Below are 72,089 nucleotides of genomic sequence, written 5' to 3'. Positions count from 1 at the left end.
TAAGGCCATTGGAATCTCCCCTAAAAATATTAAGCCTTAAACAATGAAAGTTAAGCTCTAATACCACTTTTTGATCCCAAAGAGTGTGCTAGGGGGTGAATGGCATTTTTCAAATGTCACTAAAATTGTTTCCGAGTTGAAAGCTTGCGAAAGGAAGTTGATAAGAAAAGTTTGAAACTTGTTAGACGAGTAATTTAGGAGTAAGTATAACAAAGAAGTGAAGGAAAGCAGATAATGCTCAATAATTTATGGTGGCTCGATCTCCTTAACTTACATCCACAATCATTGATCTTTCGATCAAGGATTTTCAAACTAATTCACTAAAATCAATGAAATTTTCAAGCTTCCACCAAGCTTTTACAATGGCTTTTCACCGGCTCAACCACAACCTTTAACAATGGTTTTTCCTAAGATCAACTAAAACCCAAAATTAACTTTTCTTAGGCTAAATTAGAACCTTCAATATTAGCCAAGTTATCCTAAGCTTGATTTACCCCTTAGAGTGACTCACGCACTTTAAGTCAGTAATGAATACAAATATGACGTTGTACTTATGATCATTAAGCTGATCTAAATGGTATAAGATGAGGTGCAGAACTCAATTACAAAGGTTGGAGTGAAACACAAGTGGAAGTTAAAGGATTTTTGCTAATCTTGTTTCTTTCAAGCTCTTGAAAGCATCTCATACTCTTTTTAGGTGTTGGGGATGTCTTTTATACTTGAAAAAAATAGCTCTGATGGATTTGGATAACTTCTAATCATTAAAAATAGTTCAGGAACCAGTCTAACTGTTATTTTGTCTTCTAGTATTCAAATTTTATTTTCCTAATAGTGAGTCTTTAAATGGTTAACTATAGGCTTTAGTCGATTAAGTCTTCTTTGTTTTGCTGTCTACTTCACTATGTTAACCGGTTAAGAAAGGCTTTAACTGATTAAGAGCTTACTGTTTTCTAGCAAGCAACTTCACAAACTTTTCTTTGTTTGATTGATTCTTCTTTAATTTATTTATGTTGATCTTCCTCCGGTCTTAATTAGTCATAAAATTTGTTTAGCCGCCTAAGACTTATTTAATTATTGTTTAGAAAATTGACTTGCAGAGCTTTTTTAAGACCTTTACTTTTGAATTTTAGCCAATTAACTCCCTTGGTTAATTGATTAAGAGGCTTCTGTTTATAATTCAATTTATGACCCCTTATCCTGATGAGCTTTGCTAGTTGCTTTCAAATGATTATTCTATTTAGTAACTTATATTTTTATCTTGCACACTCAAGTAATATAGTTCGACATTAATGAATGAGAATGTTTTGTTATCATCAAAAACTCATGGAGTCAACAACCTTGTCCACTCAAGGTTCAAGTTGAAAAAATCATTGAAGAATAAATGACAAGTTGATTTGGTCAAGAAATCGAAGTTTTGGTGTGGTGGTGAATTTACTACAATTCACTAGGAGTCAAGAATCAAAATTCTCACAAGAGAAATAGATGATTTCTAATCTATTATGATTCTTAAATGCATGATGTATTTGTATTGATTGCTTCCGTGATTAGAAAGTTTTTGAAATCAAACGTTTACACAAACATATACATGCACAAAGATCCACATCTAATATTGGCTCAAGTTGTTATCTATCAATAGTATAGTTTGATCTATCAATAGATGTTCTTCAGAAACCTTTTTTGGGTTTGATTTATTGATAAATGAATAACATCTATCGATAAATGTGGTCCAGAATGTATATTGAAAGTTCAAAACATTTCCATTTGGCCCCTAAGACCTTAACTTCCAAATAAACACCTTTAGTTACCAAAACATGGAATATTTAGGTTAAAATAGTTCAGAATTTAAGTTAAAAAACATGACAATAATAGCTCACCAAGTTAGGTTACAAATCTAACCTAATTTAAGAAATGGGGTTTCACACTTTTCTTAGCTTTTGACTTCTCTTACCTTTTGCTGTTGGTGATTTATAATTATGTACATATGCTTTGGATGGACTTAAAGTTATTGGAAACAAGTACCAAAGCAAATTGCTTCATATTATTGATGCCAAGTAAATAGGCTTAGAACCTTCATGACATGATACATTGTCATCTTGATCTCTATTTTACTCTTTTTTTTTTAATTTAAAGTATTCTACTATGTATTATTGCCTCATTCTATCTAAAAGCTTACCAAAAGAATGTGTCTTGTTATTGTGCTTGGTCCACCTATTATTCTTGTTGTTATTGTGATAATACAGATAATTTGATCAATAACATTGACCATTTATTTTCTATTTTATTATGCAGATTGTTGACTTACCTTTTCTTCTCTGTTCAACTTTTGTAATTGAGGCTTGACATGGTTTTAAAACATTTTGAATTTTATGGTTTTAACAAAGTTTGTATTCTTAATTGCTAAATCTATTGTCAAATTATAGAGAATAATAAATAACAAGCCTAATAATTCCCTTTATTGATGTTGATGGATCTTATAGGATAAATTGCATAATAAATATTTTATAATGTCATCATTTTCATCATGTCCATGCTTAATTCCTTCTTAGCAAAGGCTTTAAAGCTATTAAAGGGTAATTTTTCATTTAATTATTGCTTAATTCCTTCTTAGCAAAGGCTTTAAAGTTGCTAAAGGGTAATTTTTCATTTAATTATTGAACATAAACTTTAATTTAGCAATTCAATTATTTGCTAATGTGATTATTAGTTGATTAAATTTTGAAGATTTAGCTTAATTGATGTTAAAGATTGATTAATTTTAGGTGAAACATATGCAACAAAACTTTACTCAATTTAACAATTTGACGGATAAAGTTGTTGACAAATAAGAGAGAGATTCAGATAAAGCAAGTGCACCACAACATTGCCAAGCTTCTTGAGATTGGTTAAGTAGCTACTACTTAAATTCAGGTGTATCCTTACTTTTTTTTGTTTAATAAATATTACTTAGTGAAGTGCATATAGGTTTTTGATCATCTGAATTTTGCCTTTTTTAGAAGATAGTGCATATTTACTGAAAATGTAATTGATAGTTATAAAAAGGCAATGCTTGAATTTACATTTCAGATGGAGCATATAATAAGGGAAGAGAATATGATTGCTGCACAGGAGATACTTGAGCCATTTTGTAAGCTTATTGTTGTTCATTTTCCTATCATCGAGACCTAAAGGTTATTGCTTTAACTTTCTGCCTTCTTTTTATTTTTCCTTAATTCTTAAATATTTTGAATTTGCATTCCAATTGCTTTGGTTCTAAATCAGTTTGGCACGTAGAATTTTGAAATGCAACTATGTGGGTGATGTCAACTTCACATCAAATTTAGGTTGAAGGATGGGGTCGAATTTTGTACAAGAGGTTTGGAGATTGAGTGATAGGTGTTATATTTGTTCTTCCATTACATTGAAATGTTATAGAATATATTCCTCACAATATTACTATTTACTTTGGATTTTTTATAATTTATTTTGTTTTCATTTTGCAAATAGACAGGACTAATAAGGAAATCTTTACTTTACTTCCAATTCATCAAAGGAGATGTTCTTCTTTCTCACAAGGATGCCTCGAGTAGTAGAGCTTGCAAATTTTGGGTTTTTAGGTGCTGTATTTGTTCTTCCATTATACTAAACTATTGTAGAATACATTGTGAATTGTAGTTAAGAAAGCATTTTTTATTTAATTATTCTTTCGTTTTCAGTATAAGATTTTCTTTGTAATTTCTAAATCTGTAGTACCTGTCAAGGTTTATTAAACAATTCTATTATATGTGTGGCATTCGTAGAATTTTCCTTGAGTGTTTTATAATGTTAAATTCTAACAATTATTTGGCTTACTTCATTATTGAAGTAATATTGTTGAAAACATGACTTTGGCTAAAAATGTTGTTGAAAACATTGCAATAAGTAATTGATGTAAATAAGAAATGTCATAGATTCACTTGCATTAGTTAATGGTTGTTTTGTTTCATATATTTTATTCTCTGTATTTTTGTTTTCTATTATCACATTTTCTTTAAAATTTTCTTTGTTATTATCTGTTAAAGTTAGAAGTAGGCATTATAGCTACTTGTGCTTATTATTTGCTTTTTGTGAGTATATGCTCTCCATAATTGAAAAAGTCAAAGAAAAAAGAGATTGACTTTTCAAGTGATTATTATCTGTATTTTAATAATTTAAAAGAATTTCAATATTTTATATCTTCAAAAAACATAAATTTGCTTTATGTGTGTGTGTGTGTGTGTGGATGAATATTCATATATATTCATATTTTAATTGATATAATGAAATTGTGAATTTTCTTATGTTATGTGTAACATATTATTATTATAAACTCAAAAAAAGATAAAAAATTGTTGGGATTTCATATGTTATTTGTAACATATCATTACTCTAAATCCCAAAAAAAGAGGGTATAACTTATAAAACGCACATGGGGATAATAACCTCTATGCAATTTCATTTAAATGTTGAGTTCATATTTGATTTCTTTCTAATATTGTCTTTTAGGATAAGGTATGAGAAAGTAATGAAGGTGGAGGGATTTAGTACTTATTACATTTTACCTATACACAATTTTATTTAAATGTTTTGTTTATATTTGATTTCTTTTTATATTGTTTTTTAGAATCGACTAAAGGAGAAATTGATAAAGATAAGAAATATTCTTACAGTTTGTTTCAAGTTGATGGAGGTAATTTTTGTTTTATACTGTTAGTTATTTGAAATGGAGGGTCAAAATTAACCCAAACTTAGAAGATGAGCCCACACTTCTTGACAATTTTTTTTTTTATTTTCAAATTTGCTTTTTCAAATATCAGTTGATTTCTCATCTTGTTCAATTATTGGTTTTGGTTTTGTGCTCAAAATGACTTATTGAGTTCATACATTCCCACAAATTTCAAGTTATACTTTGAAAGCTTCTTTTTCTTAAATTTTTATGATACAAACTTTGTGTTAATTGTTTTTATTTTGTTTGTTTAAGATTTGTCTTGGTTCAAGCAAAGGTATTGAAATCTTTTCCTTCAAGTCAACAAGAATTTATTATTGAATCTACAAAAATAGCGATATTAACAATATTATTGTGTCTAAATTATTATAAATAACTTTATTTTTGTAGATTGAATAATAACTTCCTTATAAATAAATAACTTCATTTTAATTTCTTTAAACAATCCATAAAAATGATCACTAACTTCAATTTTCCTATTCAATTTCTTATACAATTGTTTATAAAATTTTATACATCTATCCTGTAGCACAAGTGCTCTTATAGTTGCTTCATAAATTGTCATCATTACATATCACTTAAATTTTATACAGTAAATTTTAACTTTTAAAAGTAGCTAAAGAGAGAATAAGATATTATTTATATTCAAGATTTCAATTAATTTTATTTTTAATCTCTTAGTAGAGAATTCTAATATTTGAGAAACTTATTAACATCACTTCTGTGTTCTAATTCTTAACTATAATTATGTTGAAGCACTTGTAATAATCAATATAATGGAAATGAATTTGTTAATTTTTTATAGAAAAATATTTCTAAATTAGTAAATGACTTTTAATTAACTTGTTTTTTTCCTTTTTATATGATTTAATTATTTTTCAAATATTTATTTTTATGATATCAAAAATCAAAATTAGAGGAATGCTATAAGTTGATGAAAATGTGATTTTCAATAACTTAATAAAAATTGATAAAATATGGCTAGATCTAAATTATCATTTTACTTATGTGGTTTCTCTCTCTCATATTTTCTTTAGTTTTTTTATCAAGTTGTGATACTCTAAATCTCACATTGGAAATATGTGAGAATCCATTATGATATATATGTTAAAGACTTGAATTTATACTCTCAAGACACCTTCTATGAATAAAATGTGGACCATTCAAGTCAAAGTAGACAATACCTTATAAATTAGATGTGAGTCTCCAAAGCTAGTATCAAAGCACTCATCAACCAAAATTTTTGAAGCTTAGCACTACATGGGGCAAATTACTACATTGCATGCATGCAGTGGGTCCTAATCCTGTTAGAGCCACTTGTACTTAAAATAAATAATACATTGCAAGTTGGTTGAGAGTCTCCACATTACAATGACTTGGGCTCAAGTACCACTAATTCAAAAACTTTTCAAGTTTAAATCACGTAGCTTTCCAAAACTTAAAGCTCAAATTACTAGTAGTGATTAACCTAAATCCTTATATGAGTTTTAATAATCATATTCACATCAAATGCGAGATCATAATACAATTTCATCTATTTACAAATCCTTGCTGTCTTTGTCAAGTGCCACACAATCACGATTAAAACCAGCTCCACAACACCAAGATCGCACTAGTGCAATGTGGAAGCTCATATTGGGCTAGCACATCTCTGATACCAATTTTAAGGATCCAAGCTCAAGCACCATTAGCCTAATAACTTTTTGAATCTAAATCACATAAGCTTGAAAATTTTAAGCTAAAATTCTAGTAATGATTAACTTTAACACTTATATGAGTCTTAACAATCATACTTATATCATATATGAGATGCGGTTCACAAAAGTATTTTGGTCAAGATCAAAGCTAAAAATTTTCCTATATGACATAGCATGAAGCTTTACCACTATATTAATGGAGGAACTCAAGGGACGAGGAAAGGATGTCAAATCTCTCATCCTTCTACCAGGTGTACTCTATTGTCCTTATTCCCTCAAATTTGAAATTTCCTTCATGGGTTTAATGTTTGACAAACCATTCCCATTTACCCACACGCTTTCTCGTTGCTTTCTCTTTCGTTATTGCTTGGATATTTTTCATAGTCTTCAAAGTTCTTCTACTTTCCATGGCTACATGTGATTTTTGAGGTGTTTGATTACTTTGTTTCATGGCTTGGTTTAGATTTTGTTTCAGTTTTGGTTATTTTGAAGTATAAATGTGTAAAGATGTTTGATTTTACTTTGTTTCATGGCTTGGTTCTTAAATTAGTTGCATATAAAGGGAAGGGGTATTTGGTATGTTTGTTTTTTGTTTTGTTGAGAGACTAGGATAATCTGGAATTAGGTTTTGTTCCCTAAACATTGTGATAAAGTTGTTGATTTTAAACATAATGATCACCAAGCAAACCACCACCACTACCTCATTGCTAATGTTGAGATTTTTGTTTCTTCACTACCTAGGGTTTTGAGGCTATTTTTTCACAATTAAGAATTCAATTTTCAAACATATATAATTTAACGCTATATATAGTTTTACACTTAATCTTAGCTGAAAAGCTGAGAAAGGTAAAGCATGTTTATAATCAATGTTTAAGTGGAAAAAAATTGATTTTAGTTGTGGGGTGTTAAAGATGAGACCAACTTCAAAGATCTTTCTATTATATTTCCTGATGGCGCCAAATAAAGTTTTAAGTTGGAGAAAAAGAAAACCCAAGTTTTCATTGCATTATAAATTGCATGTGACTCAACATAGAGCTAGTTTTGTAGCTGTCTTATTTTCTACTTCATTTTCTAAGATATGTTACATGTCATGCAAAGGATGGTCATATAAGGTACTACACTGGAGACATCATTGCAACATGCCCACTTTGACCTTATTTTATTTAGTTTTATTCAGTTTTTTATTGTTAATGTTATGTATGAAGAGCAAAACCATTAAGTTGTGTGCTCTCTCTTATTATTCTTTGAGAAAAATTCTTCTCTTGATTTTTGTATGAAAGTTCTTTCCTTTTGTATGAAGTCTTTCATGGTCTCAAAGACTCCTATTTTTTCAAAAAAAGACTTGCTTTTTTTTTTTTTACCTGAAAGTCTCTATCTTTTATCCTTTTCTCTTTTTCCCCTCATACTTTTCTTGTTCAAGAGACTCCATGGCTTAAGTTGGTTTTAACGCCACCACTCCACCAGTATTTATAGGAGAGAACTACCCTATTTGGACAGTGAAGATAAAAACATATTTGCATGCTTTTTATTTGTGGGAGGTTGTGGAGGTAGGAAGTGATCCACTAGAGTTGAGACAACCAAATCCAATAATAGCACAGATGAAACCACACAATGAAGAGGTTGCAAAAATGTTCAAAGCTCTCTTTTGTATTCACTCAACTGTATCATATTCCATTTTTACCAAGATAATGGCTTATCAAACCCCTAAAATAGATTAGAATAAGTTGAAGAATGAGTTTCATGATAGTGATAAAACTAAGAAAATGCAAGTCTTAAACCTTCTTGAGGGAATTTGAGTTTTTAAAAATGAGGGATAATAAAGGTATTAAAGAATACTCAAACAAGGGGATGAAAATTGTGAACCAGCTTCAGTTACTTAAAACTCCCTTAAAGGAAGATTGTCAACAAAGTCCTTGTTAATCCACCTAGGAAGTTTGAAGCAAAGATATCTTCTCTAGAGGATTCAAAGGACATTTATCAACTTACTCTTATTTATTTAGTAAATGCTCTCTAGGCACAAGAGCAAAAAGAGCCCCTAGATATGAAGGTTCAGTTGAGGGAGCTTTGGTAGTAAGAACCAGTGGCAAGAATTTTAAGCAATCTAATTCTAAGAAGAAAGGTAAAGAGAAGAAACCGAGTCATGAGAGGCAAGGAAAAATGAGAGCCAAGTTTCCACATTGTCCATACTATAAGAAAAAAAAAAACAAACTGAGAAGTTTTGCTAGTATCGACCTAACGTGAAGTGTAGGTTTTGCAACCAGATGGGTCACACTAAGAAAGTATGTAAAGCTAAAGAGGCTCAAGTTGACGAAACGATGACTTTTGAACAATATAAGGATTTTGAAGATAAGGTTTTATTCATGGCAAAAAACTCTGATAGCTTGAAGAATAATGACACTTGGCTTATAGATAATGGATGTTCAAACCATATAACAGGGAACAAAGAAAATTTTATCACGATGGACAACAACTTTAGATCAAAAATGGAGATTGCCAATAGAGATTTCTTGCATATTTATGGAGTAGGAATTGTGGCGGTTCAAACAATCTCTGATGTTTTTTGTTTTTTGGCACTTGATGTGAGTCAAAATCTCCTAAGTATGGGTCAATTACTTGAATAGGAGTTTGTTTTGGTATTCTTGATCCCATTGGTAAAGAGTTGTTGACTATGGGAATGAGAAATAAATGTTTCCCTTTTAATTACATAATTACATGAAAGTTGAACACAAAGCCTATAAGTGCACCTTTGTTGATGCCGAATTGTGGCATAGATGACTCAGCCATGTGGATTATGAGTCATTGAAATAAATGGCTTCTTTTAACTTTATTGAAGGTCTTCCAAGCATAGCACAAACCTGTCGTGTATATGATACATGGTAATACGGTAAGCAAGGCCGCACTCTATTTTCAAAGATGAGTAAATGGAGAGCTATTCAACTAGTGCATATCGACATTAGAGGGCGTATGAGAACATTGTCACTAAATGGAAGTAGGTTTATCTCCTATTTATTGATGACTTGTCAAGGAATGGATGGGTTTACTTTCTCAAGCATACATTTGAGGCTTTAAGTAACTTTATGAAATTCAAGGCTCGAATTGAGAGTCAAGTGAGCATGACAATCAAAATTCTTCTAAGTGACAACGGCAATGAGTTTACTGCTCTTGAGTTTGAGAAGTACTTGACTCAATTTGGAATGAAACATCAACTCATTGTGTCTTATAGTCCCTGACAAAATGGAGTTTCAGCAAGAAGAAAAAGAACTTTGATGAAGAAAGGTTGGTGTAATTATTAAAGAAGAGTTTGACAAAGATTTTTTGGGCAAAGGTTGTCAACGTAGCAAACTACCTTTTAAACTTTTCTCAAACTAAAGCCCTAGGAAGCAAAATCCCACATGAAGTCTGGTATGACTCTAAATCCTCTATATCTCATTGAACATTTTTGGTTGTGTATGTTATGCAAAGGTGCTTGATGAGAGGAGAACCAAACTTGATGCAAAATTTGACTTAGCCATCCATCTCGGTTATAGTGAGGTATCCAAGGGATATCGTTTGTTTACTATTAAAGCCAAAAAATTGTTTGTGAGCAAGGATGTTATATTTGATGAGAATATGAAGTGGAACTGGGAAACAACCTTTGTTAAAAGTTTTGAAAATAAGAATGTTGTAACAACTATGGTACGCCAAAAAGAAACAAAGAATGAAGATGAAAATGATGAGAGTCTTGCTGTTAGAAGGACCGGGTCTCTTCAAGACATTTACCACATGTGCAATTCGGCTTTCATGGAACCAAGCTCTTTTTCAAAAGCCATTTCTGGTGAGTAGTGGAGACAATAAATGCAGATAGAAATCGATATGATAAGGAAAAACCATTCTTGGGTCCTAGTTGAAAAACAAACTAATAAAAAGGTGATTGGAGTAAAATGGGTGTCTAAACCAAGTTAAATGTTGATGGCTCATTGAACAAGCTTAAAGCAAGGCTCGGGGTGAAGGGGTATGCACAAACATATGATGTAGAGCGCTAAAAGACATTCACTTCAGTGGCCAAGTGTGATACTATAAGACTTTTGGTTGCGCTTGTAGCTAAATAAAAGAGCAGAACTACATCAGAGGATATTTGTATAAAGCAGCCATAGGGGTTCTTAGAAGAATGCAATTACGACAAGGTTTGCGAACTCCTCAAATTCCTTTATGGTCTCAAATAGGCTTCTAGAGCCTGGTACAAAAGGATTGATGGTTATTTGAGAGCCAAGGGGTTCAACCATGGTGACAATGAACCTACTTTATATTTTAAAATCACCAAGGAAGATATCAAACTCATCATATTATGTTGATAAACTCTTGATCATAGGATCTGATGATGAACTGTTGGAGGAGTTCAGAGTGTAAATGAAATCTGAATTCGATATGTTAGACCTGGGGGAGATGTCCTATTTCCTTGATTTGGAGTTTTTTCAAGGTTTAAGCTTTATACTTGTGCACTAGAGTAAGTATGCCAGAGAGTTGTTGAAAAAGTTTAGTTTGGAATCTTGTAATGTTGTTTTGACTCCTTTAGCATTCCATTGTAAGCTTGTAAAGGATGATGGAGAAGACAAAGCTCTAGTTGATCTCAAGGACAAGTTTGAAATTCTCAAAACCAAATTAGGAGTCTCTAAGGTTGATATCAAAAATGAGACCAACCTTAGAGACAGTTCTGCTATATTTGTTGATGGCGCTAAATAAAGTTTCAAGTTGGAGAAGAAGAAGACCCAGGTTTATGTTGCATGTGACTCGATATAGAGCCGATTTTTGTAGATGTCTAGTTTTCTATTTCATTTCCTAGGATAAGTTACGTGTCATGCTAAGGATGGTCATGTAAGGTATTACACTGGAAACAATAGTGCAACGTGCTCACTTTGTTTTATTCAGTTTTTTATTGTTAATATTATGTATGAAGAGCAAAACCATTAATGAGTTGTTGTGTGCTCGTTCTCTTTCTACTTGAGCAAATTTCTTCTCTCGATTTTTATATGAAAATTTTTTGTCTTAACTATGATGAGCTTGTTAAGATGGTGGATGTTAGAACCAAACCACCAAAGCGACAAAGGCTAATTTCTTTATGTCCTCCAAGTTGTTTCTTCCTTTTTCTTTTTGTTTTGACAATGAGACTTTTCTTTACCAATCACCTGCTACTTCACATAGAAAGAAGAATGATTAGTATTATGTGCATTCAGGCAATGTTTTCCACCTCAACAACAGTTCAAAACATCACAGCAAAAGTCTATTTGCTCATTGTTTATATCCAAACTCATTGCACAGTCTTGTCTTCAACATCACTGCAGAAAGTAAAATCACTTCTCTTGGTACATCAAAATCAGCGGCATGGCATTGTGGCTATTGACATGATAATAATAGCAAGCAAGTTTTCTTTTGAACGAGATATTTCAGACTTTGCCCCATGAAACCGACAGAAAGAAAATACCATCCATCCATTATTTTTGCTATGGTTTCTACCTTGATTTTCCTCTTATGACTGATGCTGTATTGATTTGTCTTAGGGCCCTAAAGGGAGCAGCAGCTCTATTGAACCTGCCTTTGCAAATGAACCTGACAATGGAGAAGCATTTATGCAGAAACAAGATTTGTTCATGAACTGAAATCTAACCCTACAACCGATCCTAATTGTTCAACAAGCATCCGTGATTGAGAATGGCCCCCACTTAATTGAACAGTGACTGTTGTTTAACATGATCAGAAGTCATCCTGTTTAGAAATAACTGATGTTTTAGCAAGCTATTTTGGCTGTCACAGTTGTCTTAACAAGGTAGGAGAAAGATACCCCATATATATATATATATATATATATAGGTATAATCTCCATTTTACTATTGCTTGCTGCTTATTGCTAAGAACAACGGTGATTAATGCCCATCAATGCCAATTATTAGACCAGACTTCTATTTCTCTATTATAATATTGTATGTTTTTGGTTACTCTATTATAATATAATATTTTTAATATTAAAAATTAAGTTATGAATGTCTTGCACAATGTATGAATATTGATATTTTATGTTAGAGAATTAGATATTTATTCCATTTTTAAATTTTGAGGGATGGTGAAAACTATTTTTCACAAAATGATTTAAATAATGGAAAATGTTTTTGAAAGTTTATCTGAATAATAAAAATAAATAAATTTTTCTGTAAAATCTTTTACACATAAAATTTTCTCTAAGTTATTTTTCGGTTACCAAGCAAGAGTTTGTTTCTGTTTGGTAACCAGAAAATAACTTATTGAGGAAATTTTTTTTCTATTTCATAGGAAAATTTAATGTTTTTCATTGTTTAGATAAATTGTGGAAAATATTTTTTATTATTTGAATTATTCTGTGAAAAATATTTTCCACCATCTAATGTTAGTTGGGTATTAAAAAGATCGATTACAAAAATGTTCTCACTAATTTTGGATCAAAATTAAGAAAGAAAATGAAAATGGACAAAATAAATAATAATATTTTTCAAAGCATTTAACCACATATCTATAATGAATGTAAACTCTAATTTTCAAAAAAATTTCCACCTCATCATTTTTTAACTGTAATATTATAAAAATATCAATATTTATCAATTGTGTAAAATATTCAAAACTTATATTTATAAATGTATATTCATTACGTGACGATCATTAAAATATTTTTTATTATAATTATTAGTAAGAGTTATTCAATTTATAAATAAAAGATTTATTTGCATTGAGTTATTTCATTAATAAAAATTATATTTTAATATTTTAATACTATTAAATAATTTAAATATTAATAATTTTTAATTAAATATTAAGATTCATCAAATTTATACTATTAAATTTAGTATAAGAGTGTTTTTCTAGTTCTTCAAAAAATGTCTTACTTTTTTTAAAGTATGTAAGACATTTCATGTTATCAATGGATATTTTTCTTATTGACCCCGTAAAATATTTTAAATTTAAAATAAATTTTTCTTCATCTTTAAAACAAGTAAAAATCCTGAAAACATTCTTCGAAAATTATTTTTGCAAGAATTTTGAGCTACACAGCAAGGGCAGAGATTTTGAATTACACAAGGCAAGTTTATGGACACTCGAATTTCAAGTTCTAACCGCTAGACTTGAGGACGCTTGCAACTTGTACCTTTTTATATTATATTAATTTTTAATATATAACTTTTTACTTGTGGATGTTAAAAAACCTAATAATTTATCAATATTTTAATAAAATCATTAAATATAATATAAAAAATTAAAGTTAAAATTCAATTTTATTTATATATCTTATTCATCCATCATTGTTATGTATAACATAAATTTCTGATAAATTCCAGATGATTCATAGTTGTGAACGGATACCTCTTTTAGTTTATATGCTCTTGAGGGAGTTTTGAAAAGTTTTGAAATGATATCATTTTAAAATGTATCAAATTTTTTTAGATAGGAAACGAATTTAAGATGACAATAACTTTTAAAAGCATCAATTTAAAATATAAATTTTTTTTGAATATATATATATATACAACAATATAAGGTATGTATACTGTTATAATGGAGAATCAGAAAATCAAAAGTTTAGGCATTAGTCATTTTATCTCACATATTCACCTCTCCTTTCACCTTTGTAACCTGTAAATATACTTTCATTTCAACTTCTAATTCAAAGCAGGGGTATTCAATTCAATGGCCTAACTGTTAAGTTTAATTATCCAAAAAAATAAAAATAAAAGAATATAAACCAAAGGAGTGATACATGGACTTGCATGTACACTCAAGTGTGGGAAAAAATTTAATGGATAGGAAGATAGCAAGTGAAGAAAATAGGGAGAAGGGGTGAGGTAAGGTTTCTCTAAGATTTGAATTCAAGACTTCCAACTCTACTACTAAAATCCCAAAAAGCTTGTTGCAATTGTGAATGGTAAGGATGTGCTGATCGATTCAATGTTAAAATTTCAAAAAACCAAACCCAACTATCAATACTTGGTCGAACCACTCCAATCGGTTTAAATGACTTTGCTCATCCCCAGGGGAGCAACATTGCTATACCAAAACCATAAAATCGAGAGGAAAAGGCAAAATGAAACACAACAAGAAGCTCATGATAAAGCACATACTTATAAAATTGTCAAATTCCTAACTCAAAAAACCCAATGCCAGTTGGGGTATCATAAACCAACTAAAGAAACATGTAAATGTAACCAATAACTTGCTAAGTAATAGACAGAAAGGCACTTAATCGAAGAGTGAGAATCCCATATCTTCATCGTCACTCTCCTCCACTTTCTCTTCCTTCTTTTTCTCCTCAGCCGCCGGTGCTTCTGCGGCTGGGGCAGCGCCTCCAGCAGGAGCTGCAGCTCCTCCTCCTCCTAAGAAACCTCCGCCTCCGCCACCTCCAATAATCACCTGTACCATACACCAAACTGCTCAAGAGCTGCAACGTGTAATACTAATATCCATCCAATCATTGACAAAACACTGCACAAATACTTCGCCAAGACCCCTTTTTTTTCCTCGTGAAGATTCTGGTTTTTAATTTTTTTCAGCAATTAAAGTTTCCGACCCACAAGCGATCAAACGGTTTGGTAAATAGATTGAGGTAGACAAACAAGGACGGTTGGGACGCGAAGATGATGCAAATAATGAAAGAGGAAAGATGAAAAAGAAAAACCTGGAAAACAGCAGACTTAGGAGTGATGAGAGAGAAAGAAGAGGAAACGCCGCCAGAGGAGTCGACGGCGGTGGCGCACTGAACGAGTTTCCTCTGCAGCTCGTAAGCAGAAGCAGCAGAACCTTCAAGTTCTCCCTCCAACTGCTTGGCAGTCCATTCCCCGGCGCTGCCCTTGCACACAAAGGTGAAAACTCCCATTGTTTTTCTTGTCTGTCTCACGCACCGCGAATCGCAAATTTGCACACAGAGACGGAAACGCAGAGACACGATCTGCTAGATTTGTCTGTTATTTATATATCATATCGTCGTATATAAGCAAAACCCTAGATTTCTCAATCCTAAATGACTCCTTCCTCCCTTCACTATTTTCTTAATACCTGTTATGTCCTCCTTTTAGCCCGGCCCGATTTACTAACCAACGGATTATTTGATTAGGTAGCCCAAGCCCATTCAACGAAAACTGAGAAAAAAAAAAAGAATTAGATTGAAGTCTAAATTTGTTTTCTTTGCTATGTTTTTATTTAGAAGGAAATAAAAATAATATTTATGTCAAAATAACATATGAGAATGACATTTTAATAACATTCTTAATAAAATTGAATTATTGCTTCTAAGAGGATGGGTATTAACAAGAAATTTGGAAAGTCATATTAATAAGAAAAATAATATTAATGGTTATTATTAGTAGGGTTAGCACCGATTTGGTTTGATTTTTTTCAACTAATCTACTTCTTAAAAGTAGAGTGAAACAAGATTTTTTAGAAATTCAAAATTTTTTTTTAAAAAATAAAATTTTTAAAAAAAATTTAAAGAAATGTTTTAGAGGGAAACTTTCTCTTTTCTTCTTTTAAAAACACAAAAACTTTTCAAGAAATACCCCTTCTCTCAATTAATCTCCTTCTCCTTTCCCTCCCTTTACAAATCATCATTTTCCAACAAAAATCGTGATCTCATTTTCCTTTACGTCTCTCTACAAAGATTAAAAAAAAAAAACATCAAACACAACATCAGAATAACAAAATTTTAAATTTTTTTGTTCCTACAAAAATTAAGAGAAAAGAAAACGAAAATCCAAAATTCAAAGTTTCATCGAAATACTACTTAAAGATTTGCTCTTTTCACCAAAAATTTTAATACTATAATTGCTATACAAGTTTCAGAGTTATTCTGATTTTTTATAAATTTTTTATTTGAAGTAGATTTATTTCGTTTAGATTTATTAAGAGATTGAAGATAATATGAATAGGTAATTTTAACCAAAATTAAAACTAATATATTTTTTTTTACCAAACAGCCTATCAAATAATTTTAACTTAATTTTAAAATTTATTATTTTTTTATAAAAACTTCATAATAGGTTTTAAATTAAAAAAATATTAAATCAAACAAGCTCTTAAAACTCAACTCCGGACTATTTCATAACTAATAAGCTCTTTTTTCCTTCTTTTTTTTTGGGAAAGGTTTTATACAAATACATGTACATTTTTTGGACGTTTCATAGGCATACTATTTTGCAGTTAATATTCTACTTTGGTTTCCTAATGTTTGCACTTAAATATCAAGACAACACAATTATACATAATTAAAATTCTAATCTGCTAATTGGTAATTCAGTTGCACTATAATATTAATAGTTTATATGTGTAAAGATATTGCTCCGTTTTACATTTAGTTTTGCTAGTTACTATATAAAACTGACAACCAAATAGAATGCATTCCATCATACAAGTTACATTACATCCTTTTAGTTATACATTGAGAAAACTCATGGGAAAAACAGCATTGTGGAGGCAAGAGTTCAATTTTCTATATAGGAAGGAAGATGTTCAACAAGACTACAACAATCAAACCAGATTTCCAATCACCTGCTGAGGCCTAAAAAACAACTAATCTATGGTGGCTTTGCCTTTTAACAATAACAACTAACGGTTTCTATAAGCATATGATGATATTGCTAATTTTTGTTAGCAATCCTCATACAACCTCATGACAGTCATTGTTCCCTGTGGGAAGTTGCTTTCCATCATTCTTCCCTGGCCACCAGCTATGATCTCCTGGGAAGAAAATTGAGTTTCAGCAGAAAACAAAGACCCCCTTCTCTGATTTGATCATTCTTTTTGCCGGAGCAGATCCAACGATTCTCTCAAGCTAGCAAGGCAGAAGTCAGAAGAAAGCAAATACTCATGTCAGCAGACAAAATATTACATAGGAAAAGAAACTCGGACAATTCAAGAATACTGTAGTACAGAGATTCACGCATGCCAATGATGATCAGGGAAAAAATAACCAAATATGCATGCTTTCAGTTTTCAGCCTAATCTTTCTTAATTATTTTCCAATCTTTTGCTCAGTTTCTGCTGCAATATTAAGCTTAATTAAAGGTCAGAGCAGATTTGCTGTTTCAACCACCTCAAAACATCTTCGACAAAAACTAAAACAATACTATCACAGCAAATACTGCTGCTTTTTACCAAGGTGAAGGCTAGAAGGCCCCTACACAATTATCACCCTCCAATACTATCATCACAACTCTATCCACTGCCATCCAGCAATGGAGGAGATACGCTGGGATGCTTGGATTGCATATGACTAACCTACGTAACAAGATCGTAAGACATTACCCGTAGCTTATCAAACAGAGAAAATAATATGGTGCATGCCATGTCATCTGACCCTTCAAGCATATTGACAATCTGGAATAAAAGAGGCATGTGCTAATTAGATTTAGAAAGAAAGCTGAGCAACAGAGAAAAGGGTAATCAAGTTTATGGTAATCACACTCACCTCAGGGTAAAACTCCTTCCTCTCTGGCAGAGAATAGATAATCAAATTTCGAATACCACGAATCTAGGCACCAGGAAAATTAAGAGGCATTAACACCATTTATCGACACAACTCATTTTACTTTTCATATTCATTCAAATCACAATTTACAAGATGTCACAAAAATAAAAGCCAGTGTAGGGTGTCTAAATAAGGAAATGCCATTGTGCTATGAATACAGAGACAAAAGCAGTTTAAAGAACCTTATATCTGCGATAAAAATGAATTCTCTCAGTGTAAAGCATGATCTTTCGCTTCCCTTCAAAAAACCAAACTCGTGCGCGAGATATATCTCTCTGATCTGTGTAACTAAAAAAAAGAGAAAACTTATGACTAACCAGTAAGGGAAAGTAAAGTTTTAAAACAAAGACAGAAGGCTACCAGCATGCAGCATAAAATGAACTGATAACACACAGAACGAAAGTAGAAATATAGTATCTTACTCCCCGAGCAAACAGAATGATGCATTCTGAGACTTCAAGAAATTTCGAAGTCGAACAAATTCAAAGTAAGAACTCGCAAATAGCATAATCCCACCCTATAAAAGAGCTCAATGAATGAAAAATATAGTAAGACTTTGAAATTAATAGAACTACAGCATTTTTTCAAAGAAGGCTTAAGCACAAGTACCTGTTCAGAATCTTTTATCTTAGGAAACACCTGGATCAGGAAAATCATCAATGTATAAGTTGATATTTGACAAAGATAAGATAAAAGCAAGTTGTATTCTTCAACAGCAAGCCCAATCCTTCTCGGTGCCTTTTCATTGAGGTGAATATGTATTTACATAGGCACCTCCAAACTGAAAGAGAAAACTACAACAAGCTCGTAGGGTGCTTATCCAATAGGGAGTTTACAATATGATTCTCTGTGGATGAGTTTCTAACAAATCCCATACAAATTTCAAAGAGCATATAGGATCCCCCAACCCAGTATTCGCTCACCCATAGGATGGAGCCAAAAGCATATTTGTCCCAATAAACACAACACACTCCAAAATATACAATTCATGCTATGCAGAACTTACACAAAACACTACTAATCTATTCAGGACATAAGTATGAGAGACTGAACAAAACTTAACCTAATTTTATTAACAAGGAAATGTAGAAAAGGAAAATAAAATATCTTCCTCCAGTTTTTATTCCATGGATGCTCAGAGAATGTGCAGTTTCCTACATGATAATTAGAGGTATCCATCTCCCAAGCAGGACTTTTGCACCCTTTAACGAAAAAAGCCTTTGCCAACACCTAGTTGGGCCGAATAAAAGTAGAAGTTGGGCTGGGCTTGGAATTCCAAATCCAAGCTTGCCCATAACCCAGACGATTATATGTCTTATTTATTAGAATATTTAAAATGTAAGTATAAAATAAGTAACATCACTTCCTAGTATGTATAATGAAAAACATTTATAGAAACACAAACTCAATTATCCAGTCTGGGCTTCGGCCTTTAACTTTGTCCAGGCCCAATCCTAGGATTTTATTAAGCTTAACTTATTTTGTCCAGGTCTGGCCCAATATATCAGAAAGAGATGTCCAAGCCCACCCAAATTGTTGTGGAAGACTTGCAGGCTTACGTGGTCTGCCCAGCCCTGGACACCTCTAATGATGCATCCCTACATCCTATCCTACACTTTTAAGTAAATACACTATGCAAAAATCAATATGGTCTTCTTCAAAGTTTGCTGCAACTATATAATTAGATCAAGGAAGCATTCCTATTCAATTTCTTAGGCTCCATTTGGTTGATGCTTTTGCTTTTTGCTTTTTCAGCAAAAAATGATTAGAAAGGAAAAAGCAAAAAACGAAAAATGAATAGTAGAAAACAAAAGACAAATAACAAAAGGATCAATCAAATGGAGCCTTAGTGTCTAGTTAAATGCATGCAGGCACATCTCAAAGATAAGAAGTTGAGGTGCCCGTGTAGTTGAGCTTCCAAAAAATTAACATCCTAACAACCAATAATCATGTGTATAAGGTAAAACAATAAAATATTAGCTTTCTTCTGGTATTGTCAGAACAATTCTGCTTCTTGATAAATAACAACTAAATGGATTATATACATCTGTTCCAATGCATATATACCTCTCTAAAATTACTTCACACATTTCTATCCTGTGGATAAGAAACACTATGATGTCATTATTAGAGTTGGTGAAGGAAGTGAAGGAAGATCTTTCTTACATTTGCACCCTATTACTGAACCGAGTTACTGTAAATTGCCATAGCCTGGCAACATAAACTTTAGGATTTCTGCTTCAAAATATTGTTATGTTTTTTACTAGGAACATGGACTCCAATATTTTCCTAATGAGAAAGGAGATAAAATAAGATCTCATTGTTTAATTTTTTGATCATGCAAAAAATCATTATTTAAATTCTATTTTCATGATTTCTTTGTTGTTGGAGTGTTACTTTTACCAAAAGAAGCTGCAAGACCCTCCTATGACTAGGCACCATTAATGAGTGCAATCAAATATTTGCAGGTTTTCCAAAAGAAGACACATTGAAACAACAAAATAACTTTGGAGAGAATGAACCTTCTTAGCAAAATATTCAAGACGAGCATCATCAACCGCAGCTATTGAGTCTGCATCAAATCTTTCATATATCTGTCGAAGTCAAAGAGCACAAAAATATCAGGATAACCTAAAATTAATGCCTACCTCTCAAGGAAACATAAGTGACATAGATGAGCTAAATTCACATATCAGGCGATAAGAAGACAATTACAAACAACAATATCTGACCTACAATTACAATAAGGGAAATTGTTTATTATTCACATTACATGGGGAAAGAAAAAGAGTAAAAGGACATTTTTGCAACTTGGCAGTGCTTGATTTAATAACCAAACAGCTCCAAAGATCCATATGTGGGAGATGTAAAATCTGAATAAAGTAGTATCAGTCCAGTCTTGTTTCTTATGATGGAAATAAAATTAAAAAATGAAATAGAAATAGCGGATGAGAAACTCCCAATTGGAGAACTAGGAGAATTATGGAAGAACAAACCTAAACATTTTGGTTAACAACAAATGGGATCCTTTTTTAAATCCTAGGTTCTAACCTAAACAAGAAGAGGTGTCAAAAGGGTTCAAAGTGGCACCTCTTCTAAGTGTGAGGCAGACAACACAGTCTTTCATGTTGATCAATCATATTAGAAGTCTGACATCTGCTAGCTTAATCTTGCCATCTTTAAGGCATGTAGCTCAAGATTTACAAGATTGTGGTACGTTTTTGTTTGCAGCATGGACACAAGGGCATGTATGAATCAACATGCAATACAAGGGGTAAGCTTTGTTGTGTCACTATATGGGTTATGGTACTCATGGTAACATCCCCCACTCAGGATATTTGGTAGATTTTGATACGGAAACAAATAATTCTTATACTTGCACACAAATTTTAGAGTAATAAAAAGATAAAAAAAAGAATTGGATAACAAGCCCTTATTTAATAATATTGCTTAAACCTAATTGATTGAGATGCATTTCCAGTACCGAAAGAGTATAAGTTTTCTAGCCACAAGGAACAAACAACAAGAGAAGGCTTTAAATGCTTTATAAGAATATAAGAAATAACATCTATGTTATTTGCTTCCAATGACCAGTTGTAAGTTACTGTTCTACTCTCATTCATGGAATATTCAAAGCCAAAAAAATCTGATTGCAAATTTAAATAATATTAAATTTAATTCTTAATTCAAAATTAAAGACAACATTATCAATCACTTATCCTATTAGTTCATTGAAAACAAGTGGGTGGGTGGCAATTGAAGGGTGCAAGAGTGCAACAGCAATACTGCTTTCTGTCCTGCTCCAACAGCCATTTTTGGTTCATTTTGTGTGTCTCCAGTACACCATGATCAACCATCCAGATTAGACAAGTCTGTAATAAGACTCATGCATTCTGGAATGGGCAAGTTGAGAATAATGCTTATGTAGCTTTTGGAGGAAATTGGTGAAGTTTACTGGCTTTAGCAAGGTAGAAAATGCTTGTTTGTCACAGGGTGTACTGAATCAGAATCAATTTCCTGAATTTCATTGTCCAAAGACAAAGCCCCAAGCACAAACCTAGTACCCAGTAAATTAGTTTTCTTTGGAAGTATTACTTCAATCCCTTTGACCAAAATACCCACTATAAACTAGCATTTTATTTCTTTGACCAAAATACCCTCACAACGAGTCAACTTGGGTCAGGCCAGCCTCTAAAAAAGGTTGTGCCACGTAGGCCCATTTGTGGGGGTACCATGCTGGTATGATGTCCCCTGGGACATGCATCCCGACACAACTCTATCTGCATCTTGCCCATTGTCATCTAATATATTAGGTTGTGGGCCACCTGACCTATGTCATACCTTCAACAAAACTCCTAGGGTAATATAAAAATGACAGCAACATAACTAATTAACTATAGGGTGCAGGATTTGCAAAAATTACATTGTCATGTACATGAAAATAACCTAAATAATACAAGTATACAGGTTCTTCAAAGGCTGTATCCTTCCCTAGGCAATTACATTCTTGCCTTAAAGGCTATCACCAAAATGATGTTTATTTACTATCACTCCTAAAAGTTTTACCCTCTTTTCCTGTTATTTAATCGCTAAATATACTCACCAAAGGTAAAATCAGTTAAAAGAAAATAAAAAAAATGAATAATAGTATACAACAAAAATAAAAAATTCTTCTCTTATCAACTAATATAACATAGCAACTGCATGTGGCGTATCCTAGTACATGCATCAAATGAGGACATAAATGAGTAGTATATTAAAATCTCAATTTACATTTTGCTTGGAAGGTCAACATCCATTGAGGACATTGCCCAAGAAAGTATGTTAATGGCATCTGAACAAGGCAGAGCATAAGAAAATGTGTGATCTAATAAAAATGCAAATCTAGCCAGGCTTACCTGCCGCGCTTGGGATAAAACTTTAGGAAGAACACCATTATGCTCACGCACTGACTTCACCTGTAGAGACAAGTAATTAACTATTACTTCGTAGCATTTCTTTTTCCTTTTTCATTTTTGTTTGCTAAATGGTTCTAAAGCTAGAGCTTATAGATTAGAGCCCCAATAGTGGGTTTTCTATTTCCAACAAAGTTTAAGAAACTGCAATTACTTTCAAGTTCTTTATCTTTTCCCCCATTTAAAGGTCATAGCAACAATATGCAAAAGCCTTGTGCACACACATTCTAATCAGTTGGCCAACTAAAGGGTTAAAAGAATGTTTAGAAAGGAGGGTATGTAGAATAGCTAGGTAAACTAATGAGCAAAGTTCTACTCTTTAATCATCTCATGCATTCTCTCTCTCCCTATCAAATAAAACAAACAAAACAAAAGTTTGCTGATAACTCTATGATATAAGAGTTATTTGAGCTTAATTTTGATAGTAATTTAGCCTAATTCTCGTAGTAATGTATAAAAATTAGTAGATTTTATTTAATTATTTTAAATTAGTTATTGTAGGTGAGTCAATCTAATCTTAGTTAATTTTATGCTTAATTTGGTGTTAATGTGACTAAGATAGATTGTTATTAATTTATTTGTGTTTTTGTAAGTGTTTGATGAAAGAAGAATTTTAATGGAAAAAGGAGAACAATTTCAAGGTACAGACTTCTAATGCACTTGTTTCAATATTTTAGCCATAACTCTCTCTACAGAGCTCCAAATGAAGTGATTCTTCGATCATTGGAAAGATAAGAGAAAAAGCTACAACTTTCACGTTTACCACTTCACCCAATTCGGCTTGTAAGATGGTCAAAAATCTTGTCGAAGTTGACATACTGTAGCAGTCCTAGAGCAATTACAATTTCTATTAATTAATTGGGTAAAGTTGCAACTCAGGTAGCCCGGTGAGGAAATTCCAACTAAAATTGACTTCTTTCTCTAACCAACTTAGCCTAACTTCAAAGCCTATAAAAACAACCTTTCGGGGGACTTAAAAAGAACGAAGAAACACCAGATTAACAACTGAGAGTCAAGCCACAGAGTCATTGAAGTTAAGAAAAATTTACAAGATTCAAGGAGATTTGGAGATCAAGAATACAATTCTTGAGTTTTTTTATATTTTTTTTATTCTCTTATTTTCTTGGTTTTGTTTTTAATATTTAAATTTTATTGGATAAAAATATGCGACTTGATAAATTGTTAATCTAAGATTATAATTAAACTTAATATGTAGTCTTAATTATTTACCTCTCTTTTACTTATGTTTGATAGATTTAAGTTGTTTATTTTATTCTGTTCTTAATGCTTCTAGTTGACTGACCACCAATTAGATTGAATTGAAAACCTAAGTTAAACTTTGACGAAAGAGATTTAAGTAGACCTTGAATAGAATAGCGTATGATCGAATACACTTGGTTCATTAGGTGATTTGATTTTCATATAGATTAGACATACACCTATAAACTATACGTAACCAGGATTAGAGCACAAATTTAATGAATCTTTCTTCAATTTAATTTGCATAAACATATAATAAATTAATTAGGAGAGGTATTTTTATGAGAAACTCGACAGTGACTTGTAAATAATTTAGGACTCTAGGTTAACAACTTAATCCATTAAATTGAGTTAAGAAAGCGAAACAATAATCAAATGAAGTATTGAGGGATATCATAATCTTAGGTCTAGTAGCCAAGTGAGTTTTATTTACTATTTAATTGTAGTTTCAGTTTATTAGTTTTAATTTTTCTTTTCTATTTTAATTGTTTGGATAAAATTAAGGTGTTATAATTTTAGTAGTTAATAGTAAGAATTAAACAATTCTCTGTAAGAACGATACTCTACTTCATTTCTATATTACTTGTTAACTATACATCCACTATGAGAAATCAACAACATTTGCTTTCCTATTCTTTGCTCTGTAACCATTCAAACAAAGATATAATTCTTATTTCTTAAGGCTTGCAGAGACATAGAAATGCCTATGCAACAAAGTGTAGAAATACTTTAATGCTACGTTTGGGAACATGCATTAGAGAGAGTGGATTTGGATTTGGCTTGTTATATATATTGTGAGGATGAAATGCACACACTACATAAAAACTAGTTAAGATTCAATATATACATATAGGTAGGAGAAGATGGATTTAAAATTCACAAATTTACCACTAAATGAAGATGCAACAATTCCATGAATTAGAAATAATCCTGAAAGTCAAGTTTACATGAGTTTTATTACACAATTTATATTATAATCCAAATTCTCAAATTTCCAAAAGCAACCCAAACAATATTTCCCTCTGAGTAATGTGAGATATATAGAAAAAGAACAAAACGAGATGGTCATACCTTTCCTTGATAGTTAACACACTGGTGATTGAAAAGAGCATTCATGTCTGGAATAAGAATGTGTCGAAGAGATTAGCAATATTTGTGCAATAGCCATATGCATCAAGAGACACTCAAGGGGCTTATTTTTCATTTTAAATTTTTACACACATCACTGATGTACTTAACCACACAAAATTAATTACAAAAGCATAGGCACAATAACATGAAGGTATATGATTTTAAAAATTCTTAATTCAAGTCTAGCCTAATACATGACAGACTGATACCTTTGTGAAAGATTAGTATTAGTAAAAGTCATTCTGGAATTCCAAAAATGATAAAAAACTATGCCTGCATGACTGAAATTAAATTCTTGGATCAGGCAAGCTACTAGGCTACAAGCTTTCTACACTCAGTTACACAGTTCAACAGGGGAGTAAAGAAAGAAGATGGGAGAAGGTAAATGCACTGGAGCTGACAAATGCTAGCTTTGCACTGTAGCAAGTAATTACAAACATAGAAATAGTTCATCAAAAGCAGAAACTCCATTACCTGGATTTAAATAATAACCTAAAATAATCGTCTGCCGATAAAATCTGGCAAATCCATCCAAATACCTAAAGAAGAAAACAACTTATAGGAGTCAAATTATTTCCATATAGAAAGAGGAAAAAAAGAAGATAGAAAATATCAACTTGAGAAATTTCTTGAAACATGCCACTGTCTAATGCGCATAACATTAGTTCCATGCTGCTTGGATGGTATATGGTTCAGACGCTCAACAACAGAAGTCAGAAAACTCCAATTCTAGATTTCATTCATTAAGAAAGGGGGGAAAAGTTAGGCATTCTACTCAATATAATAAAAAGGAAAAAAAAGGACCCAAAAAGATAAATTTGATCATGCAAAGTACCTGTAATGATATTACATCCGCATGATCAATAATAACAACCTGTTCATACAATAAAACATGCTCATTTTCTCGTCGTTTAAGTTCAATAAAAAATAGGGATGCACCCATAAATGAAGAAATGCACACTCCAAAAAGTAGATTACTATGCACGAAAAACTACCTCTATAGAAGACAAATAGTCAGTGTCTGAGTCCTTATTTTTTGCCGCCTTCCCAAATTTCTAGCAAAAATTAAATGTCATCAACTGAGTGTTTTAAAATGATATGCATTTATGCATGCAATGGTCGATGTGCTTCAAATCAAACTGAAAAATGAATAGTATGAGGAAAGCAACATTGAGGCGTTTAGATCAATAAATATAACATTACATATCTAAAAAGAGATGATACAGTAATATAAATTTTACAGGAAACACTGCAGCTTTCTCTTACTTTAAGTTCATTCGCTTTTATTCTAGTTTTGTATCTTGATTATGTTGGGTGACTTAGTGAATGTAAATGAGAAAATATATACTATATGTAATTTCCCTCTATGTCAAAGTAGGTTGCCTGACTTGACAATGTCAAATTTTGAACAAGTGATGTTAACTATTAACCAAGACAAATTATTTGTGGTTAAATTGGCCATAGCAACAGTTGCTAGCTAACTCAGCTAGCAACATCCATAGGTGGTTGTCCTGCATAAATTCTCATCTTCACTAGGGATTGGGGTAATGGGATGGGAGAGGGCTACCTTCCATTGTATAGCCCACTTATTAAAAAAAACAGAAAAGGCCGTAGTTATGGTCAAGTTTTAGACTGTGCAAGGTTCTTAACAATCTGTAGAAGAGCTCTTTCCAATATTGAATTAAAGGGAAGAACAGTAGAAAACAAAAGAACCCATCTCCCACCCCCCCTCCCTCTCTCTCTCTCTTTTTCCTAGATCATAATTTATAAATATGAATGTATTTACAAAGCGGCAAATGCCTTGGACTAAGAAGAGTTTTTCATAGGCCAACTCATATTAACAAAGACCAATGTCTCAGAAATGGAAGGTGATTGTGTTTTATTCATGGTTTATGATCAACAGAAAAGCCTTGGTTCACAATCTGGATAGAAAATCAACTTATTGAATTAAACATAATCAACACCTTGAGATAACTGTACAACAATAACAACAAACTAAGCCTTTTCCTACATGTCAGATAGCAATCATGCTCACTAAAAATTTGGTCCTTGAGATAATTGAAACTAAGAGGGGGGGGAGGGGAAGGAAGAGGAGCAACATGTATCTTGAACTTCTTCAAAAGCTGGGAGATAAGTCTAGGCTGAATATGATTGATATTCCTCACTGTTGATCCTTCACATCCTCTTTGTGATATGATACAAGTAGTTAGCCGATAAAACTAAGATTGTTTCATAACATAGACCTTAGTAACATATAAAAAGCTTGAATTTCATATAAAATTTATCAAACTGTCTTCCTGATGTAACTTGGATAGAAAAGAATCTAGAGCCAGTAAAATAAAAGACCACTTCTTGCAGTTGTTAGTTCATATTCTTCTTCCTCTTCCTCTTGCTATTTCATTTTTCTTTCTATATCTGTAAGCATAGACTACACTTTTTCTGCCAGATAACTTAAGGTTAGTGAGTTGGTGTCATGCATCAAGTCATACATTTAATTTCATCAATTGAAAATAAAGTATCTGGTGAGAGTCTTATACAATAATTGCAAGCAGACAATATTATTGTTTCTTCAATATTTGCTTTGTACAGTAACCTGAGGAGTGAAGAGAACTATATTTATATTTTACACGAGTCTAATCAGAATACAAAGGCTCAACAAAGTTTAAAGAAGGCTTAATGCTTACTGTCATTAATTCTAGAGGAGAAGCAACAATAATGTCTGAGGAATAGAAATCACCATATAACTTTATGGTCTTCCTGCAGGGAGATAAAATATTAAAAAAAAATAATGAGATTAGAGGACACCAATAATAATAATAATAATAATAGTAATATTAACATTAAAACTGCTTAGCAAGTCTGGGAGAAAAGATTAAAATAGAAGTTAACTTGATAAAATCCATAACTAAATATAATAATCAGATAGTTTCTAAAAAATATACAAGAAAACTTCTTAATCTTGTGGACCACTGGTCATTCATAGTACTTTACCTAGTAAATTTAATGCCTATCATGAAGTCATCCCTTGTGTCGCCCTTAAAAAGTGATTGATGATCAGAAGGTTTGGAAGGCTTCTGAGGCTTAGCATTCTTTGATTGCTCCTCCATTTCCTCATCACCTTCAACCTCTTCTGATCCAAAGTCTTGATAGAAACGGTCAATGTGCTCCACATTAACCTGGAAAGAATAAATATTATAAATATGGACAATAAAACCTTCAAAAACTCTCCTTTATTTAATTAACAACCAAATTAAACAGCGACTTTTATATGCAAGAACTGATTGCAAACATTAATAAAGTATGAATCACCAAAGTACTCATACAGATATTTACAGAAAACAGGCTTGCAAGACCAGTTATAAAATAATGAGTGCCTGCATTGTTGCTGAAGAAGAGTAGGTCATAAGTTTCACTTAATAGTACTAAGTTTGGTTGTTGCTTTAATAGGATATAATGTACTTATTAATAAAACCAAATTCACAAATAGGTGTACAAAAGCTATGTGAAGCATATCTAAGTAAAGAAACCATACATATTTTAAGTACATTTTGAATTTCTTTACACAAGGAGAAAGAGAAGGGAGGTGCTCCTTGTAAAAAAATCGTTTCCATTGCTTGACAAACTATAACATAAGAGGGATGAGCAAGCAAGTGATTAAGCTTAATCACGCATTCTAGATTTCTTTTCTGAGTAAAATACCCCTACCTCCCTATGTTTTGCCCATAATTACACGTGGGTCCATTAGTATTCGAAATAGACAATGTCTGCCCAAATATGTAAACAGCATTAACGGCAAACATGAAATGTCTAAAATGCCCATTGCATAAAAAATATGAACAGTATTGTGTCAATAGCTCTTCGGGGAATTTTATCAAACACCTTCAAATCTCACAAGTAAAAAATGTCGAGTTCTCACAACAAGCTTTGAAACTCAAAACTTAGATCAAACATGGGTTTGAGGTTTCTAAACCCATAAACAAATAAGTAAAATCAACTCAACAACTCAACCTTCATTTTCTCTTCCCACCTTTCAACCTCACTTTGAATCACCCACCAAAAATCCAAACATGGGTTTATAGTTTCTCTTCACAAGTTGATTTTGAGTCGCAGTGCCAAATATCAACAACAAATCTGGAGCATTTCAGCAATGAAATTTGGATTTAGAGAGAGTTTTAGCTACTGGTTGGTTTAGAGATGAAGGAAGGGCAAAATTGTCCTAAAAATGCTGCCACATCATTAAAGTAATGAAAACACTAACGGCTGACTAACGACAAGATTTATGTGTCCAACGAAAGATATTCTTTTGGGACAGACTGTCTATGTCAAATACTAATGGACCAAAGTGGAATTATAGGCAAAACTTAGGGAGATAGGTGTATTTTACGCTTCTTTTTTTTTTCTGACAAGAGAATTTTGGAATATTTAAGTCTGAAAGAAAGGTTCAAAACTTGGAATTTAAATGGTAATTCATCCCATAAAATATCTGACACTTATGTCTTAATTATACCAAGGCAAACCACCAGGTTTTATTGGCTTAAAACTTATCACAGGAGACAGATCTTGACTTCTAGAGACTTATCAAGGGAGATAAATCAGCTAAATCAATGCATGCAAATCAAGTTGTCAGTTAAAGCAAAGTGTAACGAGCTAGTTCTGGCTCTACTAATTCATATTACATAGATATTCAGAGGATCTCTATACTGTCAATAAAGAATGACTTGCAAAGAGCTAATCCAAGAAATAAGTACCTTTGAAGTTGCAGGGGTTAGTTTTATTAACCTCTCAATGACACGAAGTGCAGTGCTTCTCAGTGGCAATAAAATCAGAACCTGCATCATTAAATAAACAAATCTGACAGATTAAGCACAACCAAGTGTTTTGTTGAGCAGAAACAGATTAGATGATATTGAAGACAAATTTTGAAAAGTTCTGTCAGGCAGGCTCCTGCAGAACAAAATCACAGCCATGTAAACAGTGTCGCATTTCACATGCTAGTCATATAAAACATAAATCATCACAGAAAACAGTTCCAAAAAACAAAAAGGAGCGTGTCAACTATTGGTCCAGAGAACATAAAACACATTAAATATCAGGAATTATGCTGGTTAGCCATTGATTAAGATTAATTATTTAGAAAACTATGATCCAAATCAACAAAACTAGTTTTGGTCTCTGCATTTTTTGGAGGTTAATTTTATTTCCACAATTTCAGATTGACTTTCTTCCCATGAGTTGCACAGCCACTTAGTCTTAATTTATTATAATAAGCAGTTGCCAAGGTCTAAGATGAATGTTAGTCAGCCTCACATGGGATAAATTTGGAATGAGTTTCCCTTTCTCCAGAACTTATGTTCTGGTATACATATATGCCCAATGTCATGCTTAGGATAAATAGATAAACATCTTGCAAGACCTTATCAATCATATGCTGGCCAATTTGCCAATTTTTTGACAAAAAAATTTTATCTTCATCAATCAGATGCTGGCCAATACCTTAGGACGAGTAAACCCTTGATCAAGGAAACTATCACCTGGAAGTATCTCCTCCTTTGTACTCTCTTGATGCTTGCTGATTTTTCCATCATTCTTTCTCACAAGATCTCTAGTTCTGAAAATGTGATTGAGCTGCATGATATATTATTTTATCATTGCAAACTTACTCAAAAATCTAACATAAAGCGTAAAAGCAATCACACAGCAGCAAAGGGCAAGACAAGTACACACAGAATGCATAATATAGGCATCCATGATATTTGAGTCTTCTTCGAGGCCTTTGTGATAGAAAGGTTTCTTCTCACAGTGCAATATATCGCGATAACTGTCGCCTGAGGACAACCAGTCACAGTATCACTCACATAACCAAAACATAAATACCAGATGCACCTTAAAATCAAACAAAAATATGTAATTAATCAATACCAAACGACACACAACTTTTTCTGATTGAAACTAAGACTCAACAACATTAAGGACAAATTAATAAAAGTATAAATGCACAAAAACTAGTCGTACAATATACCAGAACAGTAAAGTAAATTTTGAATAAAATCAAGCAACCGTCTCCAAAGATGAAATGCTTATTTTTTTTTTTTTACTTTAATAATGGTACATCATGTAAAAAATCTGTAATACAGCAGATTACCTTGGCTATTAGGTGATAAATTACTTCTTTTGAGACCAAAATGTTAAATATCTATATCAATGGAAATATTGCGACCTCCAAAATGTGGGCATACCGAAATATATATCAACAAATATAAAAATAGCAATATTAATCGGGGAAAAGATGACAGATATTCATAGTAAAGGTTGGAAATTCAAATCAAACATTGGGATATATTTATTCATATATTTATGCACGTTTTACTATTTGTAAAGTATGATATAAAGTTCTGCCTAATAACATTATCATTTTCATTATCATTACACCACCCTTCTCACCTAAAGTCAAATTTAAACTTGCATAACTATTTGCATTTTCCAAGGTCATTGGTCATGCATAAATCATCTATATACCCAATAACAACAGTATGAGAATCAATCCTGCTCAACTAAAAGTAAATGAAACCAAAATTTGCTAAAATTTACTTGGATGGTTTGCAAGAAAACAGGTTGCCCTCTATTGATGTGTATACTCCTAATCTCTAACAATAGGATAAGTGGATTTGATAACATATTGTCTCTTCAGAGACAATTAAGCTTAAATACAGTTAAGTAAGGCTTCACGTGAGAGGGGCCAACATTTGCTACTTTAGGCTTCACACCTTAAAAAGGGTTATCATTCACAATAGGAGAAAAATTACAATAATCAAAGCAACAAAGCAGCAAGAGCTCTATAATTTAAATGTCTACATGCTACTACGATATGTGTCAAAGATTATTGAAAACTTGATCCCCAAGTATAACTATTATCATAACACCATTTTTTCAATAAGACATATGTGGTCAAGAACAAATCTCACTCATAATAGATGCATGTTGAAGAATGAAGACTACAAAGAAGAGTTACTAAAAAAATCCAAATAAGAACAGTAACAAGTAATACTGCTGATTCTCTCAGCTATGAAATCAATTAGCAATGGACGACCATATGAAGAGGACTTACAAAGAGAGAAGAACCATCTCAGCCTAGACGAATGGAAGTCATTTCCTCCAGATGTCTTGTAGACATCCAACCAGTGTTTATACAACTTTTGCTTGAGACCATAATTGGAATTCATGTCAGCATCCTGCAAAATAAATGTTGAAATAGATTAAAACAAAAGGTGAAAATGCAGAATCAAATTCTTTAATCATACAGCATGCTCTAAGATGTACTTCAAAAAAAAGAAAAAATGGAAAAAAAATGAGTATATTCTACTTTAGATAGGATTCAGCTTTGACCCAGAACATTGCCTCTAGTAGCTGAAGCAACCTAATAATTAGCAGGACTAGAAGAACAAATTTTGCATCTTCCTTCTATGAGCTGCTGGAATAAACCTTCAGCATGAAGCAGCCAAGGAGAAAGGGCTGCTTTTATGGGTTCAAAGAACAACATTTTGTCTAATGAGTTTAGGATTCACTGCTCAAGGTCTCATCACTGACATCCTCTTATCTCCAAAATGTAAACAGAACAAAGACAATTACTGTAATAAACAGTAAGATTCAAATTACTATAGTAGTCACTTTAAAGTAATATTCAATGCCTTTCATCCCAAGCATGATAGATGCAGTCCTATATTTGAACTGAAACAGGAACAAAACCAATTTAAAATTTCAGCATGAAACTACATCAACATCCAGCAGCATCTCAGAACCCAGTCTACAGAAAATCATGCTGTTTTCTTCTTGCTTCTTTTTCCTTCTTGTCTTTCAAAATTTTAAAGCCATAAAAAGCAGTCTATACCCCAACTTCATTACAGAGTTCCTAATGCAAAGAAGTCTTCCTAAAATAAGCCAAGTAATCTACGAAAAACAAGGCAAATTAAAGGCGGGACCAGCAGAGACAAGACACGCTAACCTGTGGGCCTCAAATCAAGAAAGCTCAGATATTAAACTTAAGTATAGGGAGGGTAGATGAAACTGTCACAACTTAATAATAACCAATCATGGTAAGCAGATTATTCTGCTAGATGGTTGGTTAAACAATATTAGAAAGCAAAAAGTTATATCAACCAGACATACCTTTAGAAAACACTCTCCTGTTCCTACCCACTTGCAATTCGATACGTCAGCAGCAGACACCTCCCATGTATACTTCCATTTCTTCTTTGACAAATCTTCAGCCTCCGTTTTTGACAAGTTGTACTCAACATGTTTACTAAATGAACTGCAAAAAGAAATGATACACAAACTTCAAAATGACAACCCCATAAATAATCACAAATGATGGCATGCCAAACATCATTATAAACTTCACATAAAGAGTCAAAACTCTCTATGCATTAATTTATAAAAGTCAAGAATATTGATTGCTCCAAAAATAAAAACTAATACTCATACAATCTGGAAAGCAAGCTTTTGAAAGTTCAAAAGGGTACTATATGTATTATATTGTGCTTCACATACTTAAACTAAATCCCTCTACAAATAAAATGCAAGTCATTTAGATGAAAATTGGTTACTAAGTGCATAGTTTATTCTACTCAATGAAAGGACCTTTTTCTCAAGTTAAACTTCTCACAACATACCACAAGCGTATTTTCACAGCAAGTCACAAGGTAACAGATAAAAGCACTGATCAAGCCTGAGTTAACAAGTCTACATATTTACTACTTTCCTTTAAGTCCTCTTGAAATTAAATTTAAGTGGTCAATTCTAATTCATACAACCAACAACTTTAAGAAGATAGAAACTACTTGAAATTACAAAAAATGTCACAGCATTCAATCAGACCTGGCGGCAACAGCTGATGGACCACAGACACTCAAGTCATCATCTTGATCTGTGTCAGAGGCTTCCAAGTCATCTTCAGTTTCAGCATCTTCAGTCTGTTCTTCAGTACCAACCATGTCAGGTTCTTGCATTCTAAGTGAGTCATTATCAGTTTCTATGTAAGAAAAAGAAAAAAGAAAAAAGAAAAAAATGGGTCAGCAAGAAGAAACCTTTGTTTATTAAAATAAAAAAAATATGCATGTGTGTTTAAGAAAGAAAATCAATGAAAACGAAATGTATTAATTTGATGAGAAAGTATAGAAGATCTTTTGTAATACCAAGTTCCAACATAAAAATTTAAACCTTGTGATCTTTTTTATAGGCTAGAAATTGCATCCACGAAAAGACTCAAAGAGACTTCTGCCTCTAAACATGCACTCTAGCCATTTCATTGATCAGATCTTGTCCTTCAACCATTTATCTCTATCTCTTAGAACCCCTTACAAAAATATATGGCTCCAAAATATATCTTAAGGGCTTAAGCATTGATGTCCACTTAAACTACTGCACCATATTCCCTCCATGCAAAATTAAAGTGCTCATAATTTTGCAGACCACAATACAAATAAGGCACACCTAAGCCAACTATAATGCAAAGTAATTAATGATCAAATAACTGATGCAGTCAACTAATGCTGACAAATTGATCGATTCACTTGCACTTGGTGCTACTTAGAAGTCTTCTTATATGATTTTTACTATGGTATTAACAATGCGGTTCCCTTGTGAAGAACTTCCTGCAAAGATGATATCCAAGGCATCATGCCAGACTTGCAAACTTATAGCACTATAGTCATTCTTAATCTGATAAATACAGATAGTCTTCCATATATATTCATTCTTAGATCATCATTTGATATCGTTCACAAACTCTAGACTTCCCTTTGTTTCCTTTTTTTTCTTTTTAATAGGAGGCTACCGTATCAGTCAAATCTTCACAGATAATATTGATTTTTCTTTTGGCCAAGACCACCATTCCTATGAGATTGCTAATTTAACAAGTCTACCTTGGAAGCAGGAAGATGAAGGGTTTAGAAAGGGAATGGATCCCCACTCCTGCTTCCAACATGCCTCTATCCCTGAAACGATAGTGGGCATCACCTAAAGGAGCAAGGTAGCATGCACCTAAATTCTTATCATACATAGCCCAAAAATAATTGAACCAAAACCCAAAACAGCAGTCATAAAACCACCAAGCTAGCATGAAAGGTTGTTCAAAGTGTAAAAATTAGCAATACAGAAAGGGGCAGAACATACTTGCACTCAATTAGGTTAAAAACTATAGACTTATATTAATTGTATGAAGAAATAGTAAGATGTTTCTTACCCTCATCACTATTCTCCTGCTCTGATATGCTAAATGATTCAGTGCCATCAGTTTCATCATCTTCTGCAACTTGTCTTTGTTCATAACAGAATAATATAATAAACTATTAGGCTTCATTTCCTCACATGAATCATAAATTTCTTTTTTTTTTTTCCTTTTCTTGACATATAATATGTGTGTTTGTGTGTATAAAAGAAAAAGATATTATCAACAAATTGTATATAGTCCACCAAGGGATGACTAAACAAATATATCCATAATCTATATAAAAGGAGCTTAAGGGATATGAAACTTTTTTGAGGAAAATACTTAAATCTCAGCTATGTCATTTTATTTGATTATAATTAAAATAACAGTAATCCTTACATAAAAAAGAACAATAATCTCTATCTAACCAAACGTGTATGTCATTTCATATACTTTGACTTACATATATTATATTCGTAACAAAATGATTTCGGGCTGCTAATTTTCACAAAAGAATTTTTTAGTTAGTGTTTAGGTATAGTTGAAATTTCATTGTGTCCTACAAAAACAAGTTATTCATAGATTCTTTACAATGTTTCAGTGTATTGCACTTTCATACTAACAAAATATAGTTAAAAAAGTTTGACGTAATTTCTCATTTTCATGTCAGTATGCATAAAATATATTATTTTATCGCATCACATTTAGTAAGAATAATTACCTCATATCGGATTTTCTACCAACCAAAATTTTCAAGTTCCAAGTGGTTGAAAGTTTATATCAATTAGTTGTATGGTTTTCAATTTTCTTAATTTAATGTAAACATTTTCCAAAGGAAGGGTTTAGTAAATGTTTGAATTTATTAATTTATTTGAGCTTTATGTTTCATAATTGACTGATTACATAATTTACATACCAATTTCATGTGGGAGGAAAATCTAGTTTAGAAAAACAAAAAAAATAAATAAATAGAACAATCGTGCTCAACTATGTAATCAGTTTGATACAAAGACCAAGAAACATAACAATACTAAAATGCATCATGCAATTGGTATCAGTAATGCCTACAAAGGTCCAATTTCAAGTGAGCTTGCAGAAAGAAATAGATCATAAATAGCACGATAGTTTAAGAATCCAAAATCAACATGAACTCTCTGCTTAACTATAAAAGTGAACAACAAAAATACCTCCTTTGATAGGCATCAACAACAGATTTGTTACTTGACCTGAGTTTTGTCAACAACTTATCATACATTGTTGGCTCCTTATAACTCATTTCCTCATAAGCACCACCACTAGATTCTTCCCCAGATGATTCCGCTGAATTCATTAATTAAATGAAATTTAGAATATTAATTCCAATGAACAGGCTGGATGGTAAAAATCACTATTTTTCATCAACAGGGCATGAACTCGAGAGGCGAAAGTCCCTAAGTCTAAATATCAGATCAAAAATTCAGAAACTGATGCACTGTAATGATCAAACTGAAACTAAAAAACATGATTTTTGACAAGTAATTCTAATGAAAATTCTGTTATCAATCAATTTGAATACAAGAAATAGTCAAGGAAAGATAAAATTAAACAAAACTATGCATATAGAGGGGCCAAAAGTTCAACATGCCTGGCAAAGTAGGCGAGGAGCTACGAGTAACCTCATGTTTGACACGCTTTCTGTTTCTTGCCACTGCACTTCTCTCAAACTTATCCGTTGTCCTGTGCCTTTTCAATCCTGCTTATAAAAGGAAAACACATATTTTTTTTTACAAAATAATAAAAGAAAGAAAATAGAACGATTCTTATAATGCAATGTAGCAGAACAAAATTATAACAGACATTCCCAAAATCTAGCAGCTCGTTTGCATTATATAACTCCAGAAATATATTTTATATATAAAAGGAAAAGAAGAATGAAAAGAGAAAGGGATGGCGAGGAAAGAAGAGAGTACCACGTTTTGCACCGAATTGTTTTCCCATGATAATGCTTTTAATAGTCGCTTTGGTTAGCTTTTCTCCTTCGGAGACTCGGACAAAGTTTCTCCAACTCAAAGCCACAGATAAACCCTACAGAGTTGGGGCTTTAGACTGGAGGGACGGAGGGTATTAAAGTCTATTTAGTGGTTTAAAAAAGAATAGAGCTGGACGCTCGACATGTGTTTGTCTGGGCCTAATTAGCCATTTAAGTACGCGAATTTTTTTATTATTTCAGAGGAAATCAGCCAAAAAAGAAAAAAAAAAAAAAGGACATTTCACATCAGACCAACTCACTCACCCGCTGCACCATCGTTGAGGCAAAGGTCTTTTCTTTACTCTGCTTCTTATTTTTCTTTCAATGGGTTTTTCTTTTGAAGTTGTAACTTTGATTTCATGTTTTTCCTTTATGGGTCTCTTTTCCTTTTATTTATTTGTTTATATATTTTGCCTATTCTGTACTCTGGGTTTGTGGCGATGTTGTATGTTTTATTTGATTTCATATATTCAAGAATAGAATTTAGGAATGGGATCCCATTTCAGTGAGGACACAAGATTTTTGGTATTTTTTTGAATGATTTATTTGGTCCTTTTTCTGGGTTAATAAGGTTATGTTTCTTCAGTTAACTTAAATTTGTACCAACTGGGAATCTTATATAACACACCCACAGCTTGGAAATGGTATTATTCTTTTGAATATTGAGGGTTTTAGTTAAGCCAAACAACAAGGGATAGATGATATGTTTTCTCCAAATTTATTAGTTATTTTTCAATATTTCTCATACGAAACGTGCCCTTTTGATATTCATTGGCTAAAAGCCGTACGAATTTTATTTGTTCCATCTTGTTGAATATAGAGAACTCATGCAGCTTTAATTAGAAAGTGAATGTGAGTTTTCTTCTTTAACCAGGCAGTCCCTGTAGAAGAATGGCGCTCAGGCTGGTCACTAACAATTTCAGGAGTAAAATTTCATCCATGCTATCTTCTGCTTCTCTACTACATTCACATGCCACAAGTTTTGGTATCTCTCTACCACTTTCTTTCTCTACAGAAAATATATATATATTTTATGTAATTTTTACTATTCATTTTTTTCAATCAATTGAATTGAACAGCTTAGAATATCTCTATATATTTTTCTAAGTCTGAATAGATGCCTTAACACTGCTGCCTGAGATTTTTTGCTTTTGTAGGTGCTTCTTTTTCTTTTCTTTTTTTTATTCTTTTGTTTGTGCTGTGGAATGTGGAAATCTGAATTACTGCAGGCAACTTTAACTTTAGATGGAAATGTGACAGAGAGCTATATTTTGTAGCACACCAACCCTGAATTAGAGGGTTTGATGCTTAATAGGATATCCAAAGATGGGTCCATGAAAATTTGGGTTTGGGAAGTAGTTATGTGTTATAACCCAAAGGTGAACAATTGTTCCTATTACATATCTGCTACACATTCCATATCCATAAACCACAGTCATATTTGCTCTTAATTCTCAAACACTTCACCTTATACATGTTTTGGGGTTCCTTGAATTACCTTTTTTCATTATCATTGGCTTCTATGGAATGAAGCTTATTAGTGTTATATTTTCAGGATTTAAAGAAGTTCGAGAAGAAGAGAAAAGCCAAATGGTTGGTAAAGTCTTTAGCAATGTTGCTTCAAACTATGATATCATGAATGACTTGATGAGTGCCGGGTTACATAGACTATGGAAGGATAGGTTAGATCTTCTATGGCTCTTTCTACTTATTAGGATTTCCTTTTAGTCATCTGCTTTGCTTTTTCTGCATCGTTTTGTGACTACTGCTTAATTTACCAGACTGGTCTCCAAACTGAGCCCATTTCCAGGAATGAAACATCTTGATGTAGCTGGTGGAACAGGTAGGCTCGCATTCTGAAATAAAATATGTATTGCATTTGTTGCAGTGGAGAAAGTGTAGCCGTTGGAAACAAGAAATATTTTATGGAAAACTGAAATATCTAAGAACTCAAAATTGAAAAAAAAAAAGAAGCTAAATGGTATAATTTTAAGACATGGATGATTAATTTGGACAGCTTAAGTACATTAAATAATACTTCTAGTAGGGTGTCCAGGGGAGTTTGAAGTTGGTTAATATTTAAGCTAATCATTAATGTGAAACTAAGCTCCTTTATAAGAAATTTATCTGTCCTTTTCTCTGATAAAACCAAAACGGGGCACGTTTCGGGGTGTCATTTGGCTTCATTCTATTTCCATGATCTATATTGAAATGCACATTTTGAGCTCTGGTTAAAAATGCTTAATTTGCAGGTGATGTTGCTTTCAGGATTCTGGAAAGTATTAGCAGCATTAGACGCAGAGCATTGCAAGATCCACTCAATGATGGCTTACAGGAAGAAACTCAAATATATGTATGTGACATCAATCCAAACATGTTAAATGTTGGAAAAAAGCGCGCTGTAGAGAGAGGTGAATAAATGAATAAGCTTGCCATTGAATGAATTACCTAGAGGTGAAGAATTATTGAGGAGGGGAAATTTCACCCCACTTTTCCTGGATGCCCTAATTCTTTTCTTTATTTCTGTTTTCCCCATTACTTTGTGCTTATAGGTCTTGGAGAAGACAAATCTCTCACATGGGTGCAAGGCGATGCAGAAGTGTTAAGTTTTGGGGATAATTCAATGGATGGTTACACCATTGCATTTGGAATTAGGAACGTTACTCACATAGAGAAAGTTCTTGATGAAGCTAATAGGTAACATTACAACATTTTTGGCCTCCTTTTTCCATGGTTCACAGTAGCATTTGATCCGTGGATCTGATATATTTTAATTTCCTCTAAGAAATTAAACCAATGTAAAGTAGTTAGAGAAACCTGTTTTATAACTTGGATACAAAGGGGACATTTTCATCCTTGTGATCAACATCAATCATGAGTTTAGGTATGTCTATGGGCAAGAGAGTCTGAAATTGAATACATGTTTTACCTTTTAAGCCCTGTTGAACATATATGCATATGTATATATAAATTTCTCACTTTTGGTGAAGTAAACTTTAGAAATACATACTTAGCTGTTCAACCAATGCTTGAAGAAGGAAGGATGTAACTGCCAGATTGTGGCATGAATTCATGGGGCTAACAAATTGCCCAGGAGCATCCATGTGTATGCCCTAGAGTTTGTTGTTTGCTCCAAACCAGTTTAAGTGTTATATGAATTATGAAGATAACTACAAAATATTGTAATTGAAGTATGAAGTTGACTTGATCATTAGAACTTGCTGCAGTTTTGGTGCAGGTGTAATTCTAGGTCCATGATTCAGCTATAAATTATCTCTTTTAACTTTTATATCATCCAGTAGACTCTGAATTGAAATTAATTATGTTCTGTGTCATACTCGTGAAGCTGCTTGCATGCAAAGAGATATATTGTTCCACTGCCAGCTCCTTTTTCTTTGTTCTTGACCTCATAATTCTGAGAACTCACTGCTGATTTTTGTAGATGTAGTCATAATGGTTTCAGCAATAAACTTTTCGTTCTTTTCTTTTAATTGGATGACTGACCGTGAATTTAAATTTAACAATACTTGGTGTCATACTTGTGAACCCACTTGTATGCAATGTGATACTGTTTCGTTGCTAGCATTGCTTTCCTGGTTATTTTACAAATAAAAATTGGTTCTTTTGCATAACTGAATATGGTTTGTGTTATAATTTATATAATGCTAGCTTCTTTCTGTCACTCAGGGTTTTGAAACGGGGGGGCAGATTTCTTTGTCTTGAACTGAGCCATGTTGAAGTTCCTGTATTTAAGGAATTGTGAGTATCCTTCACAGTTTTCATTTAGATCAGAGCTATTTTGATAAGAAGATTTTAAACATATACCATGAGTAAAAGTGGCTTAGGCGGTGTGAAACCTAGAAACTAAAAGCTTGAGAATCTTTCTTGTTCTCTTTTGGACAAGCAAAGCTTGAGAATCTTGAAAATTAAACTTGAACAGAAAAAAAGATCGGTTAGATAACTGAAGTTGAAAATAATTGTTGATTGCAATTTGTAGATTAGTTGTTATAGAAGTAAATGGTATGATTAACCTAAAATTGCACGTCAAATAGAAGCTAGTCATATTAAAAACCTAGTAGATAATTGGAATTAATATAAAGATATCATAGTTTATAAGCAATGCCTTTTTATTCTCTTAGTCACATGGTTGATCGCATTTCTTGATGTCCATGATTTGGTGGCTCGAGATGGCTATCTCTTATTCTCCGACCCCCCCTCCCCCCCACCCAACAAAAAAATAAGGTGAATTGACAGCTTGGAAATTTATCTAATTTCTTAGAGTCGTCTGATATCCTTCATTTTTACCAAAGTGGTTACTCCTTTTTTTTCAAACCACTTAATCAATGGTACGCCTCTCTGTGAATTTTGAAGTGGTAACTCAGAACCACTTGAAGTTCGGATGTCATGTCTCTTGATCGGTGTTTATTTTCTTTAGACTCAACTAGTGCACATGCTAACAAGCTTCAGAAAAATAGTAAGAATTTTATTTCAAGTTACAACTGGCAATGATCAATCTTGTTTGGTTTCACCATTCATGTGACAAACTATTTCACAACTAGTCTTAATGGAGCTTTCTTTCAACTCTATTTTTTTTTTCTGTATACTTTTCGGAGTTTTATCAGTCAAGAGTAACTTTAGCCTTATTTAAGGCTTGGTTTTTATTCTCCCCTTGTGCAGGTATGATTTTTATTCTTTCTCTGTTATTCCACAACTGGGAGAGCTTGTCGCAGGTGATCGAGAATCTTACCAGTACCTGGTTGAGAGTATCCGCCGTTTTCCACCACAGGTCATAATTTTGTCCTTTATACCTTATTACGACTTCTGAGTATGCAATTAGTCAAAGGATTTTGTTACCTGAAAAAATGAGTTGCTTTGTAAAGATGGCTTTTTAAAAAAAAAATGTTTGGGCCCCATAATTTTAGCTATAAAATGGGGTTATTGCATCAAGGTGGGCTTGTTGTATTACTAGAAAACATGATGTAAGACAGTATATATATATTGAAGATAATGATCAAAGTAGATGACTCATCTTGAACGGTACATGGCTGGAAATTGGTTTAAGAGGTTAGTTGGAAGTTTTAGATTCAAATCTTGTCGAGGGAAATAAAGAATGGAAGTGATAGAAAAGAGCATGACTTAAAATTATAAGTGTTCATAGTTTCTTTGGGCCTTTATCAACGCATTTATGAATATTTTGTTCCTTTAATCAATAGTTTAAAATTGTTACCTCCTATGGTTCTGAATTTTTCTTTGTTATGTCCTTCAACATTTTTTGTACCTTTCCTTGCCAACCAACCCCTAGAAAAAGAGTATGTTTAGAAAGTTAATTCATTCATTGGAAGTATTTGGTAACTCCTGCACTGCTTCTTTGAAAACTTTCGTCGTGAGGGAAATAGAGTGTTATGACTGCAGACAAATAGTTTCTATTGAAAGTCAGCTAATGGGCATCTAGATAGACAGACATCTCTACAAAAATTAAGCTTTCTAGTTCTTGAAGACAAAATAACTTCCTGTTAACACAGCTTAGGAAACCAACTTGAACATAAAATGTGAAAAATCTAGAAATCTCATTACAAGTGAGTTACTTATTTCCAGTTCGTTATTGACATGATGCTAATTCCTGTTTCAATCTAATTTTTCATAAATAATTATGAATGCAGGAGAAATTTGCTTCAATGATTGCGGAAGCAGGATTTCAGAAGGTTGAGTATGAAAATCTGGTTGGGGGAGTGGTTGCCATTCACTCTGGTTTAAAAATTTGAAGGCGTACAAGTTTTGGTCCAACCTTTTCAATAATCAATTATGATTCAAAGTTTTGTGACTAACTGATGCTGCTTGCTTGCTTCATCTTGGATTAGATGGCATGGCAGATTGAGTAGGATATAAATTTAAGCATGTTGATCTGATATGCATTTTTTCGTTTTTTGTCTACTTAGGCAAGGAAGTTATTTGTATAGCAGTTGACGTGAAATAAATGTTCCTCTAAAGATAGCCTATTGAAATGCAAACTTTGAAGATTCCAGCCTTTTATGTTGGAACATTTTTGAAACATTCCAGCTTAAGGCTGTGTTTTTGGCTTCACTGCTTGAATGAAATTAAAGTTAAAAATCTGCTACATCATGTCGTAGGTTTATCAAAGTACTGTGGTCACCTTGACCATGTGATCTAAACTATATGTTTCAAGAAACCTCTGCTTTTTTCTCTTTGGTTGCATGAGGAGACTAATTGGGTCCTGAGTTATCATTAATATAATAAAGGACCATTTTCTCTCATCTCATTAATTTTACATTTCTAATCTTAAGACTTGAACTCAATATTTCCAAGCCATATTCTCAAGTTCTATCTATTGGAATGTTTACACAAGAAAATATTGATGATAGGAGACAGTAACATCTTGAAGACACGTATCTATTCATCTTTGAATATGTTTTTTCAAATAAATTTCGGGGTTATTTGCATTTTGATACATAAATTAAGGAAATATTGTCGATTTTGTATTTAAAAAGAAAAATTTACAATGAATCTTGAGGCAATTTTAATAACCCAAAATAGTCCATAAACTAGAAAGATAATTAATAATAAAGCTAATAATGACATCTAATCTTAATCATATTGTTTTATTTCACTTTGATGTAGATATTAGATGGATATGAAAAGGACAATATGACTTGACTCAAAATGCAGCTGAAGTAGACTATAAATTCCTTTTTCAAACCACTTTGTTGGATACTACTTAAGTTTCCTATAAACCTCAAAAGTAACTCAATTGGAAAACTTCACTTAAAAGTTTCATAAAACTATAATGTAGATATAGCAGAATAATAAACCAAACTTTGTTACGACCTGAAGATGGAAAGGGGGGTATGTATACCCACACAGAGGAGCATTAACAGAACAAGGTCCACATCGGCAATCTACCGGCGTAGTCATAACCGACATCAACCCGAAAAAACTTGGACAGGAGGAGACAAGTAAGAAGCCATACAATACAACATATCCTGCAGAAAGATCATCACAAGACAGCCCAGATTTGGCATCCATAACAACCAAAACTCTGCCTATTTATATCTCAACAATGAATCCCGTCATGCCACAGCATCCAGGTTGGGACATTCAAGACCCAACACAAAGAGACAACTCACCAAGTTTTGACACCACCAGCCTTACTTGCCGTTTTATTTTTATTATAAATTCTCAATACAAATCTTTATATATTTCTAACAATTAAAATAGCAAATACACTGATTATAAACTATTGGTCCAGGCCCACTGCAAACGCCATGACCATCTTGAAGCCCCCCGAATAAATATGCACAATGTTGCTCACAGCATTGATCATTGCAAGCAGCACTGCAGGGTCCAATCCCCACATTGCATCTTTTCTGTTTCAGTGGTGATAAACCATCGCTTTCATACATAGATTTGCATCTTGCCACATTTGAAGACATGTCACTTGAACATCCTTTCCCATTCGAATGCTTTGAATTGCAACGGTCATTACAAGGGCCCATATCTTCTTCACATTGTGCACCATTCACCAGTACTGGTAACGTTTCTCCTATTCAACGCATCATAATGAAAACAGTACTTAAAATACTATAAACAAAATTTTTTTGAATATTACTCCATTGAGTATGAAAATTATTGGAGAAAAATTCAATTGAATCATATATTTTTCGTTTCAGTCTGATTAAGAATCGATGCAATCGAATCCACTTGATGCATGTAGTTAAAGTAGAAAAATACCTGAGATGAATACAAGGAGGATGAGGAAAATGCAAAAAAGTTGGAACAACTTGACCATTTTGCTTCAACTTTCAATGCCTTGAGGCTTTGTGGTTTCCAGAATTTTGATGAACTTATAGAGAAACGAAAAGAAAAGAAAGGAGGAATGGGGTGGTCCACTGCATCAAATGCATGTAATTAATATTGTTTGGAATTTTCTGTTAAGCATCAAATCTCTATTAGTTGGTATCTATAATCATAAAGAAAAATGAACTGTTATCACTAATATTGCAAACTAATTATGGATAATGTTGACCTGGCATAATTTCTTGAATAAAATGAAGAATTTTATTTTATTTTTATTTTTTTGGTCAACAGTAGGTCCGCAAAACCATGGATTATCCAGTGAGAATAATTTTATCTTTGTACATCTCAACTCACTTCTTAAATTTGAATTAGAATTTTACAAATTGAAATTCTAAATTGACATAATATTTAAAAAAAATCATAATGAATATGTATAACTGACTTTAGCATAAATTAGCAATGAATTGAATTCAATACCATCAAACAATAATGAAGAGAGTTAAGGCTCCAAATTAAGCTTGAAATTCTCCAGAGAATTCGTCTTTGCGGCTTGCTTTTTTATTTTGAAAAATCTTGCTGAACTCCTTTTAAAATTTGATTTTCATTGTGATAGTTGCAGAATGCCTTATGATGAAACGAGATAATAAAACGTTTCATTTGTTTGCTAAAAAATTTTGAATTAATGTGTGACCATAAAATTATAAAAATAAATAAATTAATTAAGTGAAATATTCTAAGTGTGATTCGAACCTTATTCTTTTAAACAGAAAATAATGTACCAATCAATGAACTAAATGCTCAGATACTTATTAGGGTTCCATTTAGTTGCACTATGTTTAAAAAAAATGATCTCATCGATCCGTCAATATTTATAGACGAATTGCAGATCGAACGACAACTATTTGGTAGATGAAATTATATCGACAGGATTGGAGCTGTCGATATTTAGTTAGTAATGAATTAACGTTAAGCAAATAAAAAATCATCAACATTAATGATTAAATATCATGTCGATAATTTACTTTATTGGTAGAATATTTGAGTGATAATTTTATTGACAGAATATTCGAAAGGTAATGTTAGTTTAGGATACTCTAAATTTACCAATGAAAATTCTGTCAATAAATTATCATATATCAGTGAAACACTTACAGTTAATAATGACACTTGTTATCTTATTTTTAACAAATGGTAATGTATATTATATTATTACTTAAGAGACTTGTCTATGGACTGAGCTACCCCTCTAGCTTGTCGGCTTGGTCCAACTCAAGTCGGCTTCGGATATTATCTTATTAACAAAATATTAGTTTTTAATTAATTTTAATTTTTAAATATATTTATAAACATTTAATTATTAATAATATAATTTTTTAATACTAATAAAATATTTAATTTAAAAGATGGACCGAACAAGAATTTGATTCATGACACCTCTACTACTTACTATTATTATTTTTTTTTTGTAAAAACAAATCAAATTAACTTATCTAAAATTGAAATTTGAGTTTTAAAAGCTTAGATTAACTTTTTCATATTCATTATCATCTTTACATTAACATTAGATCAAATTAATTATCAATTACGTAATAATAAATGTCAAGGTTGTTTATAATTTTCAAGTGTTAAGATTAGGCATATTATTATATAATCATACGAAGTTGTTCATCACATCATCCTATTAAACATATTATGGATACATTACATGCATCTTTAATTCTAATTGAATCAAAAGGGTAAATTCAAATACAAATAGAATCAAATTTAAAAGCTCAAACATAAAATTTTGTGCTATTTAGAATGTATATATTAATATGCTAATTTGAGACCTTACATTTATTTTTATATAGATTATCATTAATTTCCATTATTAAAATTGGATACTTTTATCAAATTTTATTTCTAAAAAGATTTTTTTGTTAAATATATAAAAAAATAGTAAATAATTGATATAAGGCAATCTAAAGGTCCAAAACTTGAGTTGTTGGCCACGTGTAGTTTGCCTTCCCCCCTCAAATTTTGTATGTATTTCTTTTTCTTTCTATTTTTAAATAAAATGCAGTATCGATTTATAAATTACGAAAAATGTTGTTGGATGTGGCCTTGCCCACGTGACTTATAAGACGTGAATCAGTGTGTTACTGGTGTGGGCTTTTAAAACGATAAACATCTAATTTCTGTTATCCCCTTCCTCCCAAAACCCTAAACAGTCGACAGCCCCCCCAATCAAGGGATAATCAGGTTTTGCTAATTCTCTCTCTTCCTTCAATTTTTTAATTGGTGATTTTGAATTTGTAATCTTAATAAATTTTATCCTGGTTTAACAGTTTTTTTTTTTATTTCTTTTTAGATTAAAGTTTGATGTGATGAAGAGGGCAATGCCTTGGAACGATGATGAGGAAAATGATTCATCATCTTCTGATGAATCATCATCTTCAAATTCAGACTCTGAAGCTGAAGATGGACCTCCCAACACCAAGTCTAAGAAATCATCTCAATCTGGTATCTTACTCTCTTTTTCTCTTTTTTGTCTTGAATTTTTTTCGGCTTTTCCTTCTTTTTCCGTTTTATAATTGAATTCAATGGAATTGATATCTGCCTCGACTCGTAGGTACTTAAATCACGATAAAAATGAGCAATGCTTCTGTGTGTGTGTGTGTGTATGTATATTGGAATATCTCTATCTTCCGTTTAGGAACCACATTTGTTGTTAGGTAGCAGTATCATAATTTTGCTTACTAGTTTGTACAACGAAGGGACCCAAGGATGTCTACTCATATTAATGTTATCAGTAGTAACAAGACAAAGAAATCTGAAAGTTCACTAATCTTCTCACTCGTGCCTACTAAGCAAAAATCTTACCTAATGCTCCAACACATATCCACACCTAACACCCACACCTAAGTCTGAGCATTATAAATTTTTTCCGTACAATGGCATGAATATTGTACTGATAAGGTTTGAGTTATATCAACTGAAATTGTGCCTGTCAATTGCAAATTTCTTTGGTATTTTATCCTTTGAAATATATTTTTATGTATTTCTGACCTAAGAAAAAAGATACCTGGTTTACCTTTATTAGCTGTATATGTACAGCAAAGCCTGGGAAACAAAAGAGTGCTGCTTTGCATTTTGAAGCATTGAAGCGGCATGGCTATAAGGGAGGGCTATCTGTCCTCAATGTGCCTCCTCCAAAAGAGAAGCCAGACTGGTCTTGGTCTAATGGCAAAGAAGGTCGTGAAACCAGGGAGGTTAAAGAATCTTTTGAAGACAGACAGAAAACAAGAGCTGCAATATTGGATGCAGAGGAGCTGGCTAATGTACAAACTCGAAAAGAGAAGCAGAATGTTTCTTTTTCACAGAAGGAGAAGCGGAAAAGAGAACTTGGTCAAGCTAGTAGGAGGAAGAATTATGTTGAAGAAGAGAAGAGGTTGCTAAGGGACCGTGGCATCTATTCTGGTTTTGATACTTGATCTGTGGTGGTGCGGGTAGGCATGAAGTTTCTCATCTTGTGTGTGATGTAGAAGACTTGTAATATACATGAGCTTTTTTCATTCTGTATGGGATCTAGAAGACTTACTATATGGAACCTCTCTGATGTTAAGACATTCGGTTGTAAAATCTATTTGGTAGTTTTTGAGAAAAGCAGGTTCCATATTTGTTGTATCCTAAAGATGCTTAATGATCTTACAGGACAGTTATAAAGTCACTGAAATTAACAGCATGTGTGGTTGGTATTTGAATTTAATGGCTAGCTCAAGTCCGGGGAAATTGGCTATTACCTACCTAAAACCAAGGCTGAAGCATCCCTCTATTAACTTTCTAGATTTGTCCTAGATGGAAATGAACGGAGCGCGACTATATCTTGCCAATTCTAGTCTCAAACTGTGGATTTTGTTGTAAGCAAGTTTGCGTTAGACTCTGTTGATGTGCTCTCATGTTCCTCTTAAGTGTAAAATGCTGTCCTTTAGATTGATCATTTGTTCAGACGGTTCTGTTCTAACGGATGAGAATGCTGTTATGAATTCTAACTATCACTTTCTTTTCTTGTGGAATGCTTGTGGAATGGTCATAATATAGGTTTAAACGCCAGAAGTAGTTCCTGGTGGAGGAGCAGGATGTGATTGCAGCAAACTTTCAATTCCCAATTATCTGTTTGAAAAGTTCTCTACCTTTCCTTTCAAGGACTAGGTGAAACATGAACACGTGTTGTTTCCTTCTCATCATTTTAGAGGATAAATAATTCAAGTTTGGGAAAAGTTGCAACTTCCCTGTATGCTGAGAGAAGGTTCTAGTTATGGATTTTTGATCTTACAATTCCTGCAGGACTATTGAGGAAATTACTTTGTTGCTTCGCCAGGAAGTATTCGCCCCTAGATTCTAAAATGTGCCACACCGTTACCGATAGGCTCTACACTGTAACTTTGATAATCTTAAGGAAATTTCCAAAACAAAAACAACATTGTCTGTCATTAGAGGTTGTCACCGGAGGTTGCTTGACCCTAGTTTTAAATATCTGTTCAAAATTAAGCATCATGCACATCATGTAAATCCATGACTTTCAGTTTCATTCAGATAAAATGAGGCAATTGTCTGAAGCATGGTTCTTTATTTCTTAGACGAGGGACTAAATATTACAACCATTCAAACTAACAGATAAGATTACAAGACGATACGAGAACTTTCTCCCACTACACTCCATGGACAGTCATCATCTCCTTCATCGTCGCTCTGCAGCTGTGCCAGCTTCTGAATATTGAGGGGATAAGCTTGGGTACTAGATTGACTAGTGTAAGCCTCTGTTGCAATGAGCAAATTCCAAGCGTCCGAAGGATGGACTGCATCCCAAAAGACATACTGACTTCGATCAGCACATGGCTCTGAATCAGGGATACAAAGCTCTCCATCACTCCCTACTTGGCAGCAGCTAGCATTCGTCACTGTAAAACCTGGAAAAAGATAAAAAAGAACAATGGAAGAAAACTTTTTAAGTTGTTCATTGTATGATGAAAGTTCCAATATTCTGTTGTATTGCTGCAACAAGAAGAGAAAAGAAAAAGGGCAACATTACCGAGTGAGTTTGCAGTGTCAGTTCCAGAAGGATTTAGATAGGTAAATGTAGCATCGGTTAGGTTGCTATTGAGTTCATCAACAAGTGATATAAGCCTCTCATTGAAAAGTTGGGCAGCATTGTCCAATTTTTCTACGCAGAGAGAGCCATTCGTTCCGTACACCGCCATTGCATTTGGAGTACAGCCTATCGAACCAATTCCAAACAGGGCAAGCATCCTTGCTCCATCATTATACAGAGTCTAGTGGTCAGCAAAAAAACAGTAATCAGGCGTGAGAATTCTTATATCAATATAGTAACCTAAGCCCCCCCCTCCCCTTTTTTTTCTACTATTGAAACCTTTATTTGCTGTGAATATTGTTCAATGAGGTATGCAGCATATTGGTCTGGAGTGTATAACCGGCTTGTGTTGTAGAACTCCGGTATGAAATAATTGTTGAGGTAGTCATTGCTGCCGATTTGGACCGCATATATGCATTTGCTAAGAAGCTTTGAAGCTGAACATTTTCCCAATATCTCACCCATTGTTGAGATTATAATTTGGTGGTTGCTTAGCTGCTTGTTCATGCTTATTCGATCACCCTGCCCAGTATAAAGACAGGAATAGCATTTTTAGATGTTGACTCCATTAAGCTACCGACTTTTTTTTTTTTTATTTATTTTAAAAAGAAAAATAATTAAGTGAACAAGGGCGTTGCAAGATGATGAGGTGCAAATTTATTGTCATTGTGACCCCATGAATACCGCATATGATTACCAGTTGTTCTCCAGTTTCATTAAGAATTCCTGCCGAACCAGATGCATAATTCACACCTTTGAGAATCTCTATGCCTCTTGCAGTGGCAAACGGAGGGATAAATTCTTCGAAATCCAGTAGTTGAACTGTCATTGTATTATATTAATACAGAAAGCTTTGTATTACATTAAAAGACACAAGCAAATAGTTCTATATATCACAAACAGTTGTTATATAGTATCTTGTATATATAGGGAAGAAAAGTCAAACCAATGATATCCTGCATGGTTCGGCCATTAGTAAACCTTCCGGTGGGTCCTCGAGGAAAATCGATCCCATAAGGCGCATAATTTACTTTGGCTGTCGTCGCAAGGTTGTTGTTGTTTCCGTCATCCGACAATGAGTCCCCGAAGATGAAGTAGCAGGGCACCTGCGGCTCTGCATTAGCGCAGTCGTGAAAGTTTGTCGCTAACAAAAAGGAAACAGGCAGCAGCCACCATGGCTGAAACTTAGATGCCAATGCCATTGAGTACTAAACTGAAGAGGGCAGCAAAATGAGATGGAAGGTAGAATTATAGAACAAGTGAAGCAGAAAAAAGGAAATATAAATGGTGAGAGAGATGAAAGGTAGGACCAAAGAGGAGAGGTAGGTTGAGGCCAGCAAGTGAGGGAGATGGTTTGGTTGGTAACAGTCAGCAATAATCAACAGGAACAACGTACATAAGCACAAGGAAGACGAAAGCGTTGAATTATAAAACGTGACTGATCTATATATATATATATATATATTAATATCTGACCAGTCATTGTATTAATTACTCCATCTACCTACACTTTTTGTATTTGTCTGGATACCTTCTCCTCTAGCTTTGTGAGCAAAGTTTGCAGACCTAAAGTTTTTGTGATCCTTTTGATATTAATAGATGATCAATATTATACTATTTGTGTTGCATTTAAATGTGGTGTAACTATGTTAATTATTTATGAATAATTAATAAATACTTAATTTAATTAATATTTAATATTGTTTTGTTATTTTTAATTATAATTGAAAAATATATTTATTAAATTATCATTTTAATAATTGGGATATGTTATGAAAAATAACTTAAAATAACAAATAAAAATAACTGAAAGAATAATTAAAGATAAGAAAGAAGGTATTTAGGGGGAGAAAAGAGATTTTATTGAAGTGTGTGTTTACAAATGAGTTGAGAGGGCTATTTCTAGGTAAATAATCCCCTTTTATTGATAGAATTTACAAGATGAAGATAACACTTAGAGATTATATGGATTAAATCCTAATCCAACCTAATTTACATCAAATCTAGATATAAATAGAATAAATGAATATTCACAAAAATATTCATAACACTCCCTCTTGAATATCTATTGTATTAAGAATATGCCTCGTTAAAATCTTACAAGGAAAAAATCTCATGGAAAAAAATCCGAGTGAAGGAAAAAGAGTACATCATTCTTTTTAAGAATACGCTTATGAAATACTGTCTCAGTAAAAACCTTATCAAGAAAAACCTAGTGGGAAAAACCTTGATGAAGGAAAAGAGTACAGTGCGTATTTTACTCTCCCTGACAACTGCATTATTTAAGATCTTTAAAACGGCACATCTCAATCTTTTGTACCAACTTTTCGAATGTTGCAGTAAGAAGGGCTTTAATAAACAAATATGCTAGATTGTCACTTGAACGAATTTGTTGAATACTAATATCACCCTTTTCTTGGAGGCCATGAGTGAAAAAGAATTTTGGCAAAATATGTTTTATTCGATCATCTTTAATGTATCCTTCCTTTAACTATGCTATGCAAGTAGTATTATCCTCGTATAATGTTGTTGGAATTTCTTTCTTGGTTGACAAACCACACATTTCTCGAATATGTTGAGTTACAGATCTTAACCAGACACATTTATGACTTGCCTCATTAATTGCTAAAATTTTTGCATGGTTAGAAGAAGTAGCAACTATAGTTTGGTTTACAGAATGCCATGAAATAGCCGTACCTCCATATGTGAATAAGTAACTTGTTTGGAATTGAGCTTTATGTGGATATGATAAATATCCTGCATCTGCATAACCAATTAAATCTGATTTTAATGCATTTGAATAATATAAGCCCATATTCATTATTCCTCGAAGATATCGAAGTATATGTTTAATTCCATTACAATTTCTTCGAGTTGGAGAAGAACTATATCTTGCTAATAAATTTACAGCAAATAAAATATTAGGTCGTGTATTGCTAGCAAGATACATTAATACTCCAATTGCACTAAGATATGGTACTTCAGGACCAAAAAGTTCTTCATTATCCTCACGAGATCGAAAAGGGTCTTTTTTTACATCTAATGATCTTACAACCATTAGTGAACTCAATGGATGTGCTATATAAAATCGTTTTAGCATTTTTGCTATATAATTAGACTGATGGACAAAAATTCTATTTGTCAAGTGTTCAATCTGAAGACCTAAACAAAACTTTATTTTTCCAAGGTCTTTCATCTCAAATTCTTTCTTTAAATAATCTACGGCTTTTGATAACTCTACAAGAGTACCAATAATGTTTATATCATCAACATAAACAACAATTATCACAAATTTAGATATGAATCTTTTTATAAAAACACATGAGCATATAGGATCATTTTTATAGCCTTCTTTCGACATATATTCACTAAAGCGATTATACCACATGCATCCGGATTGTTTTAATCCGTATAAAGATTTATTTAATTTGATCGAATAAATTTTCCAAGATTTCAAATTTTGTGCTTTAGGCAACTTAAATCCTTTAGGGATTTTCATATAAATATCATTATCAAGTGAGCTGTCACGACCCGGAACTCCCATCGAGCCAGTGACAACTGCCGCGACATCCCGATAAGCACTCATTACCCCGAATGCCGATCGAAACCTCGCAAGGCTTAGCATCAACTTCCGCATCTCCCCGGTGAATGACAGTTATTAAATCTCGCATTTCAAGAAAACATAAGTTGGTTCCAACTCAAAACAATAAAATATTATTTTCTAGCTCACAGGGGCATTTTCGTCAATTTTTTTTTTGAAATTTCGAAATCCGAAAAAATGTAATATGTAAGTGGAAACACATATTTCATGATTTAAATTAAATTTTGAAGTCTAAAACATTCGTTTAAAGTAAAATTATAGCTATTTGAATATAATAAAAACATTAAATAAAATATTCTATTTTCTTAAAACATAATATTTTCAAAGTCTTCCGAAAATAACTTTTTTAGCGTAAGAGTAAAATAAATTTATTCATATAGTAATAAAGATAATTAAAGTATGAAATTTCGTTTACAGTGACACGTGGGCCCCCAACTAACCAAGAAAGTGTAGAGCTACGAACCCTTACTTCCTATGATGCAACTTCGAGATTAATTCTCGTCTTAATCAACTATCCACAAACTGTCCTAAGCCTGAAAAATGGATAGGAAGAGGGGTGAGATTAAATAATCCCAGTGAGTAAACAATTACCATCAAAAGCATCTAAAGCCGAGTAGATGGAGACAATATAAAAACATTATATCTCAATAATGTTCATAACACAAAATTCGTTTCAATCGATACCAAATAATTTCTTTTCATCAAAATTTCCCGGCTTATGAATTTTTTAAACTTGGCCGCTGCCAGAATCATTCTCGCGGGTACCTTCGTCAAGGTATCCCACTGAGACCGCCAAGGCTATTCAATGACCCATACCCATAAACATGTTTTTACATCTGACACACAACAGTTCCTTGACGTTGGCTGAATCTCACTCTCACGTGGTGGCCCGAACGTGAGGTGCACTCAAATCATACCTCAGGAGATACTCACCCAACATCTCCCCCCGGAGGTAAGTATATAATTGAGTTATCGTGCCCCTCTCATAGGTAGTCCACGGAAACCCCCACCACTGCAGTGACCGTTTAATATACCACCAGACCCATAAAATTTCCAGTAGCATAATATGGCGAATAAAATTTAATCCAATCTATCGAGACCAATCCAAAACAGTTCATATATTTCATGCCAACCTCAAAAATTTAGCCATCATGCTACCATAGTGTCATAAGCCACAATTTCAATAACATATAAAATCATAAATTTCAACACATTCTCCATATACTTAATTTTTTCAAAACAATATTTGATTTCAAAATCAGTATAGATCTCATTTTTATTAAAAACATTTTAATTGGAAAACATAATATTTTATAATTTAAACTCACCATTCAATAAAAGCATCAAACAAGTATAATTACTCTAGATATTTAAGACGATAAATTGTCCACTCACAGTTCTAGGAGTCGATGTACTCCTAATCCCAGTCTTCAAGCACAATTTTGGTACTTTTACCAATGTAATTTGCTCACCACCTATCCACAATGTACAATACATAATTCACCACATCAATGCTTGACCATTATAAAATCAATTCAGGCTCGGTATATATGCATGATATGACATACAACTTATCCGACTACCGCTTAAATGTGATGCTGACCTAATTCGGCCTATTACCCGATTAAATTACTAACGCGTCCAATTTAATCTCAAATTAATTTTTTTCAGTTTCTATACCTCAATTGCACCCAAATTGACTTAATGTTCCTCAGTGTGGTGCAAATTATCAGTCTCGATAGGAAATTACGAAAATACCCCTAGTGGGTAAAAATTCGTATTTTTGCTCCGAAAATTCCCATTATTTTTCTAGGCTCATAATTTATCATTATTCATCATAATTCCTCAAATAAACATCAAGATCAGCAGCCAATATTCTCCTAGAAAATTCAGCCAATAATGGTAATGGAGGAAAATAAATTCTTTTCTTGTTGTTTTGTTCCTAAATATGCTAAACTAACTTAAAACACTAACATAACTTAGAATCAAATTAATCTAACAAGTTTCTCTCTCCTAACCCATTTTTTCATAATTGAATTCATCCTCAAATCACATGATTCAACCATGGAAAATGATGGGAAATGCATGGAAATGATAAATCTTAAGCTAAGCTTGAAAAATCATACCTTTAAACACTTGATTCCTTGAAAAATCACACTTTTTCTTTGAATTTTCTCACTCTAGGGTTTGTTCTTATTTCTCTCTCTCTCCTGCTGGTTTTGGCTGACCATCCCAATGAAGAATTCTGGAACTTTCAAGCCTTTTAATAGGCTTAATAAAATATTATTATTTTATTTACCTTTTGAATATTTTATTATTTTATTTTTTTCTAGCCATCTTTTTTACTTTCTTTTTCTACCACTCAATCCTCTTCACTTATCCATGTCCTCCATGAAATTTCTAGACTTTTTCAAAGTTTTGGTGGAGTAAATTTTTAAAAATTACACTTTTGCCCCCGTAAAGTGAAAAATTACATTTTTACCCCAAAAAATGAAAAATTGCCCATAGACATATTTTTCATCCCTTATACTCATACCATTCTCCAATTTGTCAAATGTGATCTAAATTCTCTCAAAATCTCAAATTTTGTCCGCGGATGGAAAAATTACAATTTTACACCTAGATAGTGAAAATTTCGATTTGACTCCGAATTGATCCTCGAACTCCTAATTACCATTTTGAGTCATCCCTGAACTGTGAAACTCTTAATTTCACCTTAAAATTCCTATTTGAACTAGTTCGAGGCTTAATCGACTTAATGATACCATTAGGGGCAATATCGTCTTTTAACGATTTCTCGAACTTCCTAAATATACAAACATTCTATCGAGCATGTGAATGATATTATAATTATTTTACAAAGCAGGGTTTGACATGAGCCGTATAAAAGGCTGTAACTACATCCATCAAACGCATTTCAAGTTTTTCATGTATTGCCAGACTAATTAAATATTGAAATGTAATTGCATCCACCACAAGAAAATATGTTTCATCATACTCAATATCGGGCTTTTGGGTAAAACCTTGTGCGACAAGCTGTGCTTTATATCTCACAATCTCATCATTCTCATCTCGTTTTCGCACAAATACCCAATTATATCCCACTAGTTTTACGCCATTTGGCGTACGGATTACAGGTCCAAAAACTTCACGTTTTGCAAGTAAATTTAATTCCACTTTGATTACATCTTTCCACATTGGCCAATCATTTCTATATCTACATTCTTCAACAGATGTAGATTCAAGATCCTCATTTTCTTTCATAATATTGAGCGCTACATTGTATGCAAAAATATTGTCGACGTTTATTTCATTTCGATTCCATCTTTTTCCCGTTATGACATAATTTATTGAGATCTCTTCATTTTCACTAATTTTAGGTAGTTGAATTTCTTCTGAGATTATGTTAGGGGTCTTTTCTAGAGTTTTTGTTTCCTCTTCTTGACCATCTTGAATATTTGCTCTTTTTCTTTTTTGAGGATTTTTATCTTTGGAACCGATTGGTTTTCCACGCTTCTTGCGTGTCTTAGACTCATTAGCAACAACAGATTATCCTACATCAATTCTAATTGGAGCATTTGCAGCTGGTATATAAGATTTAGTTACTCTTTGTAGGTCAGTAAATGTGTCTAGCAACTGATTTGCTATATTTTGCAAATGAATTATCTTTTGAACTTCTTGTTCACATTGATTTGTGCGAGGATCAAAACTAGATAATGATAATGTATTCCAAGATATTTCCTTTTCCAGCTGCTTATTTTCTCCCCTTAATGTTAGTAAAATTATTTCATCAAAATGACAATCAGCAAACCTTGCAGTGAATAAATCTCCTGTTGAGGGTTCTAGATATTTAATTATAGATGGAGATTCATATCCAACATATATTCCTAACCTCCTTTGAGGACCCATCTTTGTACATTGTGGTGGAACAATTGAAACATATACCGCACTTCCAAAAATTCGTAGATGGAAAATATTTGGTTCTTGACCATAAACCAATTATATAGGAGAGAATTTATGATAACTTATTGGCCTGATGCATACAAGTGTTGCTGCATGCAAAATGGCATGTGCCCAAGCAGAAATTGAGAGTTTGAATTTCATAAGTAATGGCCTTGCAATTAGTTTAAGGCATTTGATAAATGATTCTGCTAGACCATTTTGTGTATGAACATAACTAACAGATTGTTCAACATTTATTCCAATAGACGTGCAATATTCATTAAAAGCTTGAGACGTAAATTCACCAGCATTGTCAAGACGAATTGTCTTGATTGCATAATCAGAAAAATGTGCTTGCAAACGAATTATTTGTGTAAGCAATCTTGCAAATGTTAAATTGCGAGTTGATAACAAGCACACATGTGACCATCTTGTTTATGCATCGATTAAAACCTTAAAATATCTAAATGGTCCACATGATGGATGTATGGGTCCACATATATTACCCTGAACACGTTCCAAAAACATTGGAGATTCAATCCCAACTTTAGCTGGTGATGGTCTTATAATTAATTTACCTTGAGAGCATGTAGCACATGAGAATTCATTAGATTGAAAAATCTTCTGGTTTTTCAATGGATGACCACATGGATTTTCAATAATTTTCGCATCATTATTGATCTGGGATGGCCTAACCGGTCATGCCAAACATCAAAATTATCAGTAAACTTTTGGTTTACATAAGTTTCAATCATTTTAATTTTTATGTAGTACATTCCAGAGGACAAAGCGGGTAATTTTTTCAATACACATCTTGTACCCAATATAATAGATGTAATATAAAGATATTTAGTGTCTCTTTCATTCGTTGTCTCAATATGATATTCATTCAAACGAATATCTTTAAAACTTAATAAGTTTCTTTGAGACCTAGTAGAAAATAATACATTTTTTATTATAAACTTTGTTCCTCTAGGTAGTGAAATATTGGCTCTTCTAGAGTCTTCAATTAATCTTGTACTACCAGATATTGTATTGACATTAACTTCTTCTATTGTCAAGTGGGAAAAATATTTCTTGTCTTTAAATATAGTGTACATTGTAGCACTATCTATTAAACATATATCTTCATCATTGATCTTGGATCTAACCATATGAATATCCATATTTTCTTCAAGAAAATAAAACATATATAGTAAGCAACTTATATAAGAGAACATTAAATATAAACTTTGTTATTAAAATACAAAAAAAATCTTCCTAATAAACATATTAAAATACATTAACTTTTTAATAGAATTATATAAAACATACCAAGTTTCTAATAGAGTTGTACTAAAACACATCAACAAATAATTTAAGAAATTTCATTATTAGGATTTTCATCATTAATCAAATGATCAATCCGTCCTTCAGGGTGAGCAAAACAATCAGCAACATCCAAGTGTGTGATATCAACTTGGCTATCATCTTCAACAAAATTTGTTTCAATATTTTTTCCTTTATCTTTTAGTGATGCTTGATAAAGTTCAATAAGATGTTTTGGTGTACGACAAGTATGTGACCAATGACCTTTCATGCCACATCAATAACAAACATTTTCTATATTCCTTTTACTTTGTCCACCTTTGTCTTTTTCTTGTATCTCTTCACTATTCATCCATTTCTGATGGGTATTCTTTTTATCAGAATAATAATTTGTGTAACCACCACGATTGTGACAATTATGACGACCTTTTTCACTTCCACGATTACAACCATGGCCACGGTCAAAATTTCTAAATGATGTCGCATTCACTTCAGGGAATGGAGCAGAACCAGTTGGGCAAGATTCACGATTTTTCATCAATAGCTCGTTATTTCCTCAGTCACAAGGAGACATGAAATCAGTTCAGAGTATTTCTTAAAGCCTTTTTCACGATATTGCTGCTGTAGGAGCACGTTTGAGGTGTGAAAAGTAGAGAATGTTTTTCCTAACAAATCAAGATCAGTCACCTTTTCTCCACACAATTTTAGTTTAGAACTAATTCTGTATAATGTTGAGCTATACTCACTTATAGTTTTAAAATCTTGCAATCGCAGATGCATCCAATCATAACGAGCTTTTAGCAGAATTACTGTTTTCTAGTGATCATATCTCTCCTTTAGACCTTTCCAAAGATCGACTAGATCTTTTATTGTGAGATACTCAATTTTTAATCCTTCATGAAGATAGTGGTGAAGGAAAATCATCACTTTTGCTTTATTTTAATTGGATGCTTTATTTTTTTCTTTGATTGTGTCTCCAAGAGTTATAGCATCTAAATGGATTTCAGCATCTAGAATCCAAGATAGATAGTTCTTACCAGTAATATCAAGAGCCACAAATTCAAGCTTTGTAAGATTTAACATTGTGATAGCTTAAAAGAAAAACATAAATGTTAGTATTACACAATATATCGTAATTGGTAAGCAAAACAATAAATTGACTGATAAAAAATAATTAATATAAAATTAGCAAGTAACTTATTATAAATTGGTAAAATTTGGGCAAAACAATAAAGTGATAATAAACAAAAATTACCTGAAGAAAAATTGAACTTTGACTTTGTGAAGCTTAAGTGTGAGAGATTAGAGAATCGTACTGATAACGTGTTGTGAAAAATAACTTAAAAGAACAAATAAAGGTAACTGAAAGAATAATTAAAGAGAAGAAAGAAAGTATTTAGGGGGAGAAAAAAGATTTTATTGAAGTGTATGTTTACAAATGAACTGAGGGGGCCTATTTATAGGCAAATAACCCCCTTATTTTGATAAAATTTACAAGATGAAGATAACACTTAGAGATTAGATGGATTAAATCCTAATCCAATCTAATTTACATCAAATCTAGATATAGATGAATAAATGGATATTCACAAAAATATTCATAACATGATAAGATATAATAAATTTGAATCATGATTATCTTTGTGATAATTCATATCTTAACAATAAGTGATAAATTTCTCGGGTCAATCATAGATGTATTCCAACAGAATAGAGATATTGTTTTTGTATAATAAAATTACTAACAACATTTTTTCCTAATCAAGTAAGTCAGTTTTTCTTTAAGTTTGAAAACAAAAATATATTTTCTCTCATTTTTTGCATTTTTGAGATACCATCAATAAAGCATAAAGATTTTGAAACGTGTAATTAAACATGGAGAACTTTGATAGTCACTCCATAACAATAAAAACAAAGAGATCGTTGTGTAGGTGTTGCATGCACGTTTGGAATATGGAAAAAATTCATAAAGCAAGTTTTCGGTTAGAAAGAGAGTAGTAAATTCATCCAAATGATAGGCTCATTTTCCAACAGTGGTATTGGAGCAACATTTTGCTTGTTTTCATCATTTCGTGTATAATATATTTGTATGCTTTGCTATGCCACTACAAAAAAGCTGATTTTTTTCAACGGATTTTTGACGAATTTTGGATGAAAATTTATTTTACTTATACCGACGGATTTTCAACGAATTTTTGATGAAATTTTTCAATGAAATTATTTTCGTTGGAAATTCGTCAAAAATAGTTTTGGTGTAAAAAAAAATTAATCTCGTCAATGTTCTAATAGAACTTTTTATGGATTTTGGACGAAAATTTTCAACAAAATAATTTTCGTTGAAAATACGTCAAAATAGTTTTGGGGAAAAAAATTAATCCTGTCAAAATTTCCAATGGAACTTCCGATTGAAATCCGTCAGAAAGTTTTGGGACCCGAACTTCCAACGGAATATTCCGTTGGACAATTCCGTCGGTATTATTATTTTTAAAAATTTTTAATTCTAAATATATTAATAATTATTTTAAAATTTATTAATGGTTTACAATAAGAAAATTAAATATATACATAGTGAGTTTGGTGGCTTTAAATATTTAAATATGTTTTCCTTTAGTTATTATTTTTTATATATTTCAAAAAATTATAATAGAATCATGAATATTATATAACAGTTCCAAATTTAGTAATATTATTTATACAATGTTTAAAAAAAACATAATAAATATTTTAATTTTATAAAAAGAGATTATAAAATCTAATATATAATTAAACAAAAAAATAATAATAATTTAGGGTCTAATACTATGGTTAATATAAATTAAGAAGACTATTATATATATAGTAAACTTATTGATATATAATATATTTAAAATATATAGTTTATTATATGTATATAAATTAGAATCTTAGTAACATAATATATTAACATTTTATATATATACATATTAATATGTTATAATTATTAGACCTATATATATAATAATAATATTTTGTAATAGATAATATTATGTAAATATATATCACTGTATAATTATATATGTATTAGTTAAATATAATATACATATATCTAATTTATATGTAAGCATTAATATGACTTATAATAAATTTTATATGATTATATTTAATAATTTTACAATAAAGTTATTACTTTAGTTTTTATAACATATATATTGTTTACAATTAGTTATTAATTATACAAAATTTGTAATTATATATAACATTATAACATTATGCTTTAAATTGACCATATATTCTTATTGGCTAATTCTAATGCTACTTTGAGTATGTCATCCTTTGTGATTAATTTCATATTATAATTTTAAAAATTGAAATCATGGGTATTTATAAATATATAACTGTATATATAAGTTATACAAAAATAATAATATTTGATGTACTAATATTAGTTAATATAAATTATTAAGAAGAATGATAGTAAACTAATTAATTAATAATATACTTAAAATATATTAATTAAATATATTAATTAGTTTGTTATATGTACATATACAAATCATAATCATAGCAATTTAAATTTAACTATATATATATTTATAAACCTATATAATATGAAATTATAGATGATATAAATTTTAAATGATATAACTTAATGTTAATATTAATATGTGATAATAAATATCTTACGTATTAATATGTTATAATTATTAAAATTATATATAGTAATGTTTAGGGTTAAACTTATAATACACATATATTTAATTTATATATAAGCATTACTTAACTTATAATAAACTTCAAGTTAAATAATTACAGTTAATAATTAATTTTATTAATTATCACCTTAATTTTATAACATATTAGTTATAATTAGTTATTATTTATACAAACTGTGTAATATATAACATTTTATGTTACATATAATTTGCATTATTTCATATATACACAATAAAATAATATTGGGTTTGTTTACAACTTAATAATATTAAATATATTATATTATACATTAATGTATAATATATTATGATTATCTAAAAATATTGTTTTTGTAATCTTTATAGTTTATGTAGTTAAGTTTAATATGAATATAATAAAAGTTTATTATTATTAATAAAATATAAAATGTTTAAATTTTGTTGTGTGTGATGAAAAATTAAGTGTGCTTTTACCAACTCTACCACCCATTCAACATTTTCTAAAAGTTTGCTTATACTTTAAGACTATACTTAGCAAAATTAAACATTCCCTATTACTTAAGACTATATATTGCTAAAGCCAGGTATATCGCCAAATCCCAAATCCCTAATTTTTAGCTAGATCCCCTTCTCATTTGAAACCCATGGGAAACCCTTGATCATTGCTCCCCTTTCCATGCTGAATGATGACTGAAGCTTCTTTGCCGGCTGAAGCTTGCTTTGCTCTACTATTGTGTTGATTGAAGCTTTTCTCCAAAGTCTCCATTTCTTCTACAATTTCGATCTTAATATCCAAAGCTTAAGGTCTTTTTCGGGTTCTGTTTGCTTGAGCCTTTCCATGTCCTGTCTTTTCTCCTTGCTGCCATGTTCCTGTTGAGTTTCTGTTGTTCCAACTGCTTTTACCTTTTTACTGGATTTTGTGCTATGTTTTCTACTTTGGTGTGTTGTTTTTAAGATGTTGATTTGGAGGACTTTTGGTTGTTTTGCTTTTTGTTTTTGCTACTTCTTGGCTTTGCTGCTGTTGTCTTGGTTTTTTTTCTCTTTTGTGCCGATGTTCTATTGATGTTGAGCTGCCATTGGTTGATTGATCTCTTTCATCTTCAAGAGGCCCTATTTTGGCTTTCTTTTATAGTGCTTTCTTTCATTGTGTTATGTTTTCTGTAACTTTGTTTTAGTGTCTTTATTTTATATTCTCTCTTCTGTTTTTTTTTTACCATTTGGTGGTCTTCCCCTATTTTGTATTGATTCCCAAGAAAAGATTTCTCTCCTAGTTTATTAATGAATTGTTATCTTTGGTTGGAATATTAGATAGTATATTAGAAAGCAGATTTGAAAAATTTTAAGCTTTACTTACTTTCCTTCCTTTTTGTCAAGTCCAGCAATCCAATAATCTTGGAGATTTACTTTTTCTTTGATCTATATCTGTCATATATCAAAATATATTTCCAGGTATGTCAAATTTTTGTCATAATGTTATTACTATAGTATGAAAATTGAATCTTTAATTTGTAAATTTTTGGCAATATTTCATATTCATTCTCGATTTTAAATTTTATATACATAATTTTTGTGTAAAACTTGTCAATTAGTCAAAGCCTGATTTATCCTAGCATTGATTAGAGCAACACTTGGACTTGAATATGACAAAATTCATGCATGTAAAAACAATTGCATCTTATTTTATAAGGAAACTGCTAATTTGGAGTATTGTATGATATGTGGCCATCCTCGATATAAACCAAGGAAATCAGGTGTGGAAAGGCAGAAGAAAATTCCTTACAAAATTTTACATTACTTGCCACTTATACCAAGACTTCAAAGACTTTATATGTCAAGAAAAACTGCTAAACATATGACATGGCATGTGTATAACTGAAGTGATGATGGAGTGCTTAGACACCTTGTTAATGGTAAGGCTTGGCAACATTTCAACCGCATACATGAATTATTTGCAATGGAATCTAGAAATATCATATTGGGATTATGTGCAAATGGTTTCAATCCTTTTGGACAAACTACGAAATTTTATTTTGTTTGGCCAGTAATGCTCATTGTCTACAATTTACCTCCATGGATGTGTTTGAAAAAATAATATATATTTTTTAATTTGGTTATTCTAGGTAGGAAAAGTTCGAGCCAAAACATTGATGTTTTTTCGAGGCCTTTGATAGATAAGTTGAAAGTATTGTGGAACGACGGTGTTCTAAAGTATTATGCGGAATGAGGGTGTTCTAAAGTATTATGCTTATCGAAAACAAAATTTCCAATCGAGGGTAGCGTTGCTATGGACAATTGATGATTTCCTTGCTTATGGTATGTTGTTGGGTTGGAGCATTCATGGACAGTTATCATGTCCTTATTGTATGGAACAATCCAAGTCTTTTATATTAGAGCATGGCAAAAACCTTGTTTTTTTTATTGTCATTGACAATTCTTGCCACCTAATCATGCTTTTAGGAGGTAGAGAGATAAATTTCTTAAAAAAAGAGTTGAGCGCGACTTCCCAATTCCTCGAATCTTAGGTGAAGAAATGTTATCATAGTTGAACTCACTTCTTGATATCCCCATTGGAACAAAATGTGGTGAACAGAAGATTCTTGGTTTCGGTCAAAGTCATAATTGAGTGAAAAAGAGTATATTTTGAGATTTACTTTGTTGACATACGCTTCTTATTCATCACAATTTAGATGTGATACATGTTGAATGTAATGTCTTTGAAAATATCTTCAACACTATGATGGATGTTAAGGGGAAAACAAAAGACAATTTAAAGGTAATATAAGATTTGAAGGTATATTGCAGGGGTCCAGAATTGGAATTAGTGGAAAATAATGAAAAAATTTTCAAGTCTAAAGCCTCGTACACTTTAAATAAGGAGGAAAGAAAAATTATTTGTCATTGGGTGAGACAATTGAGATTACCTAGTGGTTTTGCGTCAAACATATCTCAGTGTATTAATGAAAATCGAATGCAAATTTTATGGGATGAAAGTCATGATTGTCATGTTGTTTTGCAATGATTGTTCCCAATTGCTTTTCGTGATATGGTGCCTAACTCAATTTTGGATGCAATTACTGAGATATCTCATTTTTTTTAGAGATTTATGCTCAACCGAAATACTTGTAGAACACATGAAAGCTTTGGGAAGAAAAATTATTGAAACTGTATGAAACTAGAAAAATCTTTCCTCCTAGTTTTTTTGACTTTATGGAGTATTTGCCGATTCACTTACCTTACGAGGCTAGGGTTGGTGGACCTGTCCAGTATCGATGGATGTATCCATTTGAGAGGTACTATATCTGTTTTTATATTTTAATTATTTCATTAGAAGAGTTTAAGGTACTTATTAAATTGTTTGATTATTATGATGTTTAGGTTTTTACATAATTTGAAGAAGAAAGTGAAAAATTGAGCCTTCGTGGAGGAATTTATATGCGAGGCATATGTTATTGAAGAAGTCTCCTCGTTTTGATCTTTGTATTTTGAATCTATTATGCCGACTAGATTAAATCAAGTGCCATGTAATGATGATGGGGGAGACATGGACTCTAATGGTTGTCTTTCAATTTTTACTCATCCTCGACGAGCTTTTGGTCAACTAGATAAATCTCGATTTTTAGAAAAAGATGAGTTATATGTTGCCAAACTATTTGTTTTAATGAATTGTAAGGAGATTCTTCCTTATATTGAGTAAGTACCATTATACCTTAAACCTTAATGATTAATATAAGATAGTCTTGATTTGTAATGTGTGTAATGTGGATGTAATGTTAGGATATTTGATGAAATGGTGAAAAAGATGTTATCCATATATCAGAAGATGAATTGGAGAAAATACGTGATGCGAGATTTGTAAAATGGTTCCAAGAATATGTAAGTTTATGTGCAATCTATTAGTTGCCACTTAATATAAATAGGCATTATTGATGTGCATTAATAATTAATGCTCTTGTATTACATTTTGGTAGGTCGCAGAACGTAAGGATCAAACTGACCCATGTATACTTGAAATTTATCATGGTCTAGGATGGATGGCAAGGTGTTACAAAGGATACTTCGTAAATGGTTTCAAGTTCCACACTTTAGATTATGGGCAAAATCGTAAGATAATGAATAGTGGGGTATGTGTCAAAGGGAGTTTTTACAATGATTATGAGTGTGACTTTTATGGTATCTTGATGGATATAATTGAGTTAGAATATTTTGGTATTGGAAATAGAGTTGTGCTATTTAAGTGTCATTAGTTTGACACTGAAAAATGTGTTAGGGTAGACCCTTTTCATGGTCTTACTGAAATTAAACACAAATTGATGCTTACTACGAATGAACTATTTGTTTCAGCTGCACAAGCTCACCAAGTTTACTGCAGTAGTTATTCGTCAACCAAAAGAGATCGATGTGATTGGTGGACAGTATTTAAAACAAAAGCTAAAAGTAGATTCCACCTTCCATGTAATAGAGACAAAGAAAATATTTTTGATTTGAATGAAGAAGTGTACCAAGAAGATGATGTGTCTATTCTAATTAATATTACTCTTTCTGAAGACCTTGATATCCCTGCAGTATTAACACGTGGTGATTAGGAAGAGGTTAATGTCTTGATTGAGGACGAAGAAGATGACATGGAAGAAGATGAAGAAGCAATGATGGAGAAGAACTTAAGGACCAAGATGAAGAAACTTTTAGTGATAACGATGAGAATGAATTCCATGAAAAATATGAGTTTGCTTATTTTGAAAGTGATTAATGATGTTAGAAATATACATTATTGGTTTTGTATATTTTCGTACATAATTGTTTAACATAATAATTATTATTATTATTATTGAAAAATCTTGATATGTTATTATATTATTTTAATTTATATTTTAAAATATTTAAATGTATGTTAGAATGGTATGTTTTTGTTAACAATTTTTATTGTAAACATGTATGGGAATTAGTCTTGATTATTACATTTTGATGATGATTTTGATAATTTGTTTCAATTTATTTTAGGTTATATGTCATGTTTTTGTTAACATTTTTTATTGTTAACATGAATGAGAATTAATCTTAATTTTTATATTTTGATGATAATTTTGATAGTTTGTTTCAATTTCTTTTAGCTTATGTATGAATATTTTGTTACATTGCAGGAATGATGGTTAAAGGAAAGCATGGAAAACTAAGACTTCGAGCAACAAACACCTCTGGATCTATGTTGTCACTTACAAATGCTGGTGCATTTTTTAATCCATCCACTCATCCACAGAGACAGCAGGCCAATGATTCGCCTTCAAAGCCATCTTTTTCATTTGTTGCATCTGTAGAGCCAGTAATCAATGTGACATTTGCCCACGATTCTCATGGATCCACATCCGTTAATTTAAGTGTAAGTGAAGATGGTACATCCTCAAGGTCGAGGGGTAGAAGGCTTGGTGTAGGAATACATACACCTACAGATCTAACTCAATGATTGCATATAACTCCTCTTGGAGATAAGTATATTCTGTTATATAGTAATGAAATAGTTATATTTCTTATATCTTTTACTAAGCAATAATTTTCTTTTATCTTGTTGTAGTACTTTTTTTGAGATAGGGGTCACCACAACAATAATCACAACAATAACGAGGATCATAAAAAATAACTTCCACAGTCCATGGCCGATTGGAAGAAATCCCTAATAATGTTAAAGATTTAATGTTTAAGAAATTTAAGGTATATGTTTAATATTCAATTAAATTATAAGTTCTTGTTTTTAATTATGTGTTAAATTTTTTATTTACTATATTATTTTATTGTAGGAAAAATTTGTTTGGGCTTTAAATTGAAAATCTTTTGGTTCAACGAATATGGAATAATATTTGTTCTGATCAACTAAAAGACATGTTTTCAGAAGAGAGGACACAAGCAAAGAAAGAAGCAAACACAAAAAACATCATGGACTGTAAAGGCATGTGAAGGTAATGGATCACAAATGAAGTTTGGGATGCCTTTATCAATACAGTATGGGGTACAGAAGAATGGAAAAACAAATCGAAACAAGCAAAGAGGAATCGTTTAATGCTAAAAGAAGGAAGCATTACAAAGCACACTGGTGGTTCAGTTCCATTCCTTGTTCATGCAAAATGGATGGTATGAATTAATATTTATTTGTTATGTTTTACATACTACTGCTTCCCATATTTTAATATGCTTTACATGTTATGTAAAATATACGCAATATAATTGAGTATAGTTGTAAATGAATGCAGGCAAATGAGATGAATCGAGATGTTAGTTTTGTGGAAGTATTCAACCGCATCCATAGACATTTAAGGGGTCATGGTGATTTCATAGACAATAAGTCAAAAACCATTAGTGTACATCAAAAATTGATTGATTTTTACTCCAAAGTTAACAATAAAATTATATACTAATTCTTTTACTTTTTTTATTTGTAGGAAACATATACTGCTACATTATCACAGAAGTACGATAAAGATTCATCCTCATAGTCAGAATTTGATTCGCATCCTTGGACTGAAGCAATTAGAGGGAAGATAACTACATGCACTCATGTGTATAAGTTTGGTTCTAGGAGGCCTACTACAACTATACTTAATGATGTAGCAACATGTGAGTCAGTAGCTAACCCTTTCACCGGTCTTGACATTAGGTTGAAAGAAAAAGTGAAAAATCTATCAAATGACATGAGTCAGATATGTGAGCAAATGATGCAACATTTTGGAGCCATGAATGAATTTATGGCAAGTACAAAAGTAATGATGATAAAGAAGCATTCAAAAAAAGGCCATGTGATTACTTCAAGTTAAGATTCTGACGAGTAAGGTGCATTTCATGTAATAGCCTATTTTCTAAATTTGACTTAGATAATTTTTTTAATATGGCATACAATAGCACAATTATCTTTATTTTTATATTTGCATATTGTGTGTTTGTAATGATTTTTAATCTTGCTAACTCAACTTTGAATTAAGTATTTTAATTGTATATTAATTGTACGTTGTGTAGATTATTTTTATTAATTGGTAATTATATTTATTTTAATAACAAAATTTACGATTTTGGGGATTTTTATGGAATTTTTTTGTTAGTAGAGCGTTTTCAACGGAATTTTCTATTGGAAATTCTCGACAGATTTTCTAACGAAAATTTCTGTTGCAAATTTTCAACGAAAATTTCCTTTGCAAACTCCGTTGGTAAATTTTAACGAAAAATTTCGTTGGAAACTCTATTGGTAAATTTCAACGAAATTTTTCGTTGGAAATCTATTGGTAATTTCCAATAGAAGCTTCCGCTGGACGTCCATTAGAAATTTCCAACAAAAAATTCCATCAATGAATCAGTTGGAATTTTCCAACGAAAACTTTCGTTGGAATTTTTGTGTTTTTCAACGAATTTTGTGAAAAATAATATATCGAAATTAAGCTCTATTCCAACGGATTTATGTATATTTCTAATGGAATTTTCGTCTAAAATTTTTTGACGAAGTTCTGACGTATTTTCGACGAAAAGTATTTCCAACAACACTTTTGGAGATGGAATTTTTAACGAAAAATTCCATCGAAAATCTGCCAAAAAAAAGTATTTCCAACGGAAACTTAACTATTTCCTACGAAAAATTCCGTTGGAAAGAGTCAGTTTTTTTGTAGTGTGTATAAATGTGTGCTTAATTGTTCTTGGTGGGTCTTCAATGGTGTATTTTTTATTTGTAAATTTTGCTTCACAAAATTTATGTTAAATTATTCCTTAAGATGCTTAGAACATGCTTTTAAAGTTTGGTATAATTTGATGAATCCTAAGATGAGTTTTAATATTTTGAAAATATATTTTGATGAGAACCCAACATGATTGCACTTAATTTTGACTACCGACACATGATTACGATGCATGGTTATTATGAATAAGTTTTCAATAGATATATTCTATGTTGCATTGACTTTTTAACCAAAAATTATAAGTGGTTTTCCATGCATATATTATGGGATATAAAGCTTGAAAATTTGAATTTGTTTTTGTTGAATCCAATCATGAAAATCTAAGGAAAAAAGATTCTATTAATTACAGTTTGATCCCATATGTTTTTAGAATTGTAAAGTTGCCACACTATTTTTTTCCCGAATAGCTGCAAAGGTTCTATTAATTACATTTTGACCCCATAAATTTCTAGAATTGAAAAGTTACCACACTATTTTCTATTTTTTCAAAATCATCCTAAAGGTTCTGCTAATTACAGCTTGACCTTAGAAATTAATTTTTTATTACATAAAAGTCCCTGAAACTTTTTTTTTCTGAATAATTATTTTTTTGTTCCAATTTATTGATGATTAGTAATTACATTATTGAAAAGAAAACAAATAAAAAAAGGTTTTGTCTAGGCGGCCCAACATGGCACACGGGGACATTAGGCGGCCCTGTCAACTCCTTGACTGCTCTTATGGGCAGGGTCCTTTATGATTCGGACTTATTCAAGTAAATTAAATCGTTTTTAAATATAAAAAAGAACCAAAGTTGAATCTCAATACACAACGTTAAACATTGGACAGAGTAGGATACTCCAATCTCTAGACTAAGGTGAAATTGGGGCCCAGAGGAAACGGTGACAGAGACGGATTAATATAGTGATAGGTGTAGAATGAGAAGGTGAGGAGGTTGTCCCCTGGATTATTGGGTGAGGGCAGAGCTTGACGACTGGGCCATCAATTAATTGAGTCAACACTCAACAGCAGGGCAAGCAAAGCCTGGGCTGGACACTACATCGCCGATCGACTCACGTGAGGACAGCGCGCAGGCAGATCATTAGCATTAGATTTGTTTTGTTTTTCTTCGAAAAGAAGCAGGCAAGTTGGTACCACTTGCGACAACTGTGCTCTGTGGTTAGGCCACAAGCTGCTGATGGCTATTTACACAAGCAGGCATCATTTGTTTTATTACTAAAGGACTTCATTTGTTTCTTTTATTAGTATTTGGTTTCTGTTTTGGAGTAAACAAAGTAAAAAGCACATTTGATAGTTTTTATTCTACATGTAAAACCTCCTGGAAATTTGAGCTACTTGAGTTTTGCTAGTGTTTGAATGTTAAATGGATGAGCTTCGCTAGTAGAGTTGGTTCGGTAAGCACTTTCGGCTAAGAGCTCATTCCAAGCATCAGTAGGATGGACTGCG

General features: G+C 32.0%; 6 protein-coding genes across 10 annotated transcripts in view; 2 read left to right on the top strand and 4 right to left on the bottom strand.

Annotated features, from left to right (window-relative positions):
• Positions 1-14,498: 14,498 nt before the first annotated feature.
• Positions 14,499-15,380, bottom strand: LOC18589342 (large ribosomal subunit protein P3-like). The gene is made up of 2 exons (XM_018126543.2): positions 15,089-15,380; positions 14,499-14,823 (listed from the first exon to the last, which is right to left on the bottom strand). Exons 1-2 carry the CDS (start codon positions 15,284-15,286, stop codon positions 14,653-14,655), a joined length of 369 nt encoding a protein of 122 aa, XP_017982032.1. The 5' UTR covers positions 15,287-15,380; the 3' UTR covers positions 14,499-14,652.
• A 1,399-nt stretch (positions 15,381-16,779) lies between these two features.
• NOF1 (U3 small nucleolar RNA-associated protein) lies at positions 16,780-37,600 on the bottom strand. 4 transcript variants are annotated; one of them, XM_018127779.2, is made up of 25 exons: positions 37,435-37,600; positions 37,110-37,220; positions 36,673-36,805; positions 35,519-35,592; positions 34,153-34,306; positions 33,442-33,586; positions 32,384-32,507; positions 31,003-31,103; positions 30,772-30,903; positions 30,027-30,107; positions 28,270-28,454; positions 27,963-28,035; positions 26,274-26,333; positions 26,114-26,152; positions 25,919-26,007; positions 25,753-25,817; positions 25,219-25,265; positions 22,831-22,890; positions 20,455-20,526; positions 18,542-18,571; positions 18,355-18,449; positions 18,115-18,220; positions 17,873-17,935; positions 17,710-17,781; positions 16,780-17,236 (listed from the first exon to the last, which is right to left on the bottom strand). In XM_018127779.2, exons 1-25 carry the CDS (start codon positions 37,460-37,462, stop codon positions 17,162-17,164), a joined length of 2,214 nt encoding a protein of 737 aa, XP_017983268.2. In that variant the 5' UTR covers positions 37,463-37,600; the 3' UTR covers positions 16,780-17,161. The 4 variants fall into 4 exon arrangements, with proteins under 4 accessions (XP_017983268.2, XP_007014328.2, XP_088666111.1 ...); XM_007014266.3 differs by having other exon boundaries at positions 37,110-37,217; XM_088809985.1 differs by having other exon boundaries at positions 37,438-37,600.
• A 31-nt stretch (positions 37,601-37,631) lies between these two features.
• On the top strand, positions 37,632-43,603 carry LOC18589339 (S-adenosyl-L-methionine-dependent methyltransferases superfamily protein). Of its 2 annotated transcripts, none has more exons than XM_018127781.2 (9): positions 37,632-37,782; positions 38,368-38,478; positions 39,049-39,175; positions 39,275-39,336; positions 39,746-39,904; positions 40,046-40,190; positions 41,181-41,252; positions 42,171-42,279; positions 43,154-43,603. In XM_018127781.2, exons 2-9 carry the CDS (start codon positions 38,385-38,387, stop codon positions 43,253-43,255), a joined length of 870 nt encoding a protein of 289 aa, XP_017983270.2. In that variant the 5' UTR covers positions 37,632-37,782; positions 38,368-38,384; the 3' UTR covers positions 43,256-43,603. The 2 variants fall into 2 exon arrangements, with proteins under 2 accessions (XP_017983270.2, XP_088666112.1); XM_088809986.1 differs by having other exon boundaries at positions 37,694-37,782; positions 38,372-38,478.
• A 3,793-nt stretch (positions 43,604-47,396) lies between these two features.
• Positions 47,397-49,029, top strand: LOC18589338 (uncharacterized). The gene is made up of 3 exons (XM_007014261.3): positions 47,397-47,546; positions 47,656-47,807; positions 48,402-49,029. The coding sequence occupies exons 2-3, from the start codon at positions 47,672-47,674 to the stop codon at positions 48,776-48,778; spliced, it is 513 nt and encodes a 170-aa protein (XP_007014323.2). The 5' UTR covers positions 47,397-47,546; positions 47,656-47,671; the 3' UTR covers positions 48,779-49,029.
• An 865-nt stretch (positions 49,030-49,894) lies between these two features.
• On the bottom strand, positions 49,895-51,652 carry LOC18589337 (GDSL esterase/lipase At1g29660-like). The gene is made up of 5 exons (XM_018128404.2): positions 51,383-51,652; positions 51,134-51,258; positions 50,716-50,958; positions 50,377-50,617; positions 49,895-50,254 (listed from the first exon to the last, which is right to left on the bottom strand). Exons 1-5 carry the CDS (start codon positions 51,636-51,638, stop codon positions 49,968-49,970), a joined length of 1,152 nt encoding a protein of 383 aa, XP_017983893.1. The 5' UTR covers positions 51,639-51,652; the 3' UTR covers positions 49,895-49,967.
• Positions 51,653-71,846: 20,194 nt separating this feature from the next.
• Positions 71,847-72,089, bottom strand: part of LOC18589336 (GDSL esterase/lipase At1g29660-like) — a 2,106-nt gene continuing 1,863 nt past the window's right edge. Inside the window, exon 5 of the mRNA XM_007014258.3 lies at positions 71,847-72,089. This exon is cut by the window's right edge and continues 100 nt beyond it. Coding sequence (XP_007014320.1) covers positions 71,975-72,089 — 115 coding nt within the window. The 3' untranslated portion in view covers positions 71,847-71,974.

Source organism: Theobroma cacao, chromosome 9 (assembly GCF_053813885.1).
Source record: "Theobroma cacao isolate CCN51 chromosome 9, ASM5381388v1, whole genome shotgun sequence".
Classification (NCBI taxonomy): domain Eukaryota; kingdom Viridiplantae; phylum Streptophyta; class Magnoliopsida; order Malvales; family Malvaceae; genus Theobroma; species Theobroma cacao.
Note: the sequence above shows the minus strand (reverse complement) of the source record. Positions and strands in the feature narration are given on the sequence as shown.

Bases quoted from the DNA above. Each gene is read 5' to 3' on its own strand.
- LOC18589342 (XM_018126543.2), bottom strand. From the start codon at position 15,286: ATGGGAGTTTTCACCTTTGTGTGCAAGGGCAGCGCCGGGGAATGGACT. The intron at 14,824-15,088 runs GTTTTTCTTTTT...TGTATGGTACAG, and splicing joins CTAAGTCTGCTGTTTTCCAG to GTGATTATTGGAGGTGGCGG.
- NOF1 (XM_018127779.2), bottom strand. From the start codon at position 37,462: ATGGGAAAACAATTCGGTGCAAAACGTG. The intron at 25,818-25,918 runs GCATGTTTCAAG...TTTCTTCTTTAG, and splicing joins GTTATGCGCATTAGACAGTG to GTATTTGGATGGATTTGCCA. The intron at 18,221-18,354 runs GTAAGATACTAT...TCTTTTTTTTAG, and splicing joins TCATTCTGTTTGCTCGGGGA to TTACACAGATCAGAGAGATA.
- LOC18589339 (XM_018127781.2), top strand. From the start codon at position 38,385: ATGGCGCTCAGGCTGGTCACTAACAATTTCAGGAGTAAAATTTCATCC. The intron at 39,337-39,745 runs GTAGGCTCGCAT...CTTAATTTGCAG, and splicing joins TGATGTAGCTGGTGGAACAG to GTGATGTTGCTTTCAGGATT. The intron at 42,280-43,153 runs GTCATAATTTTG...TTATGAATGCAG, and splicing joins TCCGCCGTTTTCCACCACAG to GAGAAATTTGCTTCAATGAT.
- LOC18589338 (XM_007014261.3), top strand. From the start codon at position 47,672: ATGAAGAGGGCAATGCCTTGGAACGATGATGAGGAAAATGATTCATCA. The intron at 47,808-48,401 runs GTATCTTACTCT...GTATATGTACAG, and splicing joins TAAGAAATCATCTCAATCTG to CAAAGCCTGGGAAACAAAAG.
- LOC18589337 (XM_018128404.2), bottom strand. From the start codon at position 51,638: ATGGCATTGGCATCTAAGTTTCAGCCATGGTGGCTGCTGCCTGTTTCC. The intron at 51,259-51,382 runs GTTTGACTTTTC...ATACAATGACAG, and splicing joins AACCATGCAGGATATCATTG to TTCAACTACTGGATTTCGAA. The intron at 50,618-50,715 runs GTTTCAATAGTA...GCTGACCACTAG, and splicing joins AATATTCACAGCAAATAAAG to ACTCTGTATAATGATGGAGC.